Here is a 72,089-nt window from a genome sequence, read left to right on the forward strand (position 1 = left end):
ACATGTATAACCACTTTGGAAATCAGTGTGGCAGTTTCTCAGGAAATTTGGAGTCAACCTACCTCAGGATCCAGCAGTTGCACTCTTGGGAATATACCCAAGAGATGCCCGATCATACTACAAAAGCATTTGTTCAACTATGTTCATAGCAGCACTATTTGTAATAGCCAGAACCTGGAAACAACCTAGGCGCCCCTCTATACTAGAATGGATAAAGAAGGTGTGGCACATATTCACTTTAGAGTTCTACTCAGCAGTACAAAACAATGACATATTGAATTTTAATGGATGGAAATTTTACTGAGTGAGATAACCCAGACCCAAAAGGAGCAATATGGTATGTACTCACTCATAAGTGGATTCTAGCCATAATCAAAGGACATTGAGCCTATATTTCATGATCCTAAAAAGCTAAATAAGAAGGTGAACCCAAAGAAAAACATCCATTTATCCTCCTGGATACTGGAAGCAGACAAGCTCACCGTGCAAAAGTTGGGAGCATGGAGGTGGGGTGAGGGAAAGGGAGAGGGGGAGAAAGAAGGGAGAAGGGAAGGATTGGGGAGAGCTTGAGGAGTAGGAGGGTTAGATGGAGGAAGGGCAGGTATAGTAGCAGGGAAGAAGATATCTTCATCAAGGGAGCCATTTTAGGGTTGGCAAGAGACTTGGCTCTAGAGGGGATCCCAGGTGTCCACGGGGATGTCCCCAGCTAGGTCTTTGGGCAGCTGAGGAGAGGGTTCCTGAACTGGCCTTGTCCCGTAGTCACACTGATGAATATCTCGAATATCACCATAGAACCTTTGTCCCGCGATGGATGAAGATAGAAACAGAGACCCACATCAGAGCACTGAACTGTGCTCCAAAGGTCCAGTTGACGAGCAGAAGGTGGGAGAAGATGAGCAAGGAAGTCAGGACCGCAAGAGGTTGGTCCACCCACTGAGACAGTGTGCCTGATCTAATGGGAGCTCACCAAATTCACCTGGACTGGGACTGAAAGAGCATGTGCTCAACTGGACTCTCTCAATGTGGCTCACATGGGGGTGGACTGAGAAGCCATTGATAATGGCACTGGGACTTGTCTCTACTGCATGTACTGGCTTTTTGGGACCCTGGTCTATTTGGATGAACACCTTCCTAAGTCTCCATGGAGGGGGGAGCGTCTTGCACTTCCCTCAGGGCAGGGTACCCTGCCCTCTCTTAAGACTGGAGGGGGAGGGAGGAGAGTGAGTGGAGGAGCATGAGGGGAATGGGAGGAGGGGAGGAAGTGGAAATTTTTGAATGGAAAAATAAAAAGAGAAAAGAAAAGAAATCAAAATATCATTTGTAGTATTTTTCAAAGAAAACTTTAACAGATGCCAAAGAGATGCAAATGAAATTAACATGAAATGACATTACCATTGTGTTTCAACATGAATGATAGGATACTTTAGCTAGATTCACTTCGGGAATTAAAACAGAATCATCACAGCATTAACTCCAGTCAACGAAATGCAGGGGAATGAATGCACCCAAAACTTAAGAAGCCACGTGCTTAATGCAGTCTGTAAATCCCCAAGAAATGAAGGAGTACAAAATGACACCGATTTATATCAGAGTCATCCCAGCTCATGGGAACGCCTCTACAGACAATGACCTTACAAAAGCTGGAGCACTTCTCCAGACCCGGAAAATGGAATAGTTTAAAAAACATGAATGAGCGCTTCTGGAAATAAATGGGGATGATAAGGGAGTGACGGTAGTAAGCAAAAAGAAAAAAAAAAGACACATTACTTTGGCAATGAACTCTCAAAACAGCTTCATAATGGAGTAGAAAAGCAAAGCCCGAACACTAAAATCCAATTTTCTTTGTGAATTCCTGAATTCACAGTAGGGTCTAGAAACTTAATGTGACCCAATCTTTCAGAGGCAAGATGTGGTGGGAATGGGGTAGACAGTTCCTCAACTAGAAGAACACAGGGTTTTCTACATCGTTTCATGCATCCTGCGAGTTCTATTTACCAAAAGTAGCAACTAGCTGGGTACGCACTAGGGCCCCAGCTGAGGACCTGAATGCAGTTTTCTGAGCACTGGTCACACGCCCTCCCCCAGAGAAAGCGTGGGAAAATGCCCTCAGACTGCCAGGGCACGCAGTGCTTACCTGACTGATCCACTGTACCAGGGAGCTCTTTCCTGCGATGTCCACGCCGAGAACCTGTCCTTCAGAGGAAAGTCCAAGCAGGAGCCACTGAGGCTGGTAGCAGAGGAACGCGGACCCATGGAGGTTGGGATCGGTGGCCGCACCAACCACCCCTGGCCACGGATGCTAGGTAGAAGGGTCCACCACCCGCGTTGCTCTCGCCTGACCTGGGTTCTGTATCTCGTGCGTAGCCGCGGGCAACCGAGGCGGAGAGGCCATTGCGCATGACTGCTCCTCAGATGCCCAGACTTCCCTCAACTAAGTTGAGCCCTCACCGGTCGGCTCCCCGGGCTCACCGGTGCCCAAGTCCGTGCAGCTCCGAGCCTTGGCGGTGACCGACGATAGGTGGCAGCTCCTTGGAGGTGACTGGGGAGAGGTCGAAGCTCCGCAGTGTTGAAGGAGCCCAGAAGCTTAACAGGGGGGGGATCCTTGACTTCCCCTGCATACAGTTCCGCCCACCCGCGCATGCGCTGCCCGTGGACCTTGAGTAGACAGCACCGCCCCCCCAGTGAACTCCCCTTCTGGGGGCGGGGTTTCTGAGGAGCTGTTGACAGTTGAACTCTCCTGGGGAAAGAGAGTCAGTTTGAGAATTGGAACCCTTGGTCAACCATGTCCCTATACTGGCAGCAGAAATTGAACCGAGTGAAATATATATATATATATATATTTTTTAAAAGTTGATAGGGTTGGCGTGAGTGAATATGGCCAAAATATGTTATATGCATATATCAAAGAATTATATAAACACTTCCCCCTCTCAGTACTGGGACTACTGGATTAAACCTGTGCAAATCTTGTATTTGCTGCCACAGCCTACATGAGTTCATATGTACATCAGTCCTTCTGTGCCTGGAAGTCACTGTTTCCTTGGAGTCATCCATCATCTTGGGCTCTTACAGGTTTTCTGCCTCCTCTTCCTCATACTTCCCTGAGCCTTGTGGGGAGGGGTTCAATCAAAACATCCCATTTAGGACTCAATGCTCCAATGTCTGTCACTTTCTACACATTGTGTGCTCGGGGGTTTCCCATCTACTAGAAGAAGAAGCTTCTCTGATGTGGATTGGGCAAGGTGCCATTAAGAGACATTTTATTGCTATGTTCCCTTATCAGAATAATAATAGTAGGCATCCCCTAAGACCGTAGTATATCAGTTTGGGGTTCCAAGCCACTTTGTCAGCGTAGGTCTGAGCTTTATCTCGTGGAATCACAGAGTGGCTGGTGGCTCCCATAACATTTGTGCCTCTATTAAACTAGAATATCGTGCTGTTGTAAGTCAGAGGTTTGTAGTTTGGTAATATTGCAGATTACCTTTATCTTTTGGTATCAAGCAGAATAGCTTCTACTACCATGACGGCTAATCAATAAAGGCAAAATTTCTAATTAGGCACTAATTTAGCTATTCCATATTTAATGATAGAAGTGAATGTTATTTTCAGCAATAGAGCCTTACTATTAGTTTATGGAAAGTAATCACTGGCATTGGAAATTACCTAATATATTTGGGGGTTTTCGTGGGGCCTCTTTGGCCAAAAGCTCAGTAAGGTATCACCCATTCCTGGCACTGGAGGTTTTACTTGGTGGTATAAGATGTCCAGTTGTCTACACTGTTATTTGGTAACTCCATTTAGATCCCTTTTAAATATATATGTAGGGGAGACCCAGCCAATCACCTTGCTAGCAGGGGGCAGGGTCCCCCGAGGATATTTTTTACTTATAAAGATTGCGGGCGTGCTCCCAGCCGCCCCTTCTGTTTTCCTGTTCTCCGCTGAAACTTCGGTTCTGTGAGTTTTTCCCTAATTAAAGCTGAATATTTTATTATAATTTCCGTCTCCCGTTCATTTACGCCGCGACATATATATGTGTTTTAGGAATCTTCTACAGTAGTAGGTTTCCACATTGGTTTCTCAAACGTCCTTTAGTGTTATTTGTCCTCCCCATAGTCCCTCCTTTTCCCTTTTCTCCCATCTCCTCCCATTTTAATTCTCCTAGTATCCCTGTCTCTCCACAACAACATATGCTATCTTTTGTTCCTTCAGGGAGTCTCTCCTTCCCGCAGTCCTTTATTTGGTATCCAACCTCTGTGGTTATTTGGAAAATAACACATATATTGAAAGCTTAAAATCTAACATCTACATATGAAAGAAAACATACAATGTCTTTTAGGATCTGTGTTACCTCAGTTGAGATGATGTTTTCTAGCTTTATTCATTTGCCTGAGATTTTTATGATTTTAATAGCTGAATGATATTCCATTGTCTAAATGTATCACATTTCCATTAACCAGTCATCAGTTGGTAGACATCTAGGTGTCACCAGTTTCTATCTATGATGAACAGACCAGCAGTGAACATAAATCAGCAAGTATTTTCCTATTTGGGATATATACTCAAGAATGGCTTAGCTAGATCTTGAAGTAGATAGGTTTCTAGCTTTCTTGGGACCCACAGTGGCTAGAGAAGGTTTACTCTCACCAGCAATAAATAAGCGTCACCTTTTCTCTACATCATTGACAGCACAGGCTTTATCTTATTGATATTGGCAATTCTGGCTGTTATAAGATGAAATCTCAAAGTACTTTTAATTTGCATTTTCCTGGCAGCTAAAGATGCTGAACATGTCTTTAACGGTTTCTCAGCCATTTCTGTTTCATTTTCTTGAGGGTTCTGTGCTTAGTTCTCTATCCCAAGTTTGAATTGAATTATGTGTTTTCTTGATGTTCAGTTTTTAATTTATATATTTTAGATATTAGTCATTCATCAGATGACTAATTGATAGAGAGATTTCCCCACTCTATAGGCTACTGCATTGCCCAAATGATAATGTCCTTTACCATATAGAAGTATCTCAGCTTCATGAGGTCCCATTTATTAATCATTGGTCTTAATGCCTCTGCTATCAGTGTTCTGTCAGAAAGTCTTCCTCTGTGCCAATGAGTTCAAGACTATTTCTCCACTTTCTCTTCTGTCAGATTTACGATATCAGATCTTGTATTTATGACCTTGATCCATGCAGGCATCCAGTTATACTGGCACCATTTGTTGAAGATGCTGTCTTTTCTCCAGTGTATATTATGTATTCAACACAATCGCCATCAAAATTCGAATACAATTCTTCACAGAAATTGAAATAATAGTCTCCAACTTTGTATGAAAACAAAAAAAAATCAGAATATATTTAACATTGTGGATTTATTATTTTTATTAATAATGGCTATTGGTAGAATAGCCATTTTACAACATTAATCCTACTGATCAATGAGCATGGGAGATTATTGCATCTTCTGATTTCCTCTTTAATTTTGCCATTAATTGCCAGTTTTTATTATACAAGTCTTTCACTTTCTTGGTTAGAGTTATCCCAAATTTTCTGTCTTTGTCTTAGATGATTTTGAAAAGGCTTTGTAATTCTTCATTCTTATTGATTTTCTTCAGGCTTCAGGAACCAACTCTGTTTATTGTTGATTTTTGTAATTATTTTTGTTGTTTCTAGTTCAGTGATTTAAGTCCTCAGTATACTTCTTTCCATTTATTCTTTTGGATTATTCATTAACCTTTTATAGCTATTTCAGATGTGCTGCTAAGTTCAAATATGAGAACTCTTTTTTTTTTCTTTTCTGGCAGGCACTCAGTGCTGTGAACTTGCCCCTTCAAACTCCCTGAAATGTGTTCCATAGGTTTGGATACGGTGTGTTTTCATTTTCATTCAATTCAAAAAGTATTTTAGTGTTAAGTTGATTTTGGTTTTGACCCATTTTTCATTCTGTACTGAGTTTTTCAGTTTTCATGACTTGGTATAGTTTATGCTGTTGTTGATAGCCAGTTAAAACCATGGTGGTCAAATATAATACAGGATTTTATTTCAAATTTTTAATATTTGTTGAGAGTTTTCCTATGGCCTTGTATGCTATCAATTTTGGAGAATGTTCCATGAGATTCTGAGCAGAAAATATATTCTTTAGTGTTTGGATGAAATAATCTGTAGACATCTGCTAGTTCAATTTGATTTATGGCATTATTATTATTATTTTTTCCTTCAGCTGCTCTTTACTGACACTCAGGTGGGCACTGGAGCAACAGGCCTGGAGATGCTGCACATGGAGGTGGAGTGCAGGGTGTGACTGCAGTGACAGCTGAGACGTGCACAAGGAGCAGTGAGGGAGGCCAAAGCTGTTGAGGAAGAAAGTCCGGCCTGGGGGCCAGAGGTAATTATCTACACAGGAACCTGGGCCCCATGCCTTAAGCCCCTACTCTTGCTGTCTCCTGACTCCAGGCCAGGGCTGGGAGTTCTCTGGGATACTTTCTACAGGAGCAAAGTACACAGAGATGTTGCTGCCCCTTTGTGATAAAGCCAGAGGGTTTCCAATTCTGCATTCCTCTGTCACCCCTGGCTTGGGTAGGGCCAGACAGACAACTGGGCTCTATTCCTTGTTTCAGCGACAGTAATTTTCCCGGTTGTCCCATCCCACCAGCACCACTCTATGACCCAGAGTGAGCACTACAAGCCTTGCTGGCCTAATGGGTGGGATGGGGGAGGGGATGGGACAGGGGCTAAAAGAGGGGCTCCCTAGAGCCTTCACGGCACAGGCACTACACGCATGGTGTTGGTGAAGCCAGAGCCAGGGTGCCACCCAGTCAGCACAATGACCACATCTCCCTTCTTGAAGAAGCCTCAGGCCTTGCCAACATAGGTGGCCAAATTCACACAGAGGTCTACATCCTCAGCCCACGGGTCTGCACTGCATCCTTACACAGCACAGGGAAGATGGGATTTATGGCATTATTTAAATCCAGCAATCCCCAGTTTAGTTTTTCTCCATGCTGTCTGGATCTAGCAGAGATCCATCTCTGTCTGTGAGTAGCATGGGCTCCATTGTGAGTTCGCAGTCAGTCCGAGCTACAGAGGTTATTGGTGTCCTGGGTATGAATAGCACGGCTTGCTCATGGATGCACACTGTAGGATGGGATCAGCATCCATAATTTATCCGTGCTATCATAAAGGACACCTCCCCCCACGGTGTCCTTTTCATTTACTTAGATGTAATACCTGAGATTCCCTCTTCTATGTTTTGTGCTTTCTTGGTGAAGCTTATCTTTGAGATTTTGGCTTGACCTCTTAAGTTATACATTTCTTGTTTTATTTCAGTTTGATTTTCCTTAGTAATTCTCTTTCTACTTGCATGTCTTGAAGTTTTTCTTCATGTTATTCTACTGTTTGTTATCTTTTCAAATACTTCATTAAAGGATTTTTTCATATCCTCTTTAGGATCCTTCATCAAGTTCATATTATATATTTCTGATATTATTGTCTTGTGGGTCAGTTATTTTGCATTTTCAGGATCTGTTGAAGCATGGTTACTGGGTTCTGGTGGAGACATATTGTCTTGGCTATTCATGATTATATTTTTGTGTGGTGTCTCTGGTTGGGATAACTGTGTTTCTATGTGTATCGTCTTTGTTCTGTCAGTGTTTTCTTCCCTGGATATGAACTCTCTGGATCTTAGCGAAGTATTGTTATTATGGTATGGTAGGGAGTGCTTCTTTTTTTTTTTTTTTTGGTATATATTCATTTATTTTTTTTTTACCTATTTATTTATTTTTATTCTTTTTTAATTAAAATTTCCACCTGCTCCCCATTTCCCATTTCCCTCCCCTCCTCCCAAATATTGCCCTCCCCCCACTTCCCTCCCCCTATCCCCACTCCTCTTCTCCTCCCCCCACTCCATTCCCCCTCCCTCTCGATACTGAAGAGCAGTCCAAATTCCCTGCCCTGCGGGAAGACCAAGGTCCTTCTATCTACGTCCAGAAAGGTGAGCGTCCAAACAGGCTAAGCTCCCACAAAGCCAGTTCATGTATTAGGATCGAAACCTAGTGCCATTGTCCTTGGCTTCTCATCAGTCTTCATTGACCGCCATGCTCAGAGAGTCCAGAATCAACCCATGCTTATTCAGTCCCAGACCAGCTGGCCTTGGTGGGCTCCCAATAAATCAGTTCCACTGTCACAGTGGGTGGGTGCATCCCTCGTGGTCCTGATTTTTTGCTCATGTTCTCCCTCCTTCTGCTCCTCATTTGGACCTTAAGAGCTCAGACCATTGCTCCAAATTGAGACTCTGTCTCTACCTTGATCCATCGCCAGATGAAGGTTCTAAGGTGATATGCAAGATATTCATCAGTATAGGATAGGGTCATTTCAGGTTCCCTATCCTTAGTTGCCCAAGGTACCAGCTGGGGACATATTCCTGGACACCTGCAAACCCCTCAAGAGTCAAGTCTCTTGCCAACCCTAAGATGGCTCCCTTAGATAGGATATATACTTCGCTGCTCCCGTATCCATCCTTCCTATATCCCAACCATCCCAATCCTCCGAGCTCCTCCCATCCTCCCCTTCTCATATTTCTCATCCCATTTCCCCTTTGCCCCATGCCACCTCACCCGCAAGTTCCCAGTTTTTGCCCTGGAATCTTGTCTACTTCCCCCTCTCCATGCGGATGACTATATGATTTTCTTTGGGTTCACTTTCTTATTTAGCTTCTATAGGATCACACATTATATGCTTAATGTCTTTTATTTTATGGCTAGAAACCGATTATGAGTGAGTACATCCCATGTTCCTCTTTTTGAGTCTGGGATACCTCACTCAGGATAGTGTTTTCTATTTCCATCCATTTGCACGCAAAATTCGAGAAGTCATTGTTTTTTACTGCTGAGTAGTACTCTAATATGTATATATTCCACACTTTCTTCATCCATTCCTCCATTGAAGGGCATCTAGGTTGTTTCCAGGTTTTGGCTATTACAAACAATGCTGCTATGAACATAGTTGAACAGATACTTTTGTCATTTGATGTGGCATCTCTTGGGTATATTCCCAATAGTGGTATTACTGGATCTTGGGGTAGGTTGATCCCAAATTTCCTGAGAAATTGCCACACTGATTTCCAAAGTGGTTGCACAAGTTTGCATTCCCACCAGCAATGAATGAGTGTGCCTCTTTCTCCACAACCTCTCCAGCAAAGGCTATCATTGGTGTTCTTGATTTTAGCCATTCTGACAGGTGTAAGATGGTATCTCAAAGTTGTTTTAATTTGCATTTCCCTTATCGCTAAGGAGGTTGAGCATGACCTTAGGTGTCTTTTGGCCATTTGAATTTCTTCTGTTGAGAATTCTCTGTTCAGATCAGTGCCCCATTTTTTTATTGGGTTCATTAGCATTTTAAAGTTTAGTTTCTTGAGTTCTTTATATATTTTGGTGATCAGACCTTTGTCTGTTGCAGGGTTGGTGAAGATCTTCTCCCAGTCAGTGGGTTGCCTTTTTGTCTTAGTGACAGTGTCCTTTGCTTTACAGAAGCTACTCAGTTTCAGGAGGTCCCATTTATTCAATGTTGCCCTTAACGTCTGTGCTGCTGGGGATAAACGTAGGAAGTGATCTCCTGTACCCATATGTTGTAGAGTACTTCCAACTTTTTCTTCTATCAGGTTCAGTGTGTTCAGACTAATATTGAGGTCTTTAATCCATTTGGACTTGAGTTTTGTGCATGGTGATAGATATGGATCTATTTTCATTCTTCTACACATTGACAACCAGTTCTGCCAGCACCATTTGTTGAAGATGCTCTCTTTTTTCCATTGAATACTTTTAGCTCCTTTATCAAAAATTAGGTGTTCATAAGTTTGTGGGTTAAAATCAGGGTCTTCTACTCGGTTCCATTGGTCGACTTCTCTGTTTTTATGCCAATACCAAACTGTTTTCAATACTGAGGCTCTGTAATAGAGTTTGAGGTCAGGGATGGTAATGCCTCCAGACGATCCTTTATTATATAAGATTGTTTTGGCTATCCTGGGTTTTTTGTTTCTCCATATAAAGTTGATTATTGTCCTCTCAAGATCTGTGAAGAATTTTGATGGGATTTTAATGGGGATTGCATTGAATCTATAAATTACCCTTGGCAGAATTGCCATTTCTGTGTGGCAGAATTAAACAGATGTAAGCGAGAAGAACAGGCTGGGAGAGGCGTCAGTAACAAGCTAATTGGATCCTCTTCACACATAGAGGTGGATCTACAGAGTGTTGGGGTGTGGTGGGAAGAGGAGATTCTGCATGCAGGTTGTAAGACTTATATGAAGAGATGGGGATGGAAGGGCTAGGGACCTGGGACTGATCCAAGAGTTGTAGAGTCCAGTGAATAAATTTGAGAAAGGGGACATGCAAACACGTTGTTACCAGGCTGAGCATGAGAACAGAGAGATTGTAGTGGAGGACAGGAAGGATAGTATAAATAACCTACTTGAGTCCCTGCCAGTGTGGCCACTGGGGTAGAAAGTGCTTTTATTTATTGGAGGGTGACACTAAGGAAAGGGAATTAACTAGAGGGCATGCAGAGAGGATCCACAGGAATGAGGGAAGCTGGGTCCTCTGCAAGCTTTGTCAGAGTCCCTAGGTAATGGAGGCCAAGAGGAAGGACATGCCTGTGCTACAGGGTTGGGGAGAAACTGGGGAACCTGAAATGTGGGACAGAATAAAGAGTAAGGAAGGACTACGTGCCTCCCAGGACTGTGCGACAACCACATTTTCATCTGGAGAGTTTCTACTGGATTTCAACACAAAGAATACGGGTGAGGGAGGAAAGGAAATGCAGCAAGGTTCTGCTGAGTCCTCAGTGAATGGAGGAAGAGTGATAGGACAGCCAGGTAGTTTGCTACAGGACAGGGGATGGTACCCGAAGAACTGAAATGGAGAACAAGAAGGACAGTTGATCTGACCTATCTCCTTTCCAAGTCTATGGGTTTCCAGAGAGACAGTGTTTATATGTGTTCATAATTGAGACAAAGAAAAGACAATTGGCTAGAAGTGGGGGAGGGAATGTCCAGAGGAAGAAAGAAATATGAGTGTGTTGCAAGGCTTTGAATATTCTCCAGGGAATCCACCACTGCTCTTCTCTCAGTAATACAGTCTAGATACTGTGGGAGTGGGCAAAATGGATGATGCCATCCTGAAGATCAAATGACTTCTGAGAACTTTCCTAAGAGTAGCTATGTGTGCTTGTGATTCCAGGCCAACTCTCTGGAAGGTATGATGCTTGTATAAAAACATCATATCGGCATTGTCTCGCTGTAATGGAAAGAAATCATCATTTTGCAGCTGAAAGCCCAAAGGGATCCAAAAATGCCTGTTCTTGGGTGCCATAGCTCTCAAGGGCAAATATTGACCTAAGTATCTGTCACCAAGAAAAGGAGGAGTGGCAAGATGAATGACCTGGAAATTCTATGATAAGGGAATACATCAGTAAACACAGTTCCAGATATAAGGAATGCCACACACACAAATACACACATGACCATATAACATATACATATTTATATATGAAAACTTCATGCACATAAATTTATATATATAGAAGAGTGTATATAATTTATGGTAGATTTATAAAGAAGAAACATAAGACTCACTCGTGTGTACAAATACCATTCTTGATATCTCAGCACTAGGACCCACTTGATATGACATATTGCTGTTTTATGTGTCTGCGTCCCTCACAGGTCACAGAACCCTTAAGCAGAGACCTCACTTGTTAAAGATGCACTCAGCAGCTGGTAGTCGACCTCAGCTACTGGAGGGTACAAAGAGGACACACTTCCTTGTATGCTGGTTGTGCAGGCTTAGGGCAGAAGCACAGCCTTTTCCCCAGAGACTGAGTTGATGACAAGAGGTAGAATTGTTACTGAGAAAGAGCAACACCCTTGTAGCTGTAGTTATCCTGCTAGTCACAACTGTACCCAGGATCTTAGTTTAATTGGAAAGCACAATTAACCCACATATTCCTACTTTATTCATGTTTCTGTGGCTGCAGCTGAATGATGAGTTAAGATTTTAGGGCCACAGAATATTCAGTGGGTATTTCTGAGACAACCAGGAGGACTTCTATTTTTGTCATTTATATTGTAGAAAAAGAATCCTGGATAGTGATGCCCTGACAATCATTTTTTTTTTATGTCTTTCTTCATAGGGCTGAACCATGGCCAGCTGGTGGAACAGCATCCTTCTACCCTGAGAGTCCAGGAGGGATCCAGCGCTGCCATCAAGTGCACATATGTTGATATTGCCTCATCCTACTTTCCTTGGTATAAACAAGGACATGGAAAGCATCCTAAGATCATTATAGACAGTGGTTCAAATGTGAAAAGAAAGCAGGATGAAAGACTGCCAATTTTATTGGATAAGAAAGCCAACCACTTCTCCATGCACATCACAGACACCCAACCTGGAGACTCTGCCATGTACTTCTATGCTGCAAGGGCACACTGCTCCCCAGGCACCCGTAGCCTCTCCTTAAATCTGTCACAGTTCCTGAAGCCCCATCAACACCCCGTATCACGGGCCTTCCAGTGCAGCATGTGCCAGTTGTTGGTTGGTCAGTGCCAACTATAGTGTAGACAGTAAAAACACAAAATAATAAAGTTAGCTTCAAGTCCCTCAATACAATTTAGGATAGTTTATTCTGTTTTTAAAAATTGAAATACAGTTTCATCAATCCCTTTCTGTGGTTTCACACACGGTGATTGTCACAGAGAACCAGAACACATTGCGCTACAGAAAAGAACAGATTGTAGCACATTCACCCACAGATGGGACATCTACATTACACACTTTCCTCGCAAGGACAGAGGAGGAAGGAGGGGTGGAAAGAATGTCAGAGACATAGATGGGGGTGACTACAAGAAGACAGTGTTTTCTGGACACAGCAGGGCAGCTGCACACTTGAACTCACAGAAGTTGAGAGCACAGAGAAGACTTGCAAGGATCAGGGCAGACAGAGTTCCAGCAAGCAGAAGGAGGGTGGGCATTCCCATGCTTAGTTAAGGAGCTATGGGCAGTTGGTAGCTGCTGGGAGAAGGACTCAGGTTTCTTTATTGGTGAGGCCTTGATTGCATTGACTACACTCCACTGAAGGTCACACATCTAAGAGAATATGTGCTGTACAGCTTGTAAATTAAAAATTGAGTTTTTTCTTTCTTTTTTTTTTAAATATTTATTTATTTATTATATATGCAATATTCTGTCTGTGTGTATGCCTGCGGGCCAGCAGAGGGCACCAGACCCCCTTACAGATGGTTGTGAGCCATCATGTGGTTGCTGGGAATTGAACTCAGGACCTTTGGAAGAGCAGGCAATGCTCTTAACCTCTGAGCCATCTCTCCAGCCCTGAGTTTTTTCTTTTAAAAGTGTGTGTGTGGGGGGGGACAAGTGGGTTGGTAGGGAAGAGTAGATGGATCTGGTAGGAGTGTAGGGGGCAGGTGGATATAATCAAAATCTTTTTGTAACATTTCCTAAGAACTAATAAATGAGAAAAAGAAAAATTTTAGAGGATAGGTGAATGTGTGTGTATGTATGTGTATGTATATCAATAGATAAATTTTATGTATATTCATCATAATAAATATCATAGAATACATATTGTTCAGTAACACTGGCGATTGCAGACATTCACTGTGGACTTGAGACCTGCCACCTTTGCATGAGGTTTCAAGTTTATTCACAATGTGCTGTGCAGATAGCTGTGTGCAGTTTGAAGGAAATCAGCAGAGGGCACTGCCTCTTCAGATGTGGTTAACATCTCATCTAGGCGAGAGTTTCACATGACAGACTGTCACTGTGCAGAAGGAGTTTCTTCTTTGAGAGTGATAAGCTTCAATAAGGTCCTGGGGAGACCTGCCCTGTGAGTTGGGTGAACTCAAGGAGCAACTGTTATCGATGTCTATGAACATGCTTCCTAACACGTGCTCTGTCCTGGTGCTCCTGTTAATTCTCAGTAAGTCACATTTACGCTAAGTGGTGTTGATATCATTCTCTTACAACTGTGGACGTCTTTACCTTCTTCCTCATAGAAAATGATATTTATTTGTTTGTTTATTTATTTATTTATTTATTTATTTATTTTCAGGGAGGAGTAATGGAGACTCAGTGACCCCGACAGAAGGCCTGGTTACTGTCACAGAGGGGTTGTCTGTGAAGCTGAACTGTACCGATCAGACTACTGATTCAGCCCCTTTCCTTTTCTGGTACGTGCAATATGTCAAAGCCCCTTGGCTCCTGCTGAGGAGCTCCACAGACGACAAGAGGACAGAGCACCAAGTTTTCCATGCCAGTCTCCATGAGAGCAGCAGCTCCTTCCCCACGCAGAGGTCCTCAGTGCAGCTGTGGGACTCTGCCCTGTACCACTGTGCTCTGAGTGACACAGTGAAGGAGACTGCAGGGGAAGCTGCACACAAACCAAGGGGGCTGAGGGCCGAGGGGAGTGGCCCTGTGAGGGAGGACTGTGTGCCTTCTCTAAGAGGGGTTTACTCAGCCTCCTGAAATACAGCAACAAATTTCAGATCAAAGTTCTAGAAAACTTGGAATTTGTGGTTCTTCAGACAGGATAGGATGGAAGTCATTACCAGAGACAACTCAGGCTTTGTCCCACAGAAATACTGTTCTCTTCCTAAGTGGAGGACCTCTCCCAGAAAACATCTCCTGGAAAATTCTGACAGGATTTATCTCTACCAAGATGTCTTACGAAACTTAGTGATTGACATTCTCCAGCAGTCTTCTGTTATTTCTCTGTAATTTATGCCCACATGACACAAATACAGACTCCAGTCTTTAAACATCTGCTTCAGTCTCAGTCCACAAAATATTTAGTTTCTTCCTCTCTTTGGTCCATGGTACAGATGGCTCAACCTAACTTCTGGCCTCAATTATTTTCTATTGCTGTGAAGAGACACCATGGAAGACAACTATAAAGAGATCGTTTAAGTGAGTCGTTTTTCTTTCTATGTATGTGAAAAAGTCTTGACATTTTATTTATGAGTCACATGGATTAATGTTGTAAAAATGGATATTCTACCAAAAGCAGTATGTAGGTGTCATGCAGTCACAATAAAATTCCTGGTAAAGGGAGGTAATGAATCAAATGGACTTAACAGACATCTATAGAACATTCCACTCAAATAAGAAAGAATATACCTTCTTCTCTGCAGCTCATGGAACCTTCTCGAAAATAGACCACATACTCGGTAACAAAGCAAACTTACACAGTTACAAAAAAATATCGGTAACCACCTGTGTCTTATCAGATCACCATGGATTAAAGTTAGAATTCAACAACAATGCTATCCCCAGAAAGCCTATGAACTCATGGAAATTGGACAGTCAACTACTGAACCACACCTGGATCAAGGAAGAAATAAAGAAAGAAATTAAAGTCTTTCTTGAATTCAATGAAAACGAAGACTCAACATACTCAAACCTATGGGACACTATGAAAGCAGTGCTAAGAGGAAAGTTCATAGCATTAAGTGCCCACATAAAGAAAACGGAGAAAGCACACATTGGAGACCTAATAGCCCACCTTAAAGCTTTAGAAAGAAAAGAAGCAGACTCACCTAGCAGAAGTAGAAGACTGGAAATAATCAAATTGAGGGCTGAAATCAACAAAATAGAAACACAGAAAACAATCCAAAGAATCAATGAAGCAAAAAGCTGGTTCTTGGAGAAAATCAATAAAATTGATAAACCCCTATCCAAACTAATCAAACGGCGGAGAGAGAATACGCAAATTAACAAAATCAGAAACGAAAAGGGAGACATAACCACAGACACAGACGAAATTCAGAGAATCATTAGATCTTACTACAAAAACCTGTATGCCACAAAATTGGAAAATGTAAAAGAAATGGACACTTTTTTAGATAAGTACCATATACCAAAGTTAAACCAGGACCAGGTGAACAATCTAAATAGACCTGTTAGTCGCGAAGAATTAGAAGTTGTTATAAAAAACCTTCCCACCAAAAAAAGCCCAGGTCCAGACGGCTTTAATGCAGAATTCTACCAGAACTTCCAAGAAGACCTAATACCTATACTCCTTAATGTATTTCACAATATTGAAACAGAGAAGTCATTGCCAAATTCCTTTTATGAAGCTGAAGTTACTCTGATACCAAAACCACACAAAGACACAACCAAGAAAGAGAACTACAGGCCAATCTCACTCATGAACATCGACGCAAAAATACTCAATAAAATACTGGCAAACCGAATCCAAGAACACATTAGAAAAATTATCCATTATGATCAAGTAGGCTTCATCCCAGAGATGCAGGGCTGGTTCAACATACGAAAATCTATCAATGTAATCCATCATATAAATAATCTGAAAGAAAAAAACCATATGATCATTTCATTAGATGCGGAAAAAGCATTTGACAAAATTCAACATCCCTTTATGATAAAGGTCTTAGAGAGATTAGGAATACAAGGGTCGTTCCTAAATATAATAAAAGCAATTTATAGCAAGCCGTCAGCTAACATCAAATTAAATGGAGAGAAACTCAAAGCTATTCCACTAAAATCAGGAACACGACAAGGTTGTCCACTCTCTCCATACCTCTTTAATATAGTGCTTGAAATTCTAGCAATAGCAATAAGACAACATAAGGGGATCAAAGGGATTCAAATTGGAAAGGAAGAAGTTAAACTTTCATTATTTGCAGACGATATGATAGTGTACATAAGCGACCCCAAAAACTCCAGCAAAGAACTCCTTCAGCTGATAAACACCTTTAGTAGCGTTGCAGGATACAAGATCAATTCCAAAAAATCAGTTGCCCTCCTATACACAAAGGATAAGGAAGCAGAGATGGAAATCAGAGAAGCATCACCCTTCACGATAGCCACAAATAACATAAAATATCTTGGGGTAACCCTAACCAAGGAAGTAAAGGATCTATTTGACAAGAACTTTAAGTCAATGAAGAAAGAAATTGAGGAGGATACCAGAAAATGGAAGGATCTCCCTTGCTCTTGGATAGGGAGGATCAACATAGTAAAAATGGCAATTCTACCAAGGGCAATTTATAGATTCAATGCAATCCCCATTAAAATCCCATCAAAATTCTTCACAGATCTTGAGAGGACAATAATCAACTTTATATGGAGAAACAAAAAACCCAGGATAGCCAAAACAATCTTATATAATAAAGGATCGTCTGGAGGCATTACCATCCCTGACCTCAAACTCTATTACAGAGCCTCAGTATTGAAAACAGCTTGGTATTGGTATAAAAACAGAGAAGTTGATCAATGGAACCGAGTAGAAGACCCTGATTTCAACCCACAAACTTATGAACACCTAATTTTTGATAAAGGAGCTAAAAGTATTCAATGGAAAAAAGAGAGCATCTTCAACAAATGGTGCTGGCAGAACTGGGTGTCAACGTGTAGAAGAATGAAAATAGATCCATATCTATCACCATGCACAAAACTCAAGTCCAAATGGATTAAAGACCTCAATATTAGTCTGAACACACTGAACCTGATAGAAGAAAAAGTTGGAAGTACTCTACAACATATGGGTACAGGAGATCACTTCCTACGTTTATCCCCAGCAGCACAGACATTAAGGGCAACATTGAATAAATGGGACCTCCTGAAACTGAGTAGCTTCTGTAAAGCAAAGGACACTGTCACTAAGACAAAAAGGCAACCCACTGACTGGGAGAAGATCTTCACCAACCCTGCAACAGACAAAGGTCTGATCACCAAAATATATAAAGAACTCAAGAAACTAAACTTTAAAATGCTAATGAACCCAATAAAAAAATGGGGCACTGATCTGAACAGAGAATTCTCAACAGAAGAAATTCAAATGGCCAAAAGACACCTAAGGTCATGCTCAACCTCCTTAGCGATAAGGGAAATGCAAATTAAAACAACTTTGAGATACCATCTTACACCTGTCAGAATGGCTAAAATCAAGAACACCAATGATAGCCTTTGCTGGAGAGGTTGTGGAGAAAGAGGCACACTCATTCATTGCTGGTGGGAATGCAAACTTGTGCAACCACTTTGGAAATCAGTGTGGCGATTTCTCAGGAAATTTGGGATCAACCTACCCCAAGATCCAGTAATACCACTATTGGGAATATACCCAAGAGATGCCACATCAAATGACAAAAGTATCTGTTCAACTATGTTCATAGCAGCATTGTTTGTAATAGCCAAAACCTGGAAACAACCTAGATGCCCTTCAATGGAGGAATGGATGAAGAAAGTGTGGAATATATACATATTAGAGTACTACTCAGCAGTAAAAAACAATGACTTCTCGAATTTTGCGTGCAAATGGATGGAAATAGAAAACACTATCCTGAGTGAGGTATCCCAGACCCAAAAAGAGGAACATGGGATGTACTCACTCATAATCGGTTTCTAGCCATAAATAAAAGACATTAAGCATATAATGTGTGATCCTATAGAAGTTAAATAAGAAAGTGAACCCAAAGAAAATCATATAGTCATCCGCATGGAGAGGGGGAAGTAGACAAGATTGCAGGGCAAAAACTGGGAACTTGCGGGTGAGGTGGCATGGGGCAAAGGGGAAATGGGATGAGAAATATGAGAAGGGGAGGATGGGAGGAGCTCGGGGGATTGGGATGGTTGGGATATAGGAAGGATGGATACGGGAGCAGCGAAGTATATATCCTATCTAAGGGAGCCATCTTAGGGCTGGCAAGAGACTTGACTCTAGAGGGGTTCGCAGGTGTCCAGGAATATGTCCCCAGCTGGTACCTTGGGCAACTAAGGAGAGGGAACCTGAAATGACCCTATCCTATACTGATGAATATCTTGCATATCACCTTAGAACCTTCATCTGGCGATGGATCGAGGTAGAGACAGATTCTCAATTTGGAGCAACGGTCTGAGCTCTTAAGGTCCAAATGAGGAGCAGAAGGAGGGAGAACAAGAGCAAAAAATCAGGACCACGAGGGATGCACCCACCCACTGTGACAGTGGAACTGATTTATTAGGAGCCCACCAAGGCCAGCTGGTCTGGGACTGAATAAGCATGGGTTGATTCCGGACTCTCTGAGCATGGCGGTCAATGAAGACTGATGAGAAGCCAAGGACAACGGCACTAGGTTTCAATCCTAATACATGAACTGGCTTTGTGGGAGCTTAGCCTGTTTAGAAGCTCACCTTCCTGGACGTAGATAGAAGACCTTCGTCTTCCCGCAGGGCAGAGAATTTGGACTGCTCTTCAGTATCGAGAGGGAGGGGGAATGGTGTGGGGGGAGGAGAAGAGGAGTGGGGATAGGGGGAGGGGAGTGGGGGGAGGGGGCAATATTTGGGAGGAGGGGAGGGAAATGGGAAACGGGGAGCAGGTGGGAATTTTAATTAAAAAAGAATAAAAAAAAATAAAAAAAAAAAAAAAAAAAAAAAAAAAAAAAAAAAAAAAAAAAAAATTCCTGGTAAGTGGTTTCCCCTTCCTCCTCCAGCATTATTTGTGTTTAAAGTCTTGTGTTGAGCTACTTTATCAATTTTAATATATTTTACTCCAGGTAACAAAGGTATGACTTTTTCTACTACACAAAGATATCTATTTTTCCTATTACCATTTATTGAAGGTGTCTTTCACCATTTCATGTGCTGTAGTTATATTGCTTTATGAGTCTTCAAGAATAATTCCATTGGTCTGTGTGTCTCTTTCATTAGTGTAAAATGTTATTTTCTGCCTATGATGCTGTCCTATTTTTAGATATCATAAATTGTGATATCTTCTATCTTACCATTTCTATTTAGGATTAACTTTGACGATTCTGGGTATTTTTGATCCATATGTTATTAATACTTTTACATCCCTGTGAATTATATTAAGTATTGGGATTTTGATATTGGTGTTATTGAATCTTTAGATTTTTCTGAGTAGAATACCTATTTCTCAAAATTAAAAACAAGCAAACAAACAAAAATCTTGCCAAGAAAGCTGTTGTGTGGCCCAATATGTCACCCAGTATACTCTTGGGTGCATACATATTTTCTGATAAGTTCCATGCCTCTAGTTTCTCTATACTATAGAGAATGGACATTCGCTTACACTCTTCTTCGATATCCTATTGATGCCTTGTGTTGTGGGCATCTTGTAGTTTTGCATCTGCAGATCTGGGTCCTTCACATGCTGCAACAGTTCCTAAATGAAGAGGGTGACAAGGTGGGATAACCCATAACCCTGGGCTGTGCTTAGGCAGTAGCAGTTTGGATAGCTCACCACCCTTTCTCATCTCACCACCCAGGCCAGCTCTCCGGCACTGCCCCAGCTAGTTCTCCCAATGCAGCAGGCAGAATGGAGAGAAGTCAATTCTCCTCCTCCCACACCCTCACATCTCACTTATCTTCACTGGGACCACAGGGGAGAGCTCTAATGTTTTGACCAGGTGAGGTGCTGGGTCCACAATCCCAATTTCTGCCATTGGTGAGATCTCTTTTCCCATGGCCCAGAGGCCAACTCTCCCACGAGCTACAGGTGCATACGCTCAGGTGGGGCAGACATGTTTCCCTCACCTTTCCTGACACAAGGTGGACAAAGTGGGGTGGACTCAGTTCTGCTGCTCTCACCCCCTCGGGGCCAGCTCACCTGCACCCCCACTCTACTCTACAACACTCTATTGTGATGCTCAGTCCAGGTGCAGGACCCACTCTCCCCAGTGCCGCAGTTGGTGAGGGGCAGGTTAGGTAACTCTTTGTTAACCTATCCTGCTTCAGTGCTAACAGGAGACATTCATTAACATAGACTGAGGCTGAGGCAGCATATGGGATCCAGACATGGCCTTTGGCAGCAGCCTAGGATTGGAGGATACCAAGGGCCCTGGTAGTAGACCAGACACTCAGATCTGTATGGTCCCATTGGAAGCACAGCCCTTGGACACTATCATGTTCCGAGGTTCTGTCCCAGATCCCTACCTACTTCTGTGTGGTCCTTGGTGACAATAAGGTCATGGGCATGAACACAGATCCTGGCTGTGTACGCAACATGGACCTAGACATGGTTCTGAGCTGTAGTCCAGGCCTGGGTGTCACCAGGGCCTTGTTGACTGTGCAGGTCACTCATATTGGCATAGAACCAGGAGCACCATGTCCCCAGGATGTGGCCCTATTCCAGAAATCTGCCCTGTCTTTGATGGCAACAGAAGCATGAGACATCACTGTAGATTGTGACTGAAGCAGAGACATCAACCAAGACTGATGTGAGATTCCTCTCATATGCTGTGAATATGTTTTATTACCATTAGTTAATAAAGAAGCTTCTTTGGCCCATGGCGGGGCAGAATAAAGCCAGTCAGGAAATCCAAACACTGGCATATATACATATATATAGAGAGAGAGTAGGAAGAGTCAAGGAGACACTATCTAGGTGCTGAAGGAGAAAGACGACAGAATCTAGTGATAGCCATAGCCTCGTGGCGAAATACAGATTAAGAGAAATGTGCCTAAGCTATTGGCTAAACAATGTTGTAATCAATACAGTTTCTGTGTGATTATTCGGGTCTGGGTGGCCAGGAATGAAAGAGCAGTCACAGTTTACACCAGACAAGGCCCTCAGCAAGAGTGCCTGCTCAGATATCATTCTGGGTCTGGGTATCAGCACAGAACTATAAGACACTTAAGCTCCCTATGGGGGCACATCCCTTTAACACCAACATGGTCACAGGGGGTGATCCAGTCTGCAGGTGATTGCAAGGGCCTCACTGGTAAGAGGAGTCATGGATAACAAAAAAGATCCCCACATTTGTGTCAGGCAATGGACAGGATATGGCCCTAGGCAGCAGCCCAGGCAAGGACATTATCATGGTCCCTGGTAGCAAACAGGCCATAAATTTTTAAGTTGGCAACACCATCCACATTCACAACCCACTGTAGCCCTGGCTGACTGTGAACTCACTATGCTGCCCAAGTTGGGCACTCAAGAGTTATGGTCTTGCAGGAGGTTCTGGGGCTACTGGAGTGAGACACCACAACCGACCAAAGAAATTGGTGCTAAGACAGAAGAGTTGGAAATCACCTTTGTATTAATAAAAATAGTCATTTTATTGAATAGAGGCTTAAAGGGAGCAGTCAATAGAAATAGGGAATATCCTTCAACATTAGCAAAACACAAACAAAATCAAAAGAAAAAACAAATAAATAGCAGAACCTCAAACTATAACAAAGAAAACCAACAAAATCAAAGCAAACAAAACCCAATAGAAAACCAAACAAAAAATTAAGCAAGCAACATTCTCTTGCTGTAGATTTAGCAGCACAGACCTACTCTGTCACTGGACTTCGTTGGAAACACAATAGGAAGGCAGCCACCAGTTGTAAAAAGTTTTTTCAAAGCTAGTATAGCCAGGTTTCCCTGTAGCTTTGTGGGCCAAGGCCTCAATAAGACTAAGTTTGAGACATGTTCCAAGAGTATTCTTTGTGTCCCTATGGGAAGTTTTGGTAAATTATCACCCACTGCTAGTCTTGTAATATTTTGACCACTATTTGATTCTTTCAGCGAACATCCCCTTGTGGGTTTCCTAGAGACCCGGCAAATCTATGGGCAACATCGGAGAGCTCAAGAACATCAGAAATGACTCAAATGTCTTCTGTAAACCCTGTGTCAGGACCAGTCACTTCAGTCTAGACTGTGCAACTGAAGAATATCCATTCATTTTACACATGGAGGAAAAATGACTAAGACGAGGACTAAGGGACTGCCGGCCTCTCTGTAGTGCATCATCTTCAGCCACACACGGGATGACATGGAGTCAGCTTCAGCATTGGATTGTGGAATGAAACACAACACTTTTGCGTGTGGTCTTTCTGGAAAAGTTTGACACAAACACGGTCTTTCATGACAGATTTCCCACCACATAGAGATGGCTGAGGACTCAGTCAGCTGGCTGAAGTCATCAACATTAAACGCTTAGGGAAAGTCTTGCTCACCAGCAAATCTACCCTCCTTGCTGTTATACCCCTCTTACAGGGGCCACTAGGTGTTGAATGTCAGGATTCTCAGTAATTCTTATCTCAGCCTTTCTGTATCTCAAACTCATTTTTAATGCTTTCTTATCTTCAGGAGTACTGATGTTTTACAGACCTGTGGCTATATCTGGAGATGGATCACCTGGAGGTCAGCTGGTATTTGCCTCACAGGTAAGTTCACAAATATAAGGGGGTGTCTTCTGAGCAGGCCTTGATCCATCGATGAAGAATGTCATGGGATCAAGGCATCTTTGACTTCTTTGGCCTCCTCAGATTTGTCAAGATCTGCTATGTGAGAAGGAAAGGAAATCAGACCAATAAGCAGCCTAGCTGGACCATAGGCTAGAAAACAATCACGGTCCATTCATACTGGAAGTCAGGGCCAAGAACTCCCAGTTCCCCTAATACCACCTTTGTTGGGGTTGCGATGAAATGGTGGCTCACTTGCCTGTGAGACTTAATCCTGCTGTGGCAGCTCTGTCTGCAGGAGGTTCTCATCCTGGGCTTGTGACCTGTTCCAACTCAGATTTGAGATTTTCTGACCTAGAGGAGGAAGGCAGTTAGGGGAAAAGCCTGGTGGGAACCTGCTCTGTCATCTGTTGAACCTGAATCAGCTCTGTTCAGCTGGACAATCCAACATGACTTTTCAACTGAGGGTGTTCCCCAGGGGAGAAGGGTCAGAGTGCACCTGGTTCTGGAATTTTTCTCAGTTTTTAAAATCTGCTAGAAGATGAACTGAGAACTACACTGTGCTGGGCAAGAAAATACAGCACAATTCTCCAGTGGTATAGATTTTGGAAAAAATAACAGTGTACAATGTCTGAGTAACAGTCTAGGACAGATATGCATGGCCTTGATTAGATACCAGGTGAGAGTGAGCAACCTGGGAAACTCGATGTAGACCTTCTAGGGAAGCCTGTAAAATAAAAGCATCGAAGTTTCTAATTATTCCCACAGCACAAAAACATGCCTGGGTTCAACTCCTCAATCAGTAAAGCTTCTGATAGCCAGAAAACTGTTTTCACAGAAAACCAATGGTTGCTCTAGAGAGTCTGTAACTAGCATCAGTGTGCTGCATGCAGATCTGCCCAAAGGTAGGAAATTTTCTCTAGAGGTAATGTTCTGGAAGGAAAGTAAAGTAGCAGGAGCACACACTGTCCTCCACAGCTAACCCTCTTCCTGCTAGGTTTAGGACTATCAGAGTTTGAATTATGTGTAGAAAGGAAGTAACAGATGCTAAGAATGTACAAGAGAGCTCAGAAGGAAATAAGGTATAAACAACGCCCAGAAAAACTAAAATGCAAACAGTGTTTCCTGGTGAAGTTCTTGTTGACTTGACCAGCATAATACCCTAAGGTGTTCTTTCCCCAGCTGTGGCTGAGAGACATCCAGAAAGTGAGAATCCCAAAAAGGACAGAGATCTAGGTACAGGTGACCTACATGGTTCTAACTGCTCCTCCCAGCTGGGCTCCTACCTCATCTCGGGGACACTGATTTGATGCTGCAGCTTTTCTACCTAGTACCTTTTTGGGCAACTGTCTCTTGCTTCAGCAGGTTCTTCAGTCTTTCATCCACGCTTTCTTTCTCCTGTTCATTAGAAGACTGCATTCTCATAGGAGGGCAGCTCACTCATGTATATATATGAACTCATGAACACAAAGAAATACATGTGTGTACACATAGAAGCACACTGTAATGCAGTAACGTGTTTAGTTTACCAGTTAGTGACAGTATAAGGAAAAATCACCAGGAATACTGTTGAGAAGGTTAACCTTTGCTGGATGAGAGAAACACATGGGCATGAGAGATAGGCAGCTCAGTCATTGAAATGTCCATCCTGTCAATGTAATTCACAGACAGGTGGAGCTGTGGAATCCGGGCTCCTTAGCCAACCATGCTTAGAAGGTTCCCAGGCTGTGAAGTACAGGAATGTTCCTCAGAACAGGACCACTGGATGCTATTGGACTTGCCCACTGGTCCTGTTAACTTGCCAGTTGCCCCAAGGTGAGCAGCTTCCTTCAAAATGAGTTCTTTTTTCCATAGGGTGCCTCACTTCAGACCCAAAGCAATGAGCTCAGGAAAACAGAAAATTGACAGCCAGGAGTCAAAATCAACAATTCCTCCCTGTGAGGTGATTGTGTCAGGAATTTCTTTGAGTGACGCTGACTAAGTCAGGGCCAAATGATGCATTATTTCATGGTGAACAACATTCCATGGAAGGGCTCAATCACTTTGTGCTTTTTCACTCATCAAATGATGGAGATCTGGGTAGCTTCACTATGAAGTTACTCTGCGGATTGCTGCTACAATCGTGATGTCGCCTAGCTTCTCTGTGGACACCTACTTTATGTTCCATAATCACTGGGTCACCTGGGCCCTGCAGGGAGCTGTGAATGCTCTTCCATGGTTGGACTCCCCTTGATCAGCCATGCCCTGGGTTGCCAGACAGTAGAAGCTTCACTCCATCTTCCATGGCTGACCTGTACCCACTCTACCATGGGTGGCTTCCCAAGGCCCTGCATTCCTAATCTGTGCCTCCTCTGCCACAGAGAGCCTCCCATGGGTTTACCTGGCCAGGGAGCTGTGCACCCTCATCCATGTCTGGAGTCAAGGCTGACAATGCTCTGGGGAGCCTTGTCATGGATTCCACATCCCCTCTTCAATGCTTGGCCTGTACCCCCTCTTCCAGTCCTGGCCTCCAAAGGGCCAACAAGCTTGGTGAATATACGCCCTGGCTCCCACAAAGAGCCTCAAAAAGGGCTAGCAGAGCAAGAAAGCTGTTCCCCCTCTTCAATGCCTGATAACTCCAAGGCTGGCAATTCCTTTGGGAGCCAGGCCATCGAAGATGTGGTTCTGCTCTTCCACAGCTGACTTATCAAGGGACTAAAATGCCCTGCAGAGCCGGGCGCACGCCTTTAATCCCAGCACTTGGGAGGCAGAGGCAGGCGGATCTCTGTGAGTTCGAGACCAGCCTGGTCTACAAGAGCTAGTTCCAGGACAGGCTCCAAAACCACAGAGAAACCCTGTCTTGAAAAACAAAAAATAAATAAATAAATAAATAAATAAATAAATAAAATAAGAAAAAAATAAAATGCCCTGCAGAGCCAGGACTGGGATTCTGTGCCCCATTCTTTCTTGGCTGCTCTGGACTGGGCTGGCAATGATCTGGGGAGAGATTCCAGGTGAGCTGTGCTGCCCTCTCCCATGGATGGCTTTCACGGCTCTTGCAATGCATAGGGTAGCCAGGCTGGGGAAACTGCTGCCCCTATTTCTCAGCTGACCCCTGCAGGTCTGGCCTTGCACTGGGAAGGCAGCCTAAGTTAGTTCTGATCCAGCTCTTACAAGACTAGCTTACACACTGCAAGACTGGCCCTGAGGAAACAGGCTACTGAAGCTGGACCCTCCTCTTGTATGGCTGGCCTCTCTCAGAAAGGAAACGCCACGTGGTGCCAGAATGTGGAAGCCGCACCATTTCTACCATGGCTGTTCTGTGATTGCTCTTCCATGACTGGCCTCCAGGAGTCTGGCAAAACAGATGAGCTGTGTCCACTCTTCGACATTTGGCCTACCCAGGGCTAGTCAAGCTGCGGAAGCTGTGGAAACTCTTCCATGGCTGTTCTATCAATAACAGGGCAGGACCTTGTGAGTTTTGCCGGGGAAGCTGCACTTCCCTCTTCCACAACTGGCATCAACAACTCCAGCCATGTCCTGAGGTGCCAGACAATGTAAACTGCACCCTCCTCTTCACAGTTGGCTTCCCTAGGCTTGACCATGCCCCTCTTCCACAGCTGGCCTGGGAAGGCATGAACAGTCCCTGCAGAGTCAGACCAGGGATGCTGTGTTCCCCTCTTCCGTGCCTGACCACCACAGGAATGAACTGTTTTTGGAGAGTCAGGAAAGCTATGCTGCATCTGCTTTTCCAGGGCTTGACTCGACAGTTTTACAGGCCTAGGGGAGGCCAGGTCATCTAAGCTGTGCTCCCCTCTTCATATGCTCCCTCTGCAGTTGCCAGCATCCCCTGGCTAGACAGTCCTGGGAACCTGCACCCTCTCTTCTGCAGCTCCTCAGGCACTTCCAGGTTATGGAAATTGCACCCCCTCTAATCATGATAGGTTCTACAGGGTCTTCTAGACCAGGGAATGCGTGCCCTCTCTTCTATGGCTGGCCTCCCCTACCTAGGACAGTCCCTGGGGAGACAGCCAGGAAAGTTGCACTCACACTTTCATGGTTGACCTTCCCAGAGCCTTCCAGTGTCCGGATGATGTATCCCTCTGACAAGGATATGCCAGACAAGAGAAGATGCATCCCTCTCTTATACTGGTGGCCTTCCCAGAGATCGAGATTCCCTCGGGAACCAGGCTTGAGAACCTGTGACCCTCTACCTCAACTGGCCTAAACAGATCCACATAGGCCCTGGGGAGCCTGGCTGGGTGAGATACACCATCTTCTTACACAGCTATCCTATGCAGACCTGGACAGGTTTGACCATTTCTGGGCATCCAAGCTGGGGAAGATGCACCTCCCTCTTACATTGCTGACCTCCACAGGACTGGCCATTACCTGGAGATCTAAGGTGGTTGAGGTGTTGGCCCCTCTTGCACAGATAGCCTCCCCTGGGCCTCAGAAACTGCACACCCTATTTTTAGTTGTCCTCCCCGAGTCCATTCTTGCACAAAGGAGCAAGGTTGTGGAAGCTGCAGGCCCCATTCCATGGCTGTCCTATTTAGATGAAACAGATACACCCTTGAGAGATGGAGAGGAGTCCTGCATCATCCTCTTCAACACCTGGGCTCCATATGGATGCACAGGCCCTTTGAAAGCAGGCTGGTAATGCTGTGTCAATCCTCCTCCATAGCTGGCCTCCCCAGGACAGAACATGTCCTAAGGCGCCACGCCTGGGAAGTTGCGCCATCTAGTCAATGTCTAGCCTGTGACCTTACTTCCATGAGTGACCTCTACAGTGTCTGCCAGCACAGGAAAATTGTACCCACTCTTCCACATATACCCTTGCCAGGATCTGATAGTTCAGGGAAGTTGCACCCCTCTTCCACTGATGGGACCCCAGGGGTGTACAAGCCTTGGGGTTCCAAGTTGGGAAAGCTGCTCCCTCCACTTCTGTGGTTGTTCTCCCCAGAACAGGATAGGCCTTGGTATACATGGCCAGGGAAACTGCATCCACTCCTTCTATGTCTGGCCATGCACTAGGCAGCCAGGGTCCAGAAACTGCCCCTCTCTCTTTTATGGGTGCACAGGTGCTGTGATGCCAGGCAGGGATACTGTGCTCCACTCTTACATGGCTGGACTCGGCTGGCATGAAAAGGCCCTTTGGAACCAGGCTGAGACTCTGCAACCCCTTCTTCCACAGATGGCCTCAACGGTGCCAGAGAGGCCCTTGGGAGTGCGGCCATGGGCACTTTGTCTCCCTCTTACAGGGCTAGAATTGCAGCACTTGATAGTCCCAGGGGAGTCTTGCCAGGGAAGTGTCACACCCCCATTCCAAAGTTTGCCTCCCCAGGATGGGCAAGTTACTGGGGTGATATGTCTGGGAAGCTTTGTCTCCTCTTCCAGTCCCGGCCTGTGCCCCTTCTTCCAGGACTGGCATCTACAAGGCCTGCCAGGCTGGGGAAGTTGTACTCCCTCTACACAGCTGGCCTCCCAAGGACAGGACTGGCCCTGGGGTGACAGGCTGGAAAAGTGGGACATCTTCCACCATGACTAATCTCCTAGGGGCTGGTCATGTCGTGGGGAGCCAGGCCATGAAGGCTCTTCCCTCTTCCCTTAGCTGGGCTGGACTCGTCTTCCACTATTGGCCTCACCAGATTCTGCCAAGCTGGGGAAGGGTTGCCCCTCTCTTCTCCATTTTCTGTGACCCAGGCCTGCCTGGTCCTGTGGAGTCAGGTTGGAAAATTTGTTCTGCCTTCTTCCAGAGCTGGCCTATGCCGGGCCAGGCAGGACTGTGGAAGCCAGGCCCAGTATTCTGTGCTCCGCTCATCTACACAGCTGGCCTCCACAGAACCAGACATGCCATGGAGAACCAGGCCAGGAATGAAGCACCCTCAACTTACAAATCTGGCCTCAGAGTGCCTGTCGGTGTCTGTGGAGCCAGTTTGGGGTAGTTGCAGCTCCATCGTCCGTGGTCTCGGGGATCTTGACCAGGAAAGTTGAATCGGCCTTTTTCATGGCAGACTTCCACAAGAATGCACAGTCCTCGGGAGTCGTGCCAGCGAAGCTGCACGCGTTCTTTCACGGTTGGCCAACTCCTGACTGACATGACCTCGAGTGCCAGGCCATGGTAGCTTCTCCTGCTCCTCCATGGCTGCTCTGTATTCAGTCTTCTACAACTGGCCTCCCCACGTCCTGCTCTCCTAGTGAATCTGTGACCCTCTGCCTCAGAGATCATCTCAAGGTTCTGCCAGGCCAGGGACGCTGTGCCCTGTCATCGATGGCTAGTTTCCCCAAGGCCAGCAATGCCCTGTGGAGCCATGCTGTGGAAGATGTGGCCCATCTTCCTTGGCTGACATTCATCTTCCCTACCACAACTGGCCTGCGAAGGGCCAGCAAGCCCAGGAAATACGCACCACTCGTCCATGGAGAGACCAAAAAGTATCTGTCAGGCAAGAGAAGTTGTGACCCTCTGTGATAGCTGGCCTTCCAAGGTCTGGGGAGCTAGGGTGGGGTAGAGTCACCTCTCTTGTCAGCCCTCCTCAGGGCTGGCAATGCCCTGGGGACACAATCTGGGGAACCTGAATTGCCCTCTTCCATTCTTGTCCTCCCCAGGGCTGAAAAAGCCTGGGTGAACCAAGCGAAGGAAGCTGCAACCCCTTATTCCCTGGCTGGCCTTGCAGGTCTGATCATGAACTGGGGAGCCAGTGCTGCAAAACCTCTCCACCTATATCATGGTGGGCCCTTGGCCCCTCTTCTACCACTGGCCTCCTCAGAGTCTGCCTGGCAGGATAAACTGTATCCTTTCTTCCACTTCTAGCACCCCAGATCCTAATACCCCCTCTTCCATGATGGGGTCTTCAGCCTTGGACAGGCCCTGGGGTCCAGGCAAAGGATGCTGAGCCACCCTTTTTGGGGCTAGCTTCACCAGGGCTATTCAGGCCCTGGGAATTTGGGTCAGGGATGCTGAGCTCCCCTTGTCCATGACTGGGCTCCACAAGGCCAGAAAAGCTGTGGAGTGGCAGGCCAGGAACGCTGTGTCTCTCTCTTATGGCTCGTCTCCACAGGACTGGACAGGCCCTGGGGAGTCATTTCTGGGATGCTGCACACCCATCTTCCATGGTTGGATATCAAATTGCCAGACAGTCCCTGGAAAGGCATGTTGGAACAGTTGTGATCCCCCTCTTCCACAGCTAGCATCCACAGGACAGAACAGGACTTGTGGTGACAAGCTGGGAAAGCTGTGACCCTTCATCCATGGCTACCTTCCCCTGTCTCACTCAAGCCCTGGGGTTCCAGAATTTAGATGTGGTTCCCCCCACTTCCATGGCTGGCACGTACATCCCTCTTCCATTATTGGTCTTGTAAGGGCCTAAGAGCTTAGGGAATAGGCACAATCTCTTCCACTGAGAGCACCCACAGTCTGCTAGCCAGGGAAGTTGTGCCCCCTCTTTTAAGGATGGCTTCCCCTGTACAGTGCAGTCCCTTGGGAGCTAGACTGGGGAAGCTCTGCCACCATCTTCCATGACTGGCCTACCCAGAACAGGACATTCCCTGGGCAGCTTGGGCCGGAAGACCTCAACCCTCTCTTTCTTTGCTGCCCTGAGCCTCCTCTTCCACTACTGGTCTCCCCAGGGACTACAAGCTGTGCAAATTGTGTCCCCTCCTCCACAGGTAGCCTCCATAGGCCTGGCAGGCTGGAAAAATGTGTCCCCTCCTCCACAGGTAGCCTCCATAGGCCTGGCAGGCTGGAAAAATGTGTCCCCTCCTCCACAGGTAGCCTCCATAGGCCTGGCAGGCTGGGAAAATGTGTCCCCTCTTCCACAGATAGCCTCCCATGTTCCACCATACCTTGTGATAGCAGGCTATGGAATCTGAACCACCTCTCTATCAGCTGAACTTCCCAGGTCAGGCCAAGGACTGAGGTGCTGTGTCATAGAAGCTGTGCCTCTTCTTCCAATCCTGGCCTCACAGGGGCTTCCATTTCCTGGGGATCCAGGTGGTGGATGTGTGCCCCCTCTTCAAAATCTTTCTTTGCAGAAAAATAGAGGCCCTGGTGACCCAGTCTGGGAATCCCGCTCCCCATTTCCACAGCTGGATTCACCAGGATAGGACAGGCCCTTGCGTGACAGGCAAGGGAATCTAAGATGCCCTCTTTCATAGCTGGACTGTACCTCATAGTTAATGACTGGCCTTCACAGGGCCTACCCGTCTGCTTAAGCTGCATGCCAGCCCCGCTTGCACAGATGACCTCCACAGGACATGACAGGCCCTGGGGAGTCAGGCCAGGGATGCTGGATTGCCCTCTTCCACAGTTTGTCTCTGCTGGGCTTGAAAGACCCTAGGGAGTCAGATCATGGATGCTATGCCCCCTTTTCCACTGCTGTCTTAAGTAGGACCGAACTGACCTGGGGAGTCCTGCTGAGGAAGTTGTTCCCCTAATTTCAAGTTTGACCACTGAGGACCGGACAGTCCCTGGACAGTCAGGGTGTGGAAACTGGGCTATGAAGGGCCTGCAGTCCCAGGGAATCTGTACCCACGCTTTCAAGGACAGCCCACTAGTGTCTTGCAGGCCAAGGAACTGTGCCCTCTTTACAACGGCTGGTCTCCCCTGGACAGGACATCCCAGGGGAGAATTTCTGAGGTAGCTGCAACCCCTTTTCAATGGCTAGCCTCCCCAGGACAGGACAGGACCTAGGGAGCCTGATCAGGAAATCAGCCCTCGCTTCTTCCATGTCTGGTAGCATTAGAACCATCAATGCTGGGGTATCTGTTCTCCCCTTCCACAGATGGTGTCCCAAGGACAGGACAGACCATTGGGTGACAGGCCAGGGAACCTGAGTACCTCTGTCCATAGCTGGATTGTGCCTCTTAATGACTGGCTTACACAGGCCATTTAAACTGGACCACCCTATTGTACAACTGACCTACCTAAGTCCTACCAATTCCCGTGAAGCCTGTTCCTGGATGTTGTGTCCCCCTCATCCATGGATGACATCAGAGGGGCCGGACAAGCCCTGTGGAGCAAAGCTGGGGAAGCTGTACCCTGCTCTTCTATGACAGGCCTCACCAAGACTTGCAAGGCCATTAAAATTGTCTCCCCTCTTCAGCAGCTGGCATCCTCATAATGCCACAGACCCTGGGGAGCCCACCCTGGGAAGCTGTGCCACTTCTTACACAGTTGACCTGTACCCATTGAGCTGTGGCTCACTGGTAAGATTCTGGCATATTTCTTCTTTGGCAGCTACATGGCATCATCTTGACACCACCTTCTTACCTCCTCTTTCTCTGCTTGGATTTTCTGCCTTGCTATATTTTGCCTTATCCTAGGCCAAAACAGCTTCTTTAATAACCAATGGTAATAAAATACACTCATGAATTATACAGAGTAACCCCACATCAGTTCCCACTCTTCCACAACTGGTCTCTCCAGGGACAGCAAGTTCAGGGAATCTGAGCCCTCCTCTTCCACAAAAAGCTTCTCCATGGCATTGAGGCAAGGTAAGCTGTGGACCCTCTTCCAAAGCTGGTCCCAACAAGACAGGACATGTCCTAGGAGTCTGGACAGAAAAGCTGCCCCCCCTTCCATGGTTGGCCTCACCATTGCAGCTCATGTCCTGGGGTTCCAGGCCATATGAGCTGGCCTCCCCAGTGGTGACTATGTCTTCGGAATCCAGTCCATGGATTTTGTGCCCCTATTCCATGGCTGACCTCCGCAAAGCCAGACGAACCCTTTGGATCCAGGGAAACCCTTTGGATCCTGTAAGCCTGTCTTCCACAGTTGGTCTTCACAGGGCCAGACAGACGCTGGGTAGCCAAGCCAGAAAGCCTGCTCCCCACTCTTCCACAGTTGGACTTGACATGGCCAGACAAGCACTGAGGGGAAGTTACACCCTCTTATTTTATGACATATTTTGAGGAGCCAGGTCAGGAAATCTGAGACCCATTTTTACTGGTAGCCTCTGCAGGACCAGACAGGAATTGAGGAGCCATAATGGGGAAGCTATGATCCCCCTCTAATGTGACTGACCTCAGCAAGACTAGGCAAGACCCGGGGAGCCAGACCTGGGAAAGTGAGGTCCCCTTTTCCATAGGTATCCTCACACAGGCTGGACAGGCCATGAAGATTCAGACCAGGGTGCTGTGACCACCTATTCCACAGATAGTGTCTACAGGGCAGAAAAGTCCCTGCGTAGACAGCCTGGGGAAACTGAGACTCTATATCACAACTGGCCACCACAGTCCCAGAAGGTCTCTGAAGAGCCATCTCTGGAAAGCAGCATCCAATAATTCCAAGGTTGGTCTCCCAAGGACAGGCCAGATCTTTGTCTGCTTGACCAAGGAAACAATGCCCCCTCTTCCATGGCTGACCTGTGCCACTTCTTTCATGGGTGGCCTCCAGAGGGCCTGCCAGCCCATGGAAGCTGTGCCCATTCTTCCACATCTACCCTCCCCAGAGACTGCCAGGCTGAGGAAGTTTCACCACCTCCTCCATGACTGGTCTCTCCAGGAGTGGACAACCATTAGGAAGCCAGGCTGGGAATCTGTGTTCCTCTTATCCACAGATGCCTCCCCAGGACCGGGCGGTCCCTGGACTTCCAGACTGGGGAAGTTGAACTCCTTCATCCATGGCTGACCTTCCATGGGAAGGCAATGGACAGGGGAGCCAGGCAATGGAAGAATTACCCTCCCTTCCATGGCTGACCTGTGCCCCTTCCTCCATGACAGACCTCTGCAGGGCCAGTCAAGTCCTGAGGATCAAGGCTATGGAAGTAGTATCTCTCTCTTCCACAGTTGGTCTCCTTTGGGGTAGTCAAGTCCTGCAGTATCAGTTCAATGAATCTGCAACTCCTCTTCTATGGCTGGCCATCACAGCACTGGACTAGGCATGTGGAGCCATGCTGGGGAAACTGTGCACCCCTCTTCCATGGCTGGCCTCCCCAGTCCGGGAGAGTTGTAATCCCTGTTCCACAGCTGGCCTTCCCGAGGATGATCATGGCCTTGGGAGACAGATCATGTAAGCTGTGACCCCTCTTCCATGGCTGGTATCCCCAGGCCCTGCCAGGATACAGAAGTTGTGTTTGGTGTTCCAAGACTGGCCACCCCAAGGCAGACAGACCCAGGGGAACAAGGCAAGTGAAACAGCTTTGAAAGCTTCCTCTGCAGGGCCACAGGCACCCTAAGGACCTAGGATGGGGAAGTTGCACCCACTTTTCCACTGATAGTCTCTCAAGGGCCTTCCAGGACAATGTAATTGAGCCCCTTTTTGAGGGCTGGCCTTCGCTGGACAGGCAAATCCCTATGGTGCCAGGGCAGGCAAGTGGCACCCCCTTCTTCCACATCAGAACTCCCAAATGTTTGTCATAGCCTGGGGAGACAGGCTGAGGAAATTTGACACCTCTCTTCAATGGTTGTCCTCTCCAGGACCAGCCATGTCCTGGGTAGGCTGGGGAGCATGCATCCCCCCTCTTGCACAGATGACTTTTCCATGACCAGCCATGACCTGGGGTGCAAAGCTATAAATGCTGTGCCCTCTTCCATGGATGGCCTGAGACACTCTTCTACACCTGGCTACCCAAGGGCCTGAAAGCCTGTGGAAGCTGTGTCCTCTCATCTACAGCTAGTATCTCCAGGGACTGACAGCCCAGAAAAGGTGAGTCCCCTCTTCCACATCTGACCTCTCTAAGACAGCACAGACTCTGGAGAGCCAAGCAAAGGAAGATGCATGCCCCTTTCATGGCTGGCCTCAGCATGACTGTCCATGTCCTGGGGTACCTGGCCATGTAAGCTGTACCCATCTGTACCAGGGTGTTCACGGCCACATTTCAGGAGGCCTTGGTCCATGAAACCATTTTGGTGTAAAAGCAAAAATGGTTCTCATCTTCTGCGAAAACAAGAGAAGAACCTCTTTAACAAAGCACCATATCCCTAGACCCAAATTCTGAAGTCAAGATACCTTTATAATATATATGCTGGTTCAGCATAGCAGCCCATATAATGAAATGTTTCCCTGTTCTTAGCTCCTTTACAGTCAAAAACTTCAAAGAAAATACAATATACATAATCCAGACTCTCTGTGAATTTTTCATTTTTACATGGCTTATTCTTCTTTATTCCTTTTAATATATAACTATCTGTACCTTCTCTTTAAAGACTCTACCCTTTTTTAGGTATTAACTTTATTTTATTACTCTCTTTACTCTTTTTCTTCTTTCTCCCAAGCCTATGTACATTTATCCAACATTGCAACCCATTTAAAGGTCTTTTATGTCTGAGTATGTCCTATTGTGAATCTGTAATTCTTTACTGTCCAGGAACACTTTGTAAAAATGCTTATTAAAAACTTAAGTTGTACCCTTTGTAGGGGTAATATGGTAACACCTGTATGCCTGCCCAGTCTAAAACTTAAGCTGCACTGTTATTATGGTAAAAATGTTAGTTCCTGCCCGCCTCTGCACAGTCCAGCATGGTGGAGCGGATTGTGCCTCTGAGCCATGCACAGTGCCACGTTCCAAGCACACAGCCAGCCCATGTTGCCATCAAGCAAGCCACATGCAGCACGATGTTCACAACCCCCATCCAAGTGTTCAGTCTCCCAAAAGAACCAGAGGTCACACTGGCAGCATAGCCCAGAAATCCAGCATTTCACATCCACCACAACTTTTTTACTTCTAAGGCTGAATCACGAAAATCTCTCTAGGAGCTGTGGCAAGCAGCCAGCAAACAGCAAGAAGTTTGTTAAACTCAGTTTTTTTTAAAATTCCTTTTAAGCCCTCTTAAGTTTTCATGGATATAGTTGGCCACATGGGCTGCCAGTTGTTACAAGAAGGGCCTCTTTGTTCTTCCCAGCTACCTGGCTAGCTTAGCCCCTGAGATAACCACACAGAAATTGCATTAATTAAAACACTGTTTGGCCATTAGCTCTAACTTCTAATTGTCTAACTCTTACATATTAGGTTAACCCATTTCCATTAATCTGTGTATCGCCACGTGCCAGTGGCTTACCGGAGATTCTGACCAGCATCCATCTCAGGCAGAGGATCCATGACTTCCCTGACTCTGCCCTTCTTCCTCCCAGTATTCAATTCTGTTTTCTCTGCCTGCCTAAGTTCCACTCTATCAACTAAGCCAAGGCAGTTTCTTTATTCATTAACCAATGAAAGCAACACACAAATAGAAGGAACTCCTACACCACACGTGGCTGAGGTTTCTAAAATCAAGATGCATCCTCTGTAGCTTTTTGTAGGCCTTAGGAGAGTGTCCTCTGAGTGTCCTTGTGCAGGGAGACAGAGGAAAACGGCTAACTTCTGAGAGACCTGCACCTCCCTGTAGAAAGAAGGGAGAACTGACACCCACAGAGGGGAAGACTCAAGTCTGGTCTTTCAGAAACTGCTTGGGCAAAATCTCATCTGTCAGTCACTTCCTGAGTATTCTTGAGTATGTCAAGTTTGACTGAGATGAGGTTGTATGTGGGGCAGGTTCTGTCTTTTGACTTCTAAAATTGGGTATTACTGATATACCTACTCGTGTCTAACATGGTTGTCAGTGTGATATGACATCTGAATGGACATAGTTCATCTCACATCATTCATTTGTTCCGAAGGTTCACCAAGACCACTCCTGAAGCCACAGACATCTGGTTAATTTTCAATCCAGGATGAACATGGTGCTAGCTCTTCATTTCCAGACTTCCAGTAAATTCAAAAGTGTGAAGTGGGGCTCTTAGAAAGGTCTAGAGGCAAGGACCCAATTTTCTCTGCTTTTGTGTCCTTTGTCTGCACGTCTCACGCTCTGATGTGTATTGTAATTTAAGCTGGCTGTATCCCCTTTCCTAAGGCAGGTCCATTGTCACAGGTGACTCCAGATCAAGGAATCTGGCTTTTATGCAGCTCTAGGTGATGCACCAAAGCAGTGACATACTATATATCTTTTCTATGAGTATGAGAAATTTGATTATCATGAAATGCCTTTGCATAACTGTGTGTGTTCTAGCAATAGCCATTTATCTTCCCTTAAACTTGAGAGCAGGAAAGATCCATCAATCTTCATGGCAGTATCTGCTTTTGTGTTGAGTTCTTCCCTGGAGAATCCTAGTTCTTAGTATCTCCAGCCCAACCTGCTGCAAGTTGATCACACATTTGCTAACTTAGGATGACTGAAATGTAATCTTTAGAAGTATTGTGGTAAATGCTGTAAGATTTCCCTCTGTATGCTGTGATTACCATTAATGAATAAAGAAACCACTTTGGACCTATAGCAGGGCAGAATTTAGGTGGAGAAGACAAAACTGAATGCTGGGGAAAAGGAGGGAGAATCAGAGAGAAGCCAAGTAGCCCCACTGGGGCCAGACAGAACTTTAGCTGGTAGGTCACAGCCACATGACAATACAGTGATGTATTGAAGAAGTGCAAGCAGCTGAGGAAGGAAAAGAAAACCTACAGGTAAGTGCCTGATATAGCTTGGGAGAGACTGATACTACCCTCTTTGTCTTTGACCCAAAGGGAGGGTTCAGATTCTAGCCTGACTGCCTCTTACCAAGAAGCCTGTCTTATAGCACTTGGCCTTGAGCCTCTTAGACCCTGCTCTTCTAAGTTTGAAAAGACACAGAGCCTTTCCTGGAGATGTTCCAGATAGTAGCCCCTAAAAATAGGAAAAAAGATGTGCATCGTGAAGGGGATGGTAGGCAGCCCAGGGCTTCTGGGACTCTGGCAGTGGCTTCACAGAACTTGTTTTCATGGGACCTGCAGGCAGAATGTATTCCTGTTGGGACTTCTGCCCTCCTTCAGAGAGTGTTTGTCCTCTGCCTGCTGATGCCTTCCCCATACCATGGAAAGTTAAGAACAGGTGTGGGCTGCACCCTGGTCTCAGGTGCACAGTATGAGTTTTGGTGCCGGAGTTTTCAAAAGTAGTTTGAATTTTTCTGAAATTTGTTTTTTTCTCTGGATTTGACCTGACTCTTAGTGATCCTGGTTTGACTACTGTGAGCTCCAGTCTTGGGTTGTCGGGGGACGTGGACTTTTCAGGACTGGTAGTACTTGGAGGTAGGAATGACAAACGGAGACTGGATGGGGCTCACCATTTTTGGATGGTGGTTCAGTTACCTCTGCAGCAGGATCAACTAGGTTTGCCGGAGCTGAAAAATAATGTACGCATGTTGAGAGTCAAGAAGACAAAGCTGTGGGTACTGCAAGATTCCTGTGAGGAGGTGAAGAAACTCTTGAAGGAGGTCTGTGAGAAGATCTGTGACCCCTGTTTTGAGCAGCAGCAGGGGGCATGCTGCCCACCTGTCCAACCACACATACAGACACCCAAGCAACCATTCACCCACCCATGCAGACTTCCATCTTCTACCACCCAATTGTTCATTTCTGTGATCATTCACAAGTCTCTCTGGAGAGTTATTCTCTTGCAAGGAACTGCATAATTGGCAAGCAAACCTCCTGCTTTGCTATAAGCTGTAATCCATTGAGAGAGATGGGTCAGTGACATATTATACACTTACTTGTCATTATGGTCAGAGGGTTTCTATGCAGGGAGCTACATAGAGAATAGAACAGAGATTTCATTGATAAAGTCAGCAGCCTGTGGCTCATTTTCTTTGCAGAGGTCACATGAGATCACAGGTAGGAAGCAAGGACTAGAGCCCAGTCCCAATGCCAAATGGGTGTTTCTCATTGTGGTCAGGAGTGTTGTCTTCTCCTTTCTTCTGTATCACAATGTCTTCTCTTCCCCTTGCTCAACTTTTGGTTCACACTGACAGAAGTCTGAGTAGCAGCTTGTCAACCCTGTTTTCTGTACATGGTGTGGAACAGTTCCCCTGTCCTGGAGCTTTCAGTCTGGAGATGACTGGATGACCACAGATGCAGGAGGACTTTTACAGGCTGAGGACTGGAGTGACACTTGGGAGTCTGCAAGAGAACATTTTCCCTAATCACCTCAACACAGTTTAAGCAAGCTGTGTGTGTCCCTAGGAATTTTAGTCCCCAAGGGATGGATTGAAGTGCTATGGGACTCAGTTGCAAAGCCTGGTGTGCATAGTCTAAATTCAACTGTTCATTCAGTGTGAAGTCCTCTTCATTTTTTCTGCTCACTTATGTTTTAGGTGGCTCTTGCGTGATATATTATGTGTGTATAGATGTGGATATTGGTGGATGTGTTTCCGGATCAGATAATGACATCCAGTGTTGTCCTCTGATGTTCTTTCCAATATTCCCTAGAGTCCAGATCTCTCAGGGAACCTGAAATTTTCTATTTAGTTTAATCTGGCTGCCTAGCACTCTTTGGATCTCCTCTCCTCTCCAAGGTGGCTCTTCTGTCTTGTTTTGTCTCTTAATTTTTACAAGTTTCAATAGTTCAGGAAGAGAAGGGATACAGTACATTTCTCTTCATTTTGCACATAAATATTGTTTTGGAAATTAACATATTTTGCAATAAATAACAAAATTCAAATAATACAGGTACTTTAAAAATGAAAAGTAGACTTCTTTCCTTTCACTGCACAGAGCTAACACCACAGAAAATAACTTGTTTGTCTCACTGACTTCACAGCATGGTATCCCACAGTGTATCTCCTAGCAGACATTACGTTACTGACTATGTCATGGGCATGGCTATGTCTTAGGAAAGATTCTCTCACACAGTTGTGCAGAGCATTCCTGAAAAACAATGCGGGTTACATCACTAGCCTCCTTGTGACTTACATTGGGGATGAATTCATATTATATGCATTGTAACCTGTTGAAAACTTCTTCGGTGTTGACCATGGGTCAATTTCTACACCTGAGCTGTCAAGGTTAAATGTGGAGGAGCCAGGGTAAGTTTAGTGATGGATCAACTTGGAACCTGTGGGATCATAGGGTCTCAGTATGGATAAAGTTCATGGAAGGGAAAGTAAATGGAGGCTGAAGTAGCAAAACCTGGCTGAGCCTAAGGATCTTCTTGTAAACAAAATGAGAACCCACTACCTCCCCACTGTAGCAGAAAGGTTATGAAAGGCATCAGTTACCTCCCCTTCCATTCTAGGTTTAGAAGTGTGAGTGTGTGTGTGTGTGTATAAGTATGTGTGTATTGTTGTGTTGTGCATTTCTGCTCATCTGTGTGTATATGGATTTCTATGTGTTTGTGTATTTGTGTGTGCCTCTGTGTGTGTCTGCTGCCTGTTGTTTTCACAGTAGTATCCCTTTGTGTGTATATGTGCCCATGTGTGGCTGAGTATGGTTGTGTGGGGCCATGTTTCCTGAATATGTAGGGATAAGTGCTTTTGTGGGTGTTTGTGAATATGGGTGCTTTTATGTGCAAGTATATGTTTGCATGTGTGTATTTCTGCATAATTCTATGTTCACTTACTCATGAAGCATCTTTAATGATGATGGAATCCAATTTTATTGAGAAAATAATGTTATCTCTCACTTTGTGTCCATCAAATATTGTATGCTGCTGTCCATCCTTTTGCAAGTCCACCTAGCTCTCTAGAACAAAGGCACACAAAACTACTATAATTCAACAGTTTTCTGGTATTTGAAGAGGGAAGACATTTATCTGCAAGAAAAGTCTTCTGAGCAAATCAAAGGAATTCAGTACAGGAAGGTGAAGAGGAGGCCACTGTGGTAAATCAAGGTGTCTGAGGGACAGGATAGGCTTACTAAATGTTTGTGTCCCTTGTCTTCTGTCAGGAAATCTCTCTGCAGCACACCCTAGCAAACAGCAAAAAGCTGTGTTAAACTTTGGTTATATGTGTGTGTGTGGGGGGGGGGGTGTCTAGAATTCCTTTTCAACCCCTCTCAGGCTTTACATGGAGTTCGTTACCATGTTGGAGCTCCACTCTGTTGTAATATGGAGTGGCAGGCTGTGTCTCCACCACCTGACTAGTTTATACCCGAAATAACCACCTCTTCTTAGCTAACTCTCACATCTTGATTCAACCCATTTCTAATAATCTGTATGTCACCATGGGGTCGTGGCTTACCAGGAAAATTCAGAACGTCTGACCTGGCAGGTTCATGGTGGGCAGCTCTCCCTGACTCTACTTTCTTCCTCCCAGAATTCTGTTCTGTCTTCCCCACCCACCTGAGTTTGCCCTATCAACTAGGCCAAGGCAGTCTCTTTATTTAACCAATGAAAGTAACACATAGTCAGAAGACACCACTGGGTCTCTGTCCTTTCTGGGATTCTCACCATCTGGATGTCTCTCAGCCACAGCCAGGGAAGGAACACCTCATGGTATTGTGCTAGTCCAGACAATAAGAACTTCACGAGGAAACACTAGTTTTGATCCTTAGTGTTTCTGGAGATTGGTTATGCCTTATTCCCTCCTGAGCTCTCAGGTATCTTCTTAGTACCTCTTACTTTGTTTTCCCTATAAATCTCCATATGGTAGTGCTAAACCAAGCAACATGAGGGTTAGTTGTGGAGGACACTGTGTGCTCCTGCAATTTTACTTTCCTTCTATAAGATCACCTTTAGAAAGAAGTTCCTACCTTTGGGCAGATCTGGATTCAGCACAATCCTGCTAATTATAGACTCTCTAGAGTGACCATCAGTTTCCTGTGAAAATAGTTTTTCTGCCTATAGGAAGCTTTAATGGTTGAGGAGTTGAACTCAGGCATGTTTCTGTACAGTGGAAATAATTAGAAACTTCAATGCTTTTATTTTGTAGGCTCCACTACAGGGTCAACACTGAGTTTACCAGGTTGCTCACATTCACCTGGTATCTAATCAAGACCAGTCATATCTGTCCAGAGCTGTTACTCAGGCATTGTTTCACCATTATTTATCTAAACAACTGGAGAAGTGTGCTGTATTTTCTTGTTCAGCACAATGTAGTTTTCAGTTCATCTTCTAGCAGATTTTAAAAACTGAAAAAAATCCAGGTCCAGGTACACTCTGACCCTTCTCCCTTAAAGAATGTCCTAGAGGCATGAAAGTCTTATCAGAAAATATGTATGCACCCAAGAGTATACTGGGTGACTTATTGGGCCACACAACAGCTTTCTTGGCAAGATTTTTGTTTGTTTGTTTGTTTTTAATTTTGAGAAATAGGTATTCTACTGAGAACAATCTAAAGATTCAATAACACTAATATCAAAATCCCAATACTTTATATAATTCACAGGGATATAAAAGCATTAATAATATATAGATCACAAATACCCAGAATCGTCAAAGTTAATCCTAAGTAGAAGTAGTAAGGTAGAAGACATCACAATTTATGATATCTAATTATAGGACAGTATCATGGGAGGAAAATAACATTTTACACTAATGAAAGAGACACACAGACCAATGGAATTATTCTTGAAAACTCATAAAGCAATATAACTACAGCACATGAAATGGTGAAAGACACCTTCAATAAATGGTAATAGGAAAAATAGATACTTTATGTAGTAGAAAAAATCATACATTTGTTATCTGGAGGATAATTTATTAAAATTGATAAAGAAGCTCAACACAAGACCTTAAACACAAATAATGCTGGAGGAGGAAGGTGAAACCACTTACGAGGAATTTTATTGTGATTGCATGACACCTACATACTGCTTTTGGTAGAATATCCATTTTTACAACATTAATCCATGTGACTCATAAATAAAATGTCAAGACTTTTTCACATACATAGAAAGAAAAACGACTCACTTAAACGATCTCTTTATAGTTGTCTTCCATGGTGTCTCTTCACAGCAATAGAAAAATAACTGAGGCCAGAAGTTAGGTTGAACCATCTGTAACATGGACCAAAGAGAGGAAGAAACTAAATATCTTGTGGACTGAGACTGAAGCAGATGTTTAAAGACTGGAGTCTGTATTTGTGTCATGTGGACATAAATTTGCAGAGAAATAACAGAAGACTGTTGGAGAATGTCAATCACTAAGTTTCGTAAGACATCTTGGTAGAGATAAATCCTGTCAGAATTTTCCAGGAGATGTTTTCTGGGAGAGGTTCTCCACTTAGGAAGAGAACAGTATTTCTGTGGAGCAAAGCCTGAGTTGTCTCTGGTAATGACTTCCATCCTATCCTGTCCGAAGAACCACAAATTCCAAGTTTTCTAGAACTTTGATCTGAAATTTGTTGCTGTATTTCAGGAGGCTAAGTAGTCCCCTCTTAGAGAAGGCAGACAGCCCTCCCTCACAGGTCCACTCCCCTCGGCCCTCAGCCCACATGGTTTGTGTGCAGCTTCCCCTTGCAGTCTCCCTCCCTGTGTCACTCAGAGCACAGTGGTACAGGGCAGAGTCCCACAGCTGCACTGAGGACTTCTGCGTGGGGAAGGAGCTGCTGCTCTCATGGAGACTGGCATGGAAAACTTGGTGCTCTGTCCTCTTGTCATCTGTGGAGCTCCTCAGCAGGAGCCAAGGGGCTTTGACATATTGCATGTACCAGAAAAGGAAAGGGGCTGAATCAGTAGTCGGATCGGTACAGTTCAGCTTCACAGACAACCCCTCTGTGACAGTAACCAGGCCTTCTGTCGGGGTCACTGAGTCTCCATTACTCCTCCCTGAAAATAAATAAATAAATAAATAAATAAACAAACAAATAAATATCATTTTCTATGAGGAAGAAGGTAAAGACGTCCACAGTTGTAAGAGAATGATATCAGCACCACTTAGCGTAAATGTGACTTACTGAGAATTAACAGGAGCACCAGGACAGAGCAAGTGTTAGGAAGCATGTTCATAGACATCGATAACAGTTGCTCCTTGAGTTCACCCAACTCACAGGGCAAGTCTCCCCAGGACCTTATTGAAGCTTATCACTCTCAAAGAAGAAACTCCTTCTGCACAGTGACAGTCTGTCATGTGAAACTCTCGCCTAGATGAGATGTTAACCACATCTGAAGAGGCAGTGCCCTCTGCTGATTTCCTTCAAACTGCACACAGCTATCTGCACAGCACATTGTGAATAAACTTGAAACCTCATGCAAAGGTGGCAGGTCTCAAGTCCACAGTGAATGTCTGCAATGGCCAGTGTTACTGAACAATATGTATTCTATGATATTTATTATGATGAATATACATAAAATTTATCTATTGATATACATACACATACATACACACACATTCACCTATCCTCTAAAATTTTTCTTTTTCTCATTTATTAGTTCTTAGGAAATGTTACAAAAAGATTGTGATTATATCCACCTGCCCCCTACACTCCTACCAGATCCATCTACTCTTCCCTACCAACCCACTTGTCCCCCACACACACAAACTTTTAAAAGAAAAAACTCAGGGCTGGAGAGATGGCTCAGAGGTTAAGAGCATTGCCTGCTCTTCCAAAGGTCCTGAGTTCAATTCCCAGCAACCACATGATGGCTCACAACCATCTGTAAGGGGGTCTGGTACCCTCTGCTGGCCCGCAGGCATACACACAGACAGAATATTGTATATATAATAAATAAATAAATATTTTAAAAAAAGAAAGAAAAAACTCAATTTTTAATTTACAAGCTGTACAGCACATATTCTCTTAGATGTGTGACCTTCAGTGGAGCGTAGTCAATGCAATCAAGGCCTCACCAATAAAGAAACCTGAGTCCTTCTCCCAGCAGCTACCAACTGCCCATAGCTCCTTAACTAAGCATGGGAATGCCCACCCTCATTCTGCTTGCTGGAACTCTGTCTGCCCTGATCCTTGCAAGTCTTCTCTGTGCTCTCAACTTCTGTGAGTTCAAGTGTGCAGCTGCCCTGCTGTGTCCAGAAAACACTGTCTTCTTGTAGTCACCCCCATCTATGTCTCTGACATTCTTTCCACCCCTCCTTCCTCCTCTGTCCTTGCGAGGAAAGTGTGTAATGTAGATGTCCCATCTGTGGGTGAATGTGCTACAATCTGTTCTTTTCTGTAGCGCAATGTGTTCTGGTTCTCTGTGACAATCACCGTGTGTGAAACCACAGAAAGGGATTGATGAAACTGTATTTCAATTTTTAAAAACAGAATAAACTATCCTAAATTGTATTGAGGGACTTGAAGCTAACTTTATTATTTTGTGTTTTTAATGTCTACACTATAGTTGGCACTGACCAACCAACAACTGGCACATGCTGTACTGGAAGGCCCGTGATACAGGTTGTTGATGGGGCTTCAGGAACTGTGACAGATTTAAGGAGAGGCTACGGGTGCCTGGGGAGCAGTGTGCCCTTGCAGCATAGAAGTACATGGCAGAGTCTCCAGGTTGGGTGTCTGTGATGTGCATGGAGAAGTGGTTGGCTTTCTTATCCAATAAAATTGGCAGTCTTTCATCCTGCTTTCTTTTCACATTTGAACCACTGTCTATAATGAGCTTAGGATGCTTTCCATGTCCTTGTTTATACCAAGGAAAGTAGGATGAGGCAATATCAACATATGTGCACTTGATGGCAGCGCTGGATCCCTCCTGGACTCTCAGGGTAGAAGGATGCTGTTCCACCAGCTGGCCATGGTTCAGCCCTATGAAAAGACATAAAAAAAAATGATTGTCAGGGCATCACTATCCAGGATTCTTTTTCTACAATATAAATGACAAAAATAGAAGTCCTCCTGGTTGTCTCAGAAATACCCACTGAATATTCTGTGGCCCTAAAATCTTAACTCATCATTCAGCTGCAGCCACAGAAACATGAATAAAGTAGGAATATGTGGGTTAATTGTGCTTTCCAATTAAACTAAGACCCTGGGTACAGTTGTGACTAGCAGGATAACTACAGCTACAAGGGTGTTGCTCTTTCTCAGTAACAATTCTACCTCTTGTCATCAACTCAGTCTCTGGGGAAAAGGCTGTGTTTCTGCCCTAAACCTGCACAACCAGCACACAAGGAAGTGAGTCCTCTTTGTACCCTCCAGTAGCTGAGGTCGACTACCAGCTGCTTGGTGCATCTTTAACAAGTGAGGTCTCTGCTTAAGGGTTCTGTGACCTGTGTGGGATGCAGACACATAAAACAGCAATATGTCATATCAAGTGGGTCCTAGTGCTGAGATATCAAGAATGGTATTTGTACACACGAGTGAGTCTTATGTTTCTTCTATATAAATCTACCATAAATTATATACACTCTTCTATATATATAAATTTATGTGCATGAAGTTTTCATATATAAATATGTATATGTTATAGGGTCATGTGTGTATTTGTGTGTGTGGCATTCCATATATCTGGAACTGTGTTTACTGATGTATTCCCTTATCATAGAATTTCCAGGTCATTCATCTTGCCACTCCTCCTTTTCTTGGTGACAGATACTTAGGTCAATATTTGCCCTTGAGAGCTATGGCACCCAAGAACAGGCATTTTTGGATCCCTTTGGGCTTTCAGCTGCAAAATGATGATATTTTTTCCATTACAGCGAGACAATGCCGATATGATGTTTTTATACAAACATCATACCTTCCAGAGAGTTGGCCTGGAATCACAAGCACACACAGCTACTCTTAGGAAAGTTCTCAGAAGTCATTTGATCTTCAGGATGGCATCATCCATTTTGCCCACTCCCACAGTATCTAGACTGTATTACTGAGAGAAGAGCAGTGGTGGATTCCCTGGAGAATATTCAAAGCCTTGCAACACACTCATATTTCTTTCTTCCTCTGGACATTCCCTCCCCCACTTCTAGCCAATTGTCTTTTCTTTGTCTCAATTATGAACACATATAAACACTGTCTCTCTGGAAACCCATAGACTTGGAAAGGAGATAGGTCAGATCAACTGTCCTTCTTGTTCTCCATTTCAGTTCTTCGGGTACCATCCCCTGTCCTGTAGCAAACTACCTGGCTGTCCTATCACTCTTCCTCCATTCACTGAGGACTCAGCAGAACCTTGCTGCATTTCCTTTCCTCCCTCACCCGTATTCTTTGTGTTGAAATCCAGTAGAAACTCTCCAGATGAAAATGTGGTTGTCGCACAGTCCTGGGAGGCAGGTAGTCCTTCCTTACTCTTTATCCTGTCCCACACTTCAGGTTCCCCAGTTTCTCCCCAACCCTGTAGCACAGGCATGTCCTTCCTCTTGGCCTCCATTACCTAGGGACTCTGACAAAGCTTGCAGAGGACCCAGCTTCCCTCATTCCTGTGGATCGTCTCTGCATGCCCTCTAGTTAATTCCCTTTCCTTAGTGCCACTCTCCAATAAATAAAAGCACTTTCTACCCCAGTGGCCACACTGGCAGGGACTCAAGTAGGTTATTTATACTATCCTTCCTGTCCTCCACTACAATCTCTCTGTTCTCATGCTCAGCCTGGTAACAACGTGTTTGCATGTCCCCTTTCTCAAATTTATTCACTGGACTCTACAACTCTTGGATCAGTCCCAGGTCCCTAGCCCTTCCATCCCCATCTCTTCATATAAGTCTTACAACCTGCATGCAGAATCCCCTCTTCCCACCACACCCCAACACTCTGTAGATGCACCTCTATGTGTGAAGAGGATCCAATTAGCTTGTTACTGACGCCTCTCCCAGCCTGTTCTTCTCGCTTACATCTGTTTAATTCTGCCACACATTGGCCATAGAAGCACTCCCTACCATACCATAATAACAATACTTCACTAAGATCCAGAGAGTTCATATCCAGGGAAGAAAACACTGACAGAACAAAGACGATACACATAGAAACACAGTTATCCCAACCAGAGACACCAGCACAAAAATATAATCATGAATAGCCAAGACAATATGTCTCCACCAGAACCCAGTAACCATGCTTCAACATATCCTGAAAATGCAAAACAACTGACCCACAAGACAATAATATCAGAAATATATAATATGAACTTGATGAAGGATCCTAAAGAGGATATGAAAAAATCCTTTAATGAAGTATTTGAAAAGATAACAAACAGTAGAATAACATGAAGAAAAACTTCAAGACATGCAAGTAGAAAGAGAATTACTAAGGAAAACACAAACTGAAATAAAACAAGAAATGTATAACTTAAGAGGTCAATCCAAAATCTCAAAGATAAGCTTCACCAAGAAAGCACAAAACATAGAAGAGGGAATCTCAGGTATTACATCAAAGTAAACGAAAAGGACACCGTGAGGGGAGGTGTCCTTTATGATAGCACGGATAAATTATGGATGCTGATCCCATCCTACAGTGTGCATCCATGAGCAAGCCGTGCTATCCATACCCAGGACACCAATAACCTCTGTAGCTCGGACTGACTGGGAACTCACAATGGAGCCCATGCTACTCACAGACAGAGATGGATCTCTGCTAGATCCAGACAGCATGGAGAAAAACTAAACTGGGGAATGCTGGATTTAAAGAATGCCATAAATCCCATCTTCCCTGTGCTGTGTAAGGATGCAGTGCAGACCCGTGGGCTGAGGATGTAGACCTCAGTGTGAATTTGGCCACCTATGTTGGCAAGGCCTGAGGCTTCTTCAAGAAGGGAGATGTGGTCATTTTGCTGACTGGGTGGTGCCCTGGCTCTGGCTTCACCAACACCGTGCGTGTAGTGCCTGTGCCTTGAAGGCCCTCGGGAGCCCCTCTTTTAGCCCCTGTCCCATCCCCTCCCCCATCCCACCCATTAGACCAGCAAGGCTTGTAGTGCTCACTCTGGGTCAGAGAGTGGTGCTGGTGGGATGGGACAACCGGGAAAATTACTGAATCAAAATCGCTGAAACAAGGAATAGTGCCCAGCTGTCTTTCTGGCCCTACCCAAGCCAGGGGTGACAGAGGAATGCAGAATTGGAAACCCTCTGGCTTTATCACAAAGGGGCAGCAACATCTCTGTGTACTTTGCTCCTGTAGAAAGTATCCCAGAGAACTCCCAGCCCTGGCCTGGAGTCAGGAGACAGGAAGAGTAGGGGCTTAAGGCATGGGGCCCAGGTTCCTGTGTAGATAATTACCTCTGGCCCCCAGGCCGGACTTTCTTCCCCAACAGCTTTGGCCTCCCCCACTGCTCCTTGTGCACGTCTCAGCTGTCACTGCAGTCACACCCTGCACTCCACCTCCATGTGCAGCATCTCCAGGCCTGTTGCTATAGTGCCCACTTGAGTGTCAATAAAGAGCAGCTGAAGCAAAAATTAATAATAATAATAATGCCATAAATCAAATTGAACTAGCAGATATCTTCGGAACAAATGAATGATGTGAGATGAACTATGTCCATTCAGATGTCATATCACACTGACAACCATGTTAGACACGAGTAGGTATATCAGTAATACCCAATTTTAGAAGTCAAAGGACAGAACCTGCCCCACATACAACCTCATCTCAGTCAAACTTGACATACTCAAGAATACTCAGGAAGTGACTGACAGATGAGATTTTGCCCAAGCAGTTTCTGAAAGACCAGACTTGAGTCTTCCCCTCTGTGGGTGTCAGTTCTCCCTTCTTTCTACAGGGAGGTGCAGGTCTCTCAGAAGTTACCTGTTTTCCTCTGTCTCCCTGCACAAGGACACTCAGAGGACACTCTCCTAAGGCCTACAAAAAGCTACAGAGGATGCATCTTGATTTTAGAAACCTCAGCCACGTGTGGTGTAGGAGTTCCTTCTGTTTGTGTGTTGCTTTCATTGGTTAATGAATAAAGAAACTGCCTTGGCTTAGTTGATAGAGTGAAACTTAGGCAGGCAGAGAAAACAGAATTGAATACTGGGAGGAAGAAGGGCAGAGTCAGGGAAGTCATGGATCCTCTGCCTGAGATGGATGCTGGTCAGAATCTCCGGTAAGCCACTGGCACATGGCGATACACAGATTAATGGAAATGGGTTAACCTAATATGTAAGAGTTAGACAATTAGAAGTTAGAGCTAATGGCCAAGCAGTGTTTTAATTAATGCAATTTTTGTGTGGTTATCTCAGGGGCTAAGCTAGCCAGGTAGCTGGGAAGAACAAAGAGGCCCTCCTTGTAACAACTGGCAGCCCATGTGGCCCACTATATCCATGAAAACTTAAGAGGGCTTAAAAGGAATTTTAAAAAAACCTGAGTGTAACAAACTTCTTGCTGTTTGCTGGCTGCTTGCCACAGCTCCTAGAGAGATTTTCGTGATTCAGCCTTAGAAGTAAAAAAGTTGTGGTGGATGTGAAATGCTGGATTTCTGGGCTATGCTGCCAGTGTGACCTCTGGTTCTTTTGGGAGACTGAGCACTTGGATGGGGATTGTGAGCATCGTGCTGCATGTGGCTTGCTTGATGGCAACATGAGCTGGCTGTGTGCTTGGAACGTGGCACTGTGCATGGCTCAGAGGCACAATCCGCTCCACCATGCTGGACTGTGCAGAGGCGGGCAGGAACTAACATTTTTACCATAATAACAGTGCAGCTTAAGTTTTAGACTGGGCAGGCAAACAGGTGTTACCATATTACCCCTACAAAGGGTACAACTTAAGTTTTTAATAAGCATTTTTACAAAGTGTTCCTGGACAGTAAAGAATTACAGATTCACAATAGGACATACTCAGACATAAAAGACCTTTAAATGGGTTGCAATGTTGGATAAATGTACATAGGCTTGGGAGAAAGAAGAAAAAGAGTAAAGAGAGTAATAAAATAAAGTTAATGCCTAAAAAAGGGTAGAGTCTTTAAAGAGAAGGTACAGATAGTTATATATTAAAAGGAATAAAGAAGAATAAGCCACGTAAAAATGAGAAATTCACAGAGAGTCTGGATTATGTATATTGTATTTTCTTTGAAGTTTTTGACTGTAAAGGAGCTAAGAACAGGGAAACATTTCATTATATGGGCTGCTATGCTGAACCAGCATATATATTATAAAGGTATCTTGACTTCAGAATTTGGGTCTAAGGATATGGTGCTTTGTTAAAGAGGTTCTTCTCTTGTTTTCGCAGAAGATGAGAACCATTTTTGCTTTTACACCAAAATGGTTTCATGGACCAAGGCCTCCTGAAATGTGGCCGTGAACACCCTGGTACAGATGGGTACAGCTTACATGGCCAGGTACCCCAGGACATGGACAGTCATGCTGAGGCCAGCCATGAAAGGGGCATGCATCTTCCTTTGCTTGGCTCTCCAGAGTCTGTGCTGTCTTAGAGAGGTCAGATGTGGAAGAGGGGACTCACCTTTTCTGGGCTGTCAGTCCCTGGAGATACTAGCTGTAGATGAGAGGACACAGCTTCCACAGGCTTTCAGGCCCTTGGGTAGCCAGGTGTAGAAGAGTGTCTCAGGCCAGCCATGGAAGAGGGCACAGCATTTATAGCTTTGCACCCCAGGTCATGGCTGGTCATGGAAAAGTCATCTGTGCAAGAGGGGGGATGCATGCTCCCCAGCCTACCCAGGACATGGCTGGTCCTGGGGAGGACAACCATTGAAGAGAAGTGTCAAATTTCCTCAGCCTGTCTCCCCAGGCTATGACAAACATTTGGGAGTTCTGATGTGGAAGAAGGGGGTGCCACTTCCCTGCCCTGGCACCATAGGGATTTGCCTGTCCAGCGAAGGCCAGCCCTCAAAGAGGGGCTCAATTACATTGTCCTGGAAGGCCCTTGAGAGACTATCAGTGGAAAAGTGGGTGCAACTTCCCCATCCTAGGTCCTCAGGGTGCCTGTGGCCCTGCAGAGGAAGCTTTCAAAGCTGTTTCACTTGCCTTGTTCCCCTGGGTCTGTCTGCCTTGGGGTGGCCAGTCTTGGAACACCAAACACAACTTCTGTATCCTGGCAGGGCCTGGGGATACCAGTCATGGAAGAGGGGTCACAGCTTACATGATCTGTCTCCCAAGGCCATGATCATCCTCGGGAAGGCCAGCTGTGGAACAGGGATTACAACTCTCCCGGACTGGGGAGGCCAGCCATGGAAGAGGGGTGGGTGCACAGTTTCCCCAGCATGGCTCCACATGCCTAGTCCAGTGCTGTGATGGCCAGCCATAGAAGAGGAGTTGCAGATTCATTGAACTGATACTGCAGGACTTGACTACCCCAAAGGAGACCAACTGTGGAAGAGAGAGATACTACTTCCATAGCCTTGATCCTCAGGACTTGACTGGCCCTGCAGAGGTCTGTCATGGAGGAAGGGGCACAGGTCAGCCATGGAAGGGAGGGTAATTCTTCCATTGCCTGGCTCCCCTGTCCATTGCCTTCCCATGGAAGGTCAGCCATGGATGAAGGAGTTCAACTTCCCCAGTCTGGAAGTCCAGGGACCGCCCGGTCCTGGGGAGGCATCTGTGGATAAGAGGAACACAGATTCCCAGCCTGGCTTCCTAATGGTTGTCCACTCCTGGAGAGACCAGTCATGGAGGAGGTGGTGAAACTTCCTCAGCCTGGCAGTCTCTGGGGAGGGTAGATGTGGAAGAATGGGCACAGCTTCCATGGGCTGGCAGGCCCTCTGGAGGCCACCCATGAAAGAAGTGGCACAGGTCAGCCATGGAAGAGGGGGCATTGTTTCCTTGGTCAAGCAGACAAAGATCTGGCCTGTCCTTGGGAGACCAACCTTGGAATTATTGGATGCTGCTTTCCAGAGATGGCTCTTCAGAGACCTTCTGGGACTGTGGTGGCCAGTTGTGATATAGAGTCTCAGTTTCCCCAGGCTGTCTACGCAGGGACTTTTCTGCCCTGTAGACACTATCTGTGGAATAGGTGGTCACAGCACCCTGGTCTGAATCTTCATGGCCTGTCCAGCCTGTGTGAGGATACCTATGGAAAAGGGGACCTCACTTTCCCAGGTCTGGCTCCCCGGGTCTTGCCTAGTCTTGCTGAGGTCAGTCACATTAGAGGGGGATCATAGCTTCCCCATTATGGCTCCTCAATTCCTGTCTGGTCCTGCAGAGGCTACCAGTAAAAATGGGTCTCAGATTTCCTGACCTGGCTCCTCAAAATATGTCATAAAATAAGAGGGTGTAACTTCCCCTCAGTGCTTGTCTGGCCATGTCAAGTCCAACTGTGGAAGAGTGGGGAGCAGGCTTTCTGGCTTGGCTACCCAGCGTCTGTCTGGCCCTGTGAAGACCAACTGTGGAAGACAGGCTTACAGGATCCAAAGGGTTTCCCTGGATCCAAAGGGTTCGTCTGGCTTTGCGGAGGTCAGCCATGGAATAGGGGCACAAAATCCATGGACTGGATTCCGAAGACATAGTCACCACTGGGGAGGCCAGCTCATATGGCCTGGAACCCCAGGACATGAGCTGCAATGGTGAGGCCAACCATGGAAGGGGGGGCAGCTTTTCTGTCCAGACTCCTAGGACATGTCCTGTCTTGTTGGGACCAGCTTTGGAAGAGGGTCCACAGCTTACCTTGCCTCAATGCCATGGAGAAGCTTTTTGTGGAAGAGGAGGGCTCAGATTCCCTGAACTTGCTGTCCCTGGAGAGACCAGTTGTGGAAGAGTGGGAACTGATGTGGGGTTACTCTGTATAATTCATGAGTGTATTTTATTACCATTGGTTATTAAAGAAGCTGTTTTGGCCTAGGATAAGGCAAAATATAGCAAGGCAGAAAATCCAAGCAGAGAAAGAGGAGGTAAGAAGGTGGTGTCAAGATGATGCCATGTAGCTGCCAAAGAAGAAATATGCCAGAATCTTACCAGTGAGCCACAGCTCAATGGGTACAGGTCAACTGTGTAAGAAGTGGCACAGCTTCCCAGGGTGGGCTCCCCAGGGTCTGTGGCATTATGAGGATGCCAGCTGCTGAAGAGGGGAGACAATTTTAATGGCCTTGCAAGTCTTGGTGAGGCCTGTCATAGAAGAGCAGGGTACAGCTTCCCCAGCTTTGCTCCACAGGGCTTGTCCGGCCCCTCTGATGTCATCCATGGATGAGGGGGACACAACATCCAGGAACAGGCTTCACGGGAATTGGTAGGACTTAGGTAGGTCAGTTGTACAATAGGGTGGTCCAGTTTAAATGGCCTGTGTAAGCCAGTCATTAAGAGGCACAATCCAGCTATGGACAGAGGTACTCAGGTTCCCTGGCCTGTCACCCAATGGTCTGTCCTGTCCTTGGGACACCATCTGTGGAAGGGGAGAACAGATACCCCAGCATTGATGGTTCTAATGCTACCAGACATGGAAGAAGCGAGGGCTGATTTCCTGATCAGGCTCCCTAGGTCCTGTCCTGTCCTGGGGAGGCTAGCCATTGAAAAGGGGTTGCAGCTACCTCAGAAATTCTCCCCTGGGATGTCCTGTCCAGGGGAGACCAGCCGTTGTAAAGAGGGCACAGTTCCTTGGCCTGCAAGACACTAGTGGGCTGTCCTTGAAAGCGTGGGTACAGATTCCCTGGGACTGCAGGCCCTTCATAGCCCAGTTTCCACACCCTGACTGTCCAGGGACTGTCCGGTCCTCAGTGGTCAAACTTGAAATTAGGGGAACAACTTCCTCAGCAGGACTCCCCAGGTCAGTTCGGTCCTACTTAAGACAGCAGTGGAAAAGGGGGCATAGCATCCATGATCTGACTCCCTAGGGTCTTTCAAGCCCAGCAGAGACAAACTGTGGAAGAGGGCAATCCAGCATCCCTGGCCTGACTCCCCAGGGCCTGTCATGTCCTGTGGAGGTCATCTGTGCAAGCGGGGCTGGCATGCAGCTTAAGCAGACGGGTAGGCCCTGTGAAGGCCAGTCATTAACTATGAGGTACAGTCCAGCTATGAAAGAGGGCATCTTAGATTCCCTTGCCTGTCACGCAAGGGCCTGTCCTATCCTGGTGAATCCAGCTGTGGAAATGGGGAGCGGGATTCCCAGACTGGGTCACCAGGGCCTCTATTTTTCTGCAAAGAAAGATTTTGAAGAGGGGGCACACATCCACCACCTGGATCCCCAGGAAATGGAAGCCCCTGTGAGGCCAGGATTGGAAGAAGAGGCACAGCTTCTATGACACAGCACCTCAGTCCTTGGCCTGACCTGGGAAGTTCAGCTGATAGAGAGGTGGTTCAGATTCCATAGCCTGCTATCACAAGGTATGGTGGAACATGGGAGGCTATCTGTGGAAGAGGGGACACATTTTCCCAGCCTGCCAGGCCTATGGAGGCTACCTGTGGAGGAGGGGACACATTTTTCCAGCCTGCCAGGCCTATGGAGGCTACCTGTGGAGGAGGGGACACATTTTTCCAGCCTGCCAGGCCTATGGAGGCTACCTGTGGAGGAGGGGACACAATTTGCACAGCTTGTAGTCCCTGGGGAGACCAGTAGTGGAAGAGGAGGCTCAGGGCAGCAAAGAAAGAGAGGGTTGAGGTCTTCCGGCCCAAGCTGCCCAGGGAATGTCCTGTTCTGGGTAGGCCAGTCATGGAAGATGGTGGCAGAGCTTCCCCAGTCTAGCTCCCAAGGGACTGCACTGTACAGGGGAAGCCATCCTTAAAAGAGGGGGCACAACTTCCCTGGCTAGCAGACTGTGGGTGCTCTCAGTGGAAGAGATTGTGCCTATTCCCTAAGCTCTTAGGCCCTTACAAGACCAATAATGGAAGAGGGATGTACGTGCCAGCCATGGAAGTGGGGGGAACCACATCTAAATTCTGGAACCCCAGGGCTTGAGTGAGACAGGGGAAGGTAGCCATGGATGAAGGGTCACAGCTTTCCCAGCTTGTCACCACAAGTCCTGTTCTGTCCTGTGGATGCTAGCTGTGGAAGAGGGGGATCACAACTGTTCCAACATGCCTTTCCAGGGACTGTCTGGCAATTTGATATCCAACCATGGAAGATGGGTGTGCAGCATCCCAGAAATGACTCCCCAGGGCCTGTCCAGTCCTGTGGAGACGAGCCATAAGAGAGAGACACAGCGTTCCTGGCCTGCCACTCCACAGCTTTTCTGGCCTTGTGGAGCCCAGTCATGGACAAGGGGAGCTCAGCATCCCTGACCCAAATTCCCAGGGCCTGAATAGCCCTGGTGAAGCTAGCCCCAAAAAGGGTGGCTCAGCATCCTTTGCCTGGACCCCAGGGCCTGTCCAAGGCTGAAGACCCCATCATGGAAGAGGGGGTATTAGGATCTGGGGTGCTAGAAGTGGAAGAAAGGATACAGTTTATCCTGCCAGGCAGACTCTGAGGAGGCCAGTGGTAGAAGAGGGGCCAAGGGCCCACCATGATATAGGTGGAGAGGTTTTGCAGCACTGGCTCCCCAGTTCATGATCAGACCTGCAAGGCCAGCCAGGGAATAAGGGGTTGCAGCTTCCTTCGCTTGGTTCACCCAGGCTTTTTCAGCCCTGGGGAGGACAAGAATGGAAGAGGGCAATTCAGGTTCCCCAGATTGTGTCCCCAGGGCATTGCCAGCCCTGAGGAGGGCTGACAAGAGAGGTGACTCTACCCCACCCTAGCTCCCCAGACCTTGGAAGGCCAGCTATCACAGAGGGTCACAACTTCTCTTGCCTGACAGATACTTTTTGGTCTCTCCATGGACGAGTGGTGCGTATTTCCTGGGCTTGCTGGCCCTTCGCAGGCCAGTTGTGGTAGGGAAGATGAATGTCAGCCAAGGAAGATGGGCCACATCTTCCACAGCATGGCTCCACAGGGCATTGCTGGCCTTGGGGAAACTAGCCATCGATGACAGGGCACAGCGTCCCTGGCCTGGCAGAACCTTGAGATGATCTCTGAGGCAGAGGGTCACAGATTCACTAGGAGAGCAGGACGTGGGGAGGCCAGTTGTAGAAGACTGAATACAGAGCAGCCATGGAGGAGCAGGAGAAGCTACCATGGCCTGGCACTCGAGGTCATGTCAGTCAGGAGTTGGCCAACCGTGAAAGAACGCGTGCAGCTTCGCTGGCACGACTCCCGAGGACTGTGCATTCTTGTGGAAGTCTGCCATGAAAAAGGCCGATTCAACTTTCCTGGTCAAGATCCCCGAGACCACGGACGATGGAGCTGCAACTACCCCAAACTGGCTCCACAGACACCGACAGGCACTCTGAGGCCAGATTTGTAAGTTGAGGGTGCTTCATTCCTGGCCTGGTTCTCCATGGCATGTCTGGTTCTGTGGAGGCCAGCTGTGTAGATGAGCGGAGCACAGAATACTGGGCCTGGCTTCCACAGTCCTGCCTGGCCCGGCATAGGCCAGCTCTGGAAGAAGGCAGAACAAATTTTCCAACCTGACTCCACAGGACCAGGCAGGCCTGGGTCACAGAAAATGGAGAAGAGAGGGGCAACCCTTCCCCAGCTTGGCAGAATCTGGTGAGGCCAATAGTGGAAGACGAGTCCAGCCCAGCTAAGGGAAGAGGGAAGAGCCTTCATGGCCTGGCTCCCCACGACATGACCAGCCCCTAGGAGATTAGTCATGGTGGAAGATGTCCCACTTTTCCAGCCTGTCACCCCAGGGCCAGTCCTGTCCTTGGGAGGCCAGCTGTGTAGAGGGAGTACAACTTCCCCAGCCTGGCAGGCCTTGTAGATGCCAGTCCTGGAAGAAGGGGCACAGGCCGGGACTGGAAGAGGAGACAAAGCTTCCCAGACATATCACCCCAGTAACTTGCCCATCCTGGGGAGGCAAACTTTGGAATGGGGGTGTGACACTTCCCTGGCAAGACTCCCCTGGGACTATCAAGTGCTGCAATTCTAGCCCTGTAAGAGGGAGACAAAGTGCCCATGGCCGCACTCCCAAGGGCCTCTCTGGCACCGTTGAGGCCATCTGTGGAAGAAGGGGTTGCAGAGTCTCAGCCTGGTTCCAAAGGGCCTTTTCATGCCAGCCGAGTCCAGCCATGTAAGAGTGGAGCACAGTATCCCTGCCTGGCATCACAGCACCTGTGCACCCATAAAAGAGAGAGGGGCAGTTTCTGGACCCTGGCTGCCTAGTGCATGGCCAGACATAGAAGGAGTGGATGCAGTTTCCCTGGCCATGTATACCAAGGCCTATCCTGTTCTGGGGAGAACAACCACAGAAGTGGAGGGAGCAGCTTTCCCAACTTGGAACCCCAAGGCTTGTACACCCCTGGGGTCCCATCAGTGGAAGAGGGGTGCAACTTCCCTGAACTATCAGATCCTGGCAAGGGTATATGTGGAAGAGTGGGTACAATTTTCCTGTGCTGGCAGACACTGTAGAGGTCACTCATGGAAGTAAGGTCACAGGCTAGACATTGACTAGATGGCGCAACTTCCCAGGCGTGGCGCCTTAGGACATGTTCTGTCCTGGGGAGGCCAGCTATGGAGGAGGATTGACACAGCATTACCAGCCTGCTTTCAAAGGGCCTGTGCATCCATATGGAGCCCAGGTGTTGAAGAGGATGATGCAGGACTCCTCTCCATCTCTCAAGGGTGTATCTGTTTCATCTAAATAGGACAGCCATGGAATGGGGCCTGCAGCTTCCACAACCTTGCTCCTTTGTGCAAGAATGGACTCGGGGAGGACAACTAAAAATAGGGTGTGCAGTTTCTGAGGCCCAGGGGAGGCTATCTGTGCAAGAGGGGCCAACACCTCAACCACCTTAGATCTCCAGGTAATGGCCAGTCCTGTGGAGGTCAGCAATGTAAGAGGGAGGTGCATCTTCCCCAGCTTGGATGCCCAGAAATGGTCAAACCTGTCCAGGTCTGCATAGGATAGCTGTGTAAGAAGATGGTGTATCTCACCCAGCCAGGCTCCCCAGGGCCTATGTGGATCTGTTTAGGCCAGTTGAGGTAGAGGGTCACAGGTTCTCAAGCCTGGTTCCCGAGGGAATCTCGATCTCTGGGAAGGCCACCAGTATAAGAGAGGGATGCATCTTCTCTTGTCTGGCATATCCTTGTCAGAGGGATACATCATCCGGACACTGGAAGGCTCTGGGAAGGTCAACCATGAAAGTGTGAGTGCAACTTTCCTGGCTGTCTCCCCAGGGACTGTCCTAGGTAGGGGAGGCCAGCCATAGAAGAGAGGGCACGCATTCCCTGGTCTAGAAGACCCTGTAGAACCTATCATGATTAGAGGGGGTGCAATTTCCATAACCTGGAAGTGCCTGAGGAGCTGCAGAAGAGAGGGTGCAGGTTCCCAGGACTGTCTAGCCAGGGGATGCTGGCAACTGCAGAGGGAGCATATGAAGAGGGGAGCACAGCTTAGATGACCTGGCCTCCCCTAGGCCTGTAAAACTGTCGAGTCAAGCCCTGGAAAAGCAGATGCAGCATAGCTTTCCTGACTCTCCAAAAACAGTTCATTCCTGTGGTGGTCAGGCACGGAAGAGGGGAACACAGCATCCCTGGTCTGACTCTGCAGGGACTGTTCATGCCTTCCCAGGCCAGCTGTGGAAGAGGGGCATGGTCAAGCCTAGGGAAGCCAACTGTGAAGAGGAGGGTGCAGTTTACATTGTCTGGCACCTCAGGACATGGCTGGAGTTGTTGATGCCAGTTGTGGAAGAGGGAAGTGCAGCTTCCCCGGCAAAACTCACAAGGTCCTGCCCTGTTATTGATAGAACAGCCATGGAAGAGTTTCCACAGCTTCCGCAGCTTGACTAGCCCTGGGTAGGCCAAATGTCGAAGAGTGGACACAGCTCATCTGTTTTGCCAGACTCCTGGAGGCCAGTCATGGAAGAGCAATCACAGAACAGCCATGGTAGAAATGGTGCGGCTTCCACATTCTGGCACCACGTGGCGTTTCCTTTCTGAGAGAGGCCAGCCATACAAGAGGAGGGTCCAGCTTCAGTAGCCTGTTTCCTCAGGGCCAGTCTTGCAGTGTGTAAGCTAGTCTTGTAAGAGCTGGATCAGAACTAACTTAGGCTGCCTTCCCAGTGCAAGGCCAGACCTGCAGGGGTCAGCTGAGAAATAGGGGCAGCAGTTTCCCCAGCCTGGCTACCCTATGCATTGCAAGAGCCGTGAAAGCCATCCATGGGAGAGGGCAGCACAGCTCACCTGGAATCTCTCCCCAGATCATTGCCAGCCCAGTCCAGAGCAGCCAAGAAAGAATGGGGCACAGAATCCCAGTCCTGGCTCTGCAGGGCATTTTATTTTTTTCTTATTTTATTTATTTATTTATTTATTTATTTATTTATTTTTTGTTTTTCAAGACAGGGTTTCTCTGTGGTTTTGGAGCCTGTCCTGGAACTAGCTCTTGTAGACCAGGCTGGTCTCGAACTCACAGAGATCCGCCTGCCTCTGCCTCCCAAGTGCTGGGATTAAAGGCGTGCGCCCGGCTCTGCAGGGCATTTTAGTCCCTTGATAAGTCAGCTGTGGAAGAGCAGAACCACATCTTCGATGGCCTGGCTCCCAAAGGAATTGCCAGCCTTGGAGTTATCAGGCATTGAAGAGGGGGAACAGCTTTCTTGCTCTGCTAGCCCTTTTTGAGGCTCTTTGTGGGAGCCAGGGCGTATATTCACCAAGCTTGTTGGCCCTTTGGAGGCCAGGACTGGAAGAGGGGGTACAGGCCAAGCATTGAAGAGGGGATGTGGAATCCATGACAAGGCTCCCCAGAGCATTGTCAGCCTTGACTCCAGACATGGATGAGGGTGCACAGCTCCCTGGCCAGGTAAACCCATGGGAGGCTCTCTGTGGCAGAGGAGGCACAGATTAGGAATGCAGGGCCTTGGGAAGCCACCCATGGTAGAGTGGGTACAGGTCAGCCATGGAAGATGGAGTGAAGCTTCTACTGTCTGGCAACCCAGGGCATGGCTGATCAAGGGGAGTCCAACCATGGAAGAGCATTCACAGCTCCCTGCAGGGCCCAGGTGACCCAGTGATTATGGAACATAAAGTAGGTGTCCACAGAGAAGCTAGGCGACATCACGATTGTAGCAGCAATCCGCAGAGTAACTTCATAGTGAAGCTACCCAGATCTCCATCATTTGATGAGTGAAAAAGCACAAAGTGATTGAGCCCTTCCATGGAATGTTGTTCACCATGAAATAATGCATCATTTGGCCCTGACTTAGTCAGCGTCACTCAAAGAAATTCCTGACACAATCACCTCACAGGGAGGAATTGTTGATTTTGACTCCTGGCTGTCAATTTTCTGTTTTCCTGAGCTCATTGCTTTGGGTCTGAAGTGAGGCACCCTATGGAAAAAAGAACTCATTTTGAAGGAAGCTGCTCACCTTGGGGCAACTGGCAAGTTAACAGGACCAGTGGGCAAGTCCAATAGCATCCAGTGGTCCTGTTCTGAGGAACATTCCTGTACTTCACAGCCTGGGAACCTTCTAAGCATGGTTGGCTAAGGAGCCCGGATTCCACAGCTCCACCTGTCTGTGAATTACATTGACAGGATGGACATTTCAATGACTGAGCTGCCTATCTCTCATGCCCATGTGTTTCTCTCATCCAGCAAAGGTTAACCTTCTCAGCAGTATTCCTGGTGATTTTTCCTTATACTGTCACTAACTGGTAAACTAAACACGTTACTGCATTACAGTGTGCTTCTATGTGTACACACATGTATTTCTTTGTGTTCATGAGTTCATATATATACATGAGTGAGCTGCCCTCCTATGAGAATGCAGTCTTCTAATGAACAGGAGAAAGAAAGCGTGGATGAAAGACTGAAGAACCTGCTGAAGCAAGAGACAGTTGCCCAAAAAGGTACTAGGTAGAAAAGCTGCAGCATCAAATCAGTGTCCCCGAGATGAGGTAGGAGCCCAGCTGGGAGGAGCAGTTAGAACCATGTAGGTCACCTGTACCTAGATCTCTGTCCTTTTTGGGATTCTCACTTTCTGGATGTCTCTCAGCCACAGCTGGGGAAAGAACACCTTAGGGTATTATGCTGGTCAAGTCAACAAGAACTTCACCAGGAAACACTGTTTGCATTTTAGTTTTTCTGGGCGTTGTTTATACCTTATTTCCTTCTGAGCTCTCTTGTACATTCTTAGCATCTGTTACTTCCTTTCTACACATAATTCAAACTCTGATAGTCCTAAACCTAGCAGGAAGAGGGTTAGCTGTGGAGGACAGTGTGTGCTCCTGCTACTTTACTTTCCTTCCAGAACATTACCTCTAGAGAAAATTTCCTACCTTTGGGCAGATCTGCATGCAGCACACTGATGCTAGTTACAGACTCTCTAGAGCAACCATTGGTTTTCTGTGAAAACAGTTTTCTGGCTATCAGAAGCTTTACTGATTGAGGAGTTGAACCCAGGCATGTTTTTGTGCTGTGAGGATAATTAGAAACTTCGATGCTTTTATTTTACAGGCTCCCCTAAAGGGTCTACATGGAGTTTCCCAGGTTGCTCACTCTCACCTGGTATCTAATCAAGGCCATGCATATCTGTCCTAGACTGTTACTCAGACATTGTACACTGTTATTTTTCCAAAATCTATACCACTGGAGAAGTGTGCTGTATTTTCTTGCCCAGCACGGTGTAGTTCTCAGTTCACCTTCTAGCAGATTTTATTTTTTTTTATTTATTTTTTATTTTTTTTCTTGCTGATATTTTTTATTAATTAATTAATTTAATTATTAAAGATTTCTGCCTCTTCCCCGCCACCACCTCCCATTCCCTCCCCCTCCCCCAATCAAGTCTTCCTTCCTCCTCAGCCCAAAGTTCACCTTCTAGCAGATTTTAAAAACTGAGAAAAATTCCAGAACCAGGTGCACTCTGACCCTTCTCCCCTGGGGAACACCCTCAGTTGAAAAGTCATGTTGGATTGTCCAGCTGAACAGAGCTGATTCAGGTTCAACAGATGACAGAGCAGGTTCCCACCAGGCTTTTCCCCTAACTGCCTTCCTCCTCTAGGTCAGAAAATCTCCAATCTGAGTTGGAACAGGTCACAAGCCCAGGATGAGAACCTCCTGCAGGCAGAGCTGCCACAGCAGGATTAAGTCTCACAGGCAAGTGAGCCACCATTTCATCGCAACCCCAACAAAGGTGGTATTAGGGGAACTGGGAGTTCTTGACCCTGACTTCCAGTATGAATGGACCGTGATTGTTTTCTAGCCTATGGTCCAGCTAGGCTGCTTATTGGTCTGATTTCCTTTCCTTCTCACATAGCAGATCTTGACAAATCTGAGGAGGCCAAAGAAGTCAAAGATGCCTTGATCCCATGACATTCTTCATCGATGGATCAAGGCCTGCTCAGAAGACACCCCCTTATATTTGTGAACTTACCTGTGAGGCAAATACCAGCTGACCTCCAGGTGATCCATCTCCAGATATAGCCACAGGTCTGTAAAACATCAGTACTCCTGAAGATAAGAAAGCATCAAAAATGAGTTTGAGATACAGAAAGGCTGAGATAAGAATTACTGAGAATCCTGACATTCAACACCTAGTGGCCCCTGTAAGAGGGGTATAACAGCAAGGAGGGTAGATTTGCTGGTGAGCAAGACTTTTCCTAAGCGTTTAATGTTGATGACTTCAGCCAGCTGACTGAGTCCTCAGCCATCTCTATGTGGTGGGAAATCTGTCATGAAAGACCGTGTTTGTGTCAAACTTTTCCAGAAAGACCACACGCAAAAGCGTTGTGTTTCATTCCACAATCCAATGCTGAAGCTGACTCCATGTCATCCCGTGTGTGGCTGAAGATGATGCACTACAGAGAGGCCGGCAGTCCCTTAGTCCTCGTCTTAGTCATTTTTCCTCCATGTGTAAAATGAATGGATATTCTTCAGTTGCACAGTCTAGACTGAAGTGACTGGTCCTGACACAGGGTTTACAGAAGACATTTGAGTCATTTCTGATGTTCTTGAGCTCTCCGATGTTGCCCATAGATTTGCCGGGTCTCTAGGAAACCCACAAGGGGATGTTCGCTGAAAGAATCAAATAGTGGTCAAAATATTACAAGACTAGCAGTGGGTGATAATTTACCAAAACTTCCCATAGGGACACAAAGAATACTCTTGGAACATGTCTCAAACTTAGTCTTATTGAGGCCTTGGCCCACAAAGCTACAGGGAAACCTGGCTATACTAGCTTTGAAAAAACTTTTTACAACTGGTGGCTGCCTTCCTATTGTGTTTCCAACGAAGTCCAGTGACAGAGTAGGTCTGTGCTGCTAAATCTACAGCAAGAGAATGTTGCTTGCTTAATTTTTTGTTTGGTTTTCTATTGGGTTTTGTTTGCTTTGATTTTGTTGGTTTTCTTTGTTATAGTTTGAGGTTCTGCTATTTATTTGTTTTTTCTTTTGATTTTGTTTGTGTTTTGCTAATGTTGAAGGATATTCCCTATTTCTATTGACTGCTCCCTTTAAGCCTCTATTCAATAAAATGACTATTTTTATTAATACAAAGGTGATTTCCAACTCTTCTGTCTTAGCACCAATTTCTTTGGTCGGTTGTGGTGTCTCACTCCAGTAGCCCCAGAACCTCCTGCAAGACCATAACTCTTGAGTGCCCAACTTGGGCAGCATAGTGAGTTCACAGTCAGCCAGGGCTACAGTGGGTTGTGAATGTGGATGGTGTTGCCAACTTAAAAATTTATGGCCTGTTTGCTACCAGGGACCATGATAATGTCCTTGCCTGGGCTGCTGCCTAGGGCCATATCCTGTCCATTGCCTGACACAAATGTGGGGATCTTTTTTGTTATCCATGACTCCTCTTACCAGTGAGGCCCTTGCAATCACCTGCAGACTGGATCACCCCCTGTGGCCATGTTGGTGTTAAAGGGATGTGCCCCCATAGGGAGCTTAAGTGTCTTATAGTTCTGTGCTGATACCCAGACCCAGAATGATATCTGAGCAGGCACTCTTGCTGAGGGCCTTGTCTGGTGTAAACTGTGACTGCTCTTTCATTCCTGGCCACCCAGACCCGAATAATCACACAGAAACTGCATTGATTACAACATTGTTTAGCCAATAGCTTAGGCACATTTCTCTTAATCTGTATTTCGCCACGAGGCTATGGCTATCAGTAGATTCTGTCGTCTTTCTCCTTCAGCACCTAGATAGTGTCTCCTTGACTCTTCCTATTCTCTCTCTATATATATGTATATATGCCAGTGTTTGGATTTCCTGACTGGCTTTATTCTGCCCCGCCATGGGCCAAAGAAGCTTCTTTATTAACTAATGGTAATAAAACATATTCACAGCATATGAGAGGAATCTCACATCAGTCTTGGTTGATGTCTCTGCTTCAGTCACAATCTACAGTGATGTCTCATGCTTCTGTTGCCATCAAAGACAGGGCAGATTTCTGGAATAGGGCCACATCCTGGGGACATGGTGCTCCTGGTTCTATGCCAATATGAGTGACCTGCACAGTCAACAAGGCCCTGGTGACACCCAGGCCTGGACTACAGCTCAGAACCATGTCTGGGTCCATGTTGCGTACACAGCCAGGATCTGTGTTCATGCCCATGACCTTATTGTCACCAAGGACCACACAGAAGTAGGTAGGGATCTGGGACAGAACCTCGGAACATGATAGTGTCCAAGGGCTGTGCTTCCTATGGGACCATACAGATCTGAGTGTCTGGTCTACTACCAGGGCCCTTGGTGTCCTCCAATCCTAGGCTGCTGCCAAAGGCCATGTCTGGATCCCATATGCTGCCTCAGCCTCAGTCTATGTTAATGAATGTCTCCTGTTACCAGTGAAGCAGGATATGTTAACAAAGAGTTACCTAACCCGCCCCTCACCGACTGCGGCACTGGGGAGAGTGGGTCCTGCACCTGGACTGAGCAGCACAATAGAGTGTTGTACAGTAGAGTGGGGGTGCAGGTGAGCTGGCCCCGAGGGGGTGAGAGCAGCAGAACTGAGTCCACCCCACTTTGTCCACCTTGTGTCAGGAAAGGTGAGGGAAACATGTCTGCCCCACCTGAGCGTATGCACCTGTAGCTCGTGGGAGAGTTGGCCTCTGGGCCATGGGAAAAGAGATCTCACCAATGGCAGAAATTGGGATTGTGGACCCAGCACCTCACCTGGTCAAAACATTAGAGCTCTCCTCTGTGGTCTGAGTGAAGGTAAGAGAGATGTGAGGGTGTGGGAGGAGGAGAATTGACTTCTCTCCATTCTGCCTGCTGCATTGGGAGAACTAGCTGGGGCAGTGCTGGAGAACTGGTCTGGGTGGTGAGATGAGAAAGGGTGGTGAGCTATCCAAACTGCTACTGCCTAAGCACAGCCCAGGGTTTTGGGTTATCCCACCTTATCACCCTCTTCATTTAGGAACTGTTGCAGCATGTGAAGGACCCAGATCTGCAGATGTAAAACTACAAGATGCCCACAACACAAGGCATCAATAGGATATCGAAGAAGAGTGTAAGCGAATGTCCATTCTCTATAGTATAGAGAAACTAGAGGCATGGAACTTATCAGAAAATATGTATGCACCCAAGAGTATACTGGGTGACATATTGGGCCACACAACAGCTTTCTTGGCAAGATTTTTGTTTGTTTGCTTGTTTTTAATTTTGAGAAATAGGTATTCTACTCAGAAAAATCTAAAGATTCAATAACACCAATATCAAAATTCCAATACTTAATATAATTCACAGGAATGTAAAAGTATTAATAACATATGGATCAAAAATACCCAGAATCGTCAAAGTTAATCCTAAATAGAAATAGTAAGATAGAAGATATCACAATTTATGATATCTAATTATAGGACAGCATCATAGGCAGAAAATAACATTTTACACTAATGAAAGAGACACACAGACCAATGGAATTATTCTTGAAGACTCATAAAGCAATATAACTACAGCACATGAAATGGTGAAAGACACCTTCAATAAATGGTAATAGGAAAAATAGATATCTTTGTGTAGTAGAAAAAGTCATACCTTTGTTACCTGGAGGAAAATATATTAATATTGATACAGTAGCTCAACACAAGACTTTAAACACAAATAATGCTGGAGGAGGAAGGGGAAACCACTTACTAGGAATTTTATTGTGATTGCATGACACCTACATACTGCTTTTGGTAGAATATCCATTTTTACAACATTAATCCATGTGACTCATAAATAAAATGTCAAAACTTTTTCACATACATAGAAAGAAAAACGACTCACTTAAACGATGTCTTTATAGTTGTCTTCCATGGTGTCTCTTCACAGCAATAGAAAACAATTGAGGCCAGAAGTTAGGTTGAACCATCTGTAACATGGACCAAAGAGAGGAAGAAACTAAATATTTTGTGGACTGAGACTGAAGCAGATGTTTAAAGACTGGAGTCTGTATTTGTGTCATGTGGGCATAAATTACAGAGAAATAACAGAAGACTGCTGGAGAATGTCATTCACTAAGTTTCGTAAGACATCTTGGTAGAGATAAATCCTGTCAGAATTTTCCAGGAGATGTTTTATGGGAGAGGTTCTCCACTTAGGAAGAGAACAGTATTTCTGTGGAACAAAGCCCGAGTTGTCTCTGGTAATGACTTCCATCCTATCCTGTCCGAAGAACCACAAATTCCAAGTTTTCTAGAACTTTGATCTGAAATTTGTTGCTGTATTTCAGGAGGCTGAGTAGTCCCCTCTTAGAGAAGGCAGACAGCCCTCCCTCACAGGGCCACTCCCCTCAGCCCTCAGCCCGCTTGGTTTGTGTGCAGCTTCCCCTGCAGTCTCCCTCCCTGTGTCACTCAGAGCACAGTGGTACAGGGCAGAGTCCCACAGCTGCACTGAGGACCTCTGCGTGGGGAAGGAGCTGCTGCTCTCATGGAGACTGGCATGGAAAACTTGGTGCTCTGTCCTCTTGTCGTCTGTGGAGCTCCTCAGCAGGAGCCAAGGGGCTTTGACATATTGCACATACCAGAAAAGGAAAGGGGCTGAATCAGTAGTCTGATCGGTACAGTTCAGCTTCACAGACAACCCCTCTGTGACAGTAACCAGGCCTTCTGTCGGGGTCACTGAGTCTCCATTTCTCCTCCCTGAAAATAAATAAATAAATAAATAAACAAACAAATAAATATCATTTTCTATGAGGAAGAAGGTAAAGACGTCCACCGTTGTAAGAGAATGATATCAGCACCACTTAGCGTAAATGTGACTTACTGAGAATTAACAGGAGCACCAGGACAGAGCAGGTGTTAGGAAGCATGTTCATAAACATCAATAACAGTTGCTTCTTGAGTTCACCCAACTCACAGGGCAAGTCTCCCCAGGACCTTATTGAAGCTTCTCATTCTCAAAGAAGAAACTCCTTCTGCACAGTGACAGTCTGTCATGGGAAACTCTCGCCTAGATGAGATGTTAACCACATCTGAAGGGGCAGTGCCCTCTGCTGATTTCCTTCAAACTGCACACAGCTATCTGCACAGCACATTGTGAATAAACTTGAAACCTCATGCAAAGGTGGCAGGTCTCAAGTCCACAGTGAATGTCTGCAATCGCCAGTGTTACTGAACCATATGTATTCTATGATATTTATTATGATGAATATACATAAAATTTATCTATTGATATACATACACATACATACACACACATTCACCTATCCTCTAAAATTTTTCTTTTTCTCATTTATTAGTTCTTAGGAAATGTTACAAAAAGATTTTGATTATATCCACCTGCCCCCTACACTCCTACCAGATCCATCTACTCTTCCCTACCAACCCAGTTGTCCCCCCCACACACACTTTTAAAAGAAAAAACTCAATTTTTAATTTACAAGCTGTACAGCACATATTCTCTTAGATGTGTGACCTTCAGTGTAGCATAGTCAATGCAATCAAGGCCTCACCAATAAAGAAACCTGAGTCCTTCTCCCAGCAGCTACCAACTGCCCATAGCTCCTTAACTAAGCATGGGAATGCCCACCCTCCTTCTGCTTGCTGGAACTCTGTCTGCCCTGATCCTTGCAAGTCTTCTCTGTGCTCTCAACTTCTGTGAGTTCAAGTGTGCAGCTGCCCTGCTGTGTCCAGAAAACACTGTCTTCTTGTAGTCACCCCCATCTATGTCTCTGACATTTTTTCCACCCCTCCTTCCTCCTCTGTCCTTGCGAGGAAAGTGTGTAATGTAGATGTCCCATCTGTGGGTGAATGTGCTACAATCTGTTCTTTTCTGTAGCGCAATGTGTTCTGGTTCTCTGTGACAATCACCGTGTGTGAAACCACAGAAAGGGATTGATGAAACTGTATTTCAGTTTTTAAAAACAGAATAAACTATCCTAAATTGTATTGAGGGACTTGAAGCTAACTTTATTATTTTGTGTTTTTAATGTCTACACTATAGTTGGCACTGACCAACCAACAACTGACACAGGCTGCACTGGAAGGCCCGTGATACGGGGTGTTGATGGGGCTTCAGGAACTGTGACAGATTTAAGGAGAGGCTACGGGTGCCTGGGGAGCAGTGTGCCCTTGCAGCATAGAAGTACATGGCAGAGTCTCCAGGTTGGGTGTCTGTGATGTGCATGGAGAAGTGGTTGGCTTTCTTATCCAATAAAATTGGCAGTCTTTCATCCTGCTTTCTTTTCACATTTGAACCACTGTCTATAATGAGCTTAGGATGCTTTCCATGTCCTTGTTTATACCAAGGAAAGTAGGATGAGGCAATATCAACATATGTGCACTTGATGGCAGCGCTGGATCCCTCCTGGACTCTCAGGGTAGAAGGATGCTGTTCCACCAGCTGGCCATGGCTCAGCCCTATGAAGAAAGACAGAAAAAAAATGATTGTCAGGGCATCACTATCCAGGATTCTTTTTCTACAATATAAATGACAAAAATAGAAGTCCTCCTGGTTGTCTCAGAAATACCCACTGAATATTCTGTGGCCCTAAAATCTTAACTCATCATCCAGCTGCAGCCACAGAAACATGAATAAAGTAGGAATATGTGGGTTCATTGTCCTTTCCAATTAAACTAAGATCCTGGGTACAGTTGTGACTAGCAGGATAACTACAGCTACAAGGGTGTTGCTCTTTCTCAGTAACAATTCTACCTCTTGTCATCAACTCAGTCTCTGGGGAAAAGGCTGTGCTTCTGCCCTAAGCCTGCACAACCAGCATACAAGGAAGTGTGTCCTCTTTGTACCCTCCAGTAGCTGAGGTCGACTACCAGCTGCTGAGTGCATCTTTAACAAGTGAGGTCTCTGCTTAAGGGTTCTGTGACCTGTGAGGGACGCAGACACATAAAACAGCAATATGTCATATCAAGTGGGTCCTAGTGCTGAGATATCAAGAATGGTATTTGTACACACGAGTGAGTCTTATGTTTCTTCTTTATAAATCTACCATAAATTATATACACTCTTCTATATATATAAATTTATGTGCATGAAGTTTTCATATATAAATATGTATATGTTATATGGTCATGTGTGTATTTGTGTGTGTGGCATTCCTTATATCTGGAACTGTGTTTACTGATGTATTCCCTTATCATAGAATTTCCAGGTCATTCATCTTGCCACTCCTCCTTTTCTTGGTGACAGATACTTAGGTCAATATTTGCCCTTGAGAGCTATGGCACCCAAGAACAGGCATTTTTGGATCCCTTTGGGCTTTCAGCTGCAAAATGATGATTTCTTTCCATTACAGCGAGACAATGCCGATATGATGTTTTTATACAAGCATCATACCTTCCAGAGAGTTGGCCTGGAATCACAAGCACACATAGCTACTCTTAGGAAAGTTCTCAGAAGTCATTTGATCTTCAGGATGGCATCATCCATTTTGCCCACTCCCACAGTATCTAGACTGTATTACTGAGAGAAGAGCAGTGGTGGATTCCCTGGAGAATATTCAAAGCCTTGCAACACACTCATATTTCTTTCTTCCTCTGGACATTCCCTCCCCCACTTCTAGCCAATTGTCTTTTCTTTGTCTCAATTATGAACACATATAAACACTGTCTCTCTGGAAACCCATAGACTTGGAAAGGAGATAGGTCAGATCAACTGTCCTTCTTGTTCTCCATTTCAGTTCTTCGGGTACCATCCCCTGTCCTGTAGCAAACTACCTGGCTGTCCTATCACTCTTCCTCCATTCACTGAGGACTCAGCAGAACCTTGCTGCATTTCCTTTCCTCCCTCACCCGTATTCTTTGTGTTGAAATCCAGTAGAAACTCTCCAGATGAAAATGTGGTTGTCGCACAGTCCTGGGAGGCACGTAGTCCTTCCTTACTCTTTATTCTGTCCCACATTTCAGGTTCCCCAGTTTCTCCCCAACCCTGTAGCACAGGCATGTCCTTCCTCTTGGCCTCCATTACCTAGGGACTCTGACAAAGCTTGCAGAGGACCCAGCTTCCCTCATTCCTGTGGATCCTCTCTGCATGCCCTCTAGTTAATTCCCTTTCCTTAGTGTCACCCTCCAATAAATAAAAGCACTTTCTACCCCAGTGGCCACACTGGCAGGGACTCAAGTAGGTTATTTATACTATCCTTCCTGTCCTCCACTACAATCTCTCTGTTCTCATGCTCAGCCTGGTAACAACGTGTTTGCATGTCCCCTTTCTCAAATTTATTCACTGGACTCTACAACTCTTGGATCAGTCCCAGGTCCCTAGCCCTTCCATCCCCATCTCTTCATATAAGTCTTACAACCTGCATGCAGAATCTCCTCTTCCCACCACACCCCAACACTCTGTAGATCCACCTCTATGTGTGAAGAGGATCCAATTAGCTTGTTACTGACGCCTCTCCCAGCCTGTTCTTCTCGCTTACATCTGTTTAATTCTGCCACACAGAAATGGCAATTCTGCCAAGGGTAATTTATAGATTCAATGCAATCCCCATTAAAATCCCATCAAAATTCTTCACAGATCTTGAGAGGACAATAATCAACTTTATATGGAGAAACAAAAAACCCAGGATAGCCAAAACAATCTTATATAATAAAGGATCGTCTGGAGGCATTACCATCCCTGACCTCAAACTCTATTACAGAGCCTCAGTATTGAAAACAGTTTGGTATTGGCATAAAAACAGAGAAGTCGACCAATGGAACCGAGTAGAAGACCCTGATTTTAACCCACAAACTTATGAACACCTAATTTTTGATAAAGGAGCTAAAAGTATTCAATGGAAAAAAGAGAGCATCTTCAACAAATGGTGCTGGCAGAACTGGTTGTCAATGTGTAGAAGAATGAAAATAGATCCATATCTATCACCATGCACAAAACTCAAGTCCAAATGGATTAAAGACCTCAATATTAGTCTGAACACACTGAACCTGATAGAAGAAAAAGTTGGAAGTACTCTACAACATATGGGTACAGGAGATCACTTCCTACGTTTATCCCCAGCAGCACAGACGTTAAGGGCAACATTGAATAAATGGGACCTCCTGAAACTGAGTAGCTTCTGTAAAGCAAAGGACACTGTCACTAAGACAAAAAGGCAACCCACTGACTG

This window comes from Chionomys nivalis, chromosome 12 (assembly GCF_950005125.1).
Source record: "Chionomys nivalis chromosome 12, mChiNiv1.1, whole genome shotgun sequence".
Lineage (NCBI taxonomy): Eukaryota > Metazoa > Chordata > Mammalia > Rodentia > Cricetidae > Chionomys > Chionomys nivalis.